Genomic DNA, 63,292 nt, shown 5'->3' with positions numbered 1-63,292 from the left:
GTGGTCACATATTTGACTTCTGATTAAAGTGTCCTTGAGTTTGTGTTTAAAAGTGACCCAGTTTGACTCTCCCTTAAGGTTAGTATCTAAACAATTCCAGACCTTTATGCCTTGTACAGAGAAAACTGATTGTCCAAACAAAGTATTGCGTCTCGGAATCTGACAGTTCCCGTTCAGCGCTCCTCTAGTCCTTGAACCCCCAACCCTGAGAGCAACTATGCAATCACTCAAGACCTGTGGGGCTTGATGATTTAAACATTTATGCATCAGCTTCAACAATGAGAATTTAATAAAATTTGCAAAAGATAAAATATTTAACTTCCTTAGACTAATACAATGATGTGACCTAATTGGTTTCCTATCTAAGATTTTAACAGCTCTGTTATAGATCATTTGAACTGGCTTAAGTGTAGTGACATTAACTTGTGACCATGTACAGATGCAGTAGCTTAAATGTGAGAAGATCATGGCATGCATGAAAGTGTGAGCAGCATGAAACGGTAGGTAGTCCCTGATTAATCTGAATGTAAACAGATTAGCTTTGGCAACTCGACATATTTTTTTAATGTGACTGACAAATGTAAGATGAGAATCAAGTACAAGGCCCAGGTATTTAACCTCCTGTACCTGCTGAATCTTTTGCCCATTTATACACAAATTTAGTTCATCTGGTATGGACTTGAATCTTGAGGCAAAGCAAATAGACATAGTCTTTTTAACATTCACTGTCAGACCTGCCTTTTGCAACCACACCGCCACATTTTGCAGATGTAATGTAAGCTCATTAGAAACTGCCTGCACACTTCTGCCTCGCACATAAACCACTGCATCATCTGCGTACATTTGAAATCCTGCTGTGGGACATGAGTCTGGCAAATCATTAATATACAATGTAAAAAGCAAGGGCCCCAGAATGGAACCTTGCGGTACTCCTGTGTTCATTTTTAAAAATGTGGACCTTTCATTATTAACCACCACACATTGATCTCTCTGTTCCAAATATGATTTGAACCACTGCAAAGTTGACGGCGTAAAATTAAAATTGGACAATTTACGAATCAGAATTTCATGATTTAAGGTGTCAAACGCTTTTTTAAGATCCAAAAAAACGGCACCGACGATTTCACCACTATCTATAGCAGATTTAAGTTGTTCCACAAAAAAGCAGTTGGCCGTTTCGGTGGAGTATCGAGGACGGAAGCCAAATTGGAATGGGTGTAGAATGTTATTTGATTGTATAAAAGCCATAAGTTGCCCATACACAATTTTTTCTAACACCTTTGAAAATATTGGTAAGATGCTTACCGGCCGATAATTGCATACCTGGGCTGGTGTTCCTGACTTAAGTAACGGCAAGACTTTTGCCTGTTTCCAAGTTGTGGGAAATTGTCCGCTCTGAATAGACAAATTAAACAAATGTGCTAGAGGCTTTACAAGACTGTTTTTATTTCGTTTCAAGAAAGCTGTGTCTATATGGAAAAGGTCTTTACTATGGCTATTGTTAACTGAATTTATCGCTTCAAGTACTTTTGCTTCATTCGTCCGCAGAAGGGAAAACAGCGAATATTGGTTTATCGATTGATGGTTATTGAATATTAGTTGTTGTTCTAAATTCACATGTTGCACCAATTCTTCCACAGAGGAAACAAAAAACGTATTAAATTCCAGTGCTATTTGTTGACTATCTCTAATCTGCCTATCTCCATTTCTAAGCTCATGAATAGTCTTTGATTTGCCTGCCGGTTTCACAATATTATTTATTTGCTTCCACAATATGAGAGGACTTCCCTTGGCTTCTATTATTGTTGTAATATAATACTCCGCTTTAGCTTTTCTTATATTTTTAGTAACTTGATTTCTTAAACTTTTAAAAATATTTATATCATTACTTAATTTGGTTTTAACTGATTTTTTCAAAGCCAGGTCTCTTTCTTTCATTAATCGCTTCAACTCCTCATTGAACCAGGGTAATATTCTCTTCTTCAAATGCTTTTGTTTTTTAAGAAATTTAGAAATGACCCCATCAATTGTGTTCATTACCTCTTTACAGCAACCATGCACATCGTTGTTTTCCATGATTGTGCTCCAGTTAAGAGCATTTATTTCATTATCAACAGCAGGATAATCTCTCTTTAAAATGGTCACTATATTTGAACGATTTTTATTTATATGAAGCAGACGTTTTTTTGATAATTTACGAACCAAGGGGATCATGTGAGCCACAGGCGTACCCGGCAGCGAAGCGGAACGCCCGGCCCAGACCCAGGAGGCATGGAAGCGGCCAGGATGGGGGGCGGGGTCGAGTTCCGCGTCCTGCCAGAGGAGACCAGGGGTGGCGGACAGTCCCGCGGGGGTCTCGACTGGGAGGGGGCAGGCGACAGAGAGGACTGAGAGTGGTGAGGCACTGAGGCGGCACACACTGCCAGTCGCGCCCTCTTGGGGCTCGGAGGTGAGTGATTCGGTTCTATCTTTAACCAACAAAAGGGTGCCGCCAGCCCCTTTTTGGGGACCAGCAGCAGGTTGGGTGTTTTTGTGGAAGAAAAGATTCTCCCCCAGCCCTCCTCCTGTCTCAGGACCGCCGCTTAGCCTGACTTTTTGCCGGCTTCGGGGCTGAGACAGGCTGAGCCGCCTTCCTTGCTGTGGCCGAGCGGGAGGGGCGGGTGCCGCAGGAGGGCGGCCTCGGCGGGGAGCAGACTGAGGCACCTGGGCCGGCGGCGGAACGGGCGCAGCAGCCAGGGCAGGATGTGCTTGATCGCCTCAGTCTGTCTCTGAGCAGCCGAGAACTGTTGGGCAAAGTCCTCAACCTCCCCGCCGAATAGCCCAGCCTGGGAGATGGGGGCGTTCAGAAACCGTGTCCTGTCAGCCTCACGCATCTCGGCCAGGTTGAGCCATAGGTGAGCAACACCTGAGCAACAGCCCGAGCGGTCACCTTCGTCGGTGGCCGCTCGCAGCTCCTGCTTAAGTGCAGGCTCAGCACTGCGCTCGTGCATATCTCTGAGCACCTTCGCCTGATGGACTTGAAGGATTGCCATCAAATGCAAAGCGGACGCGGCTTGCCCTGCAGCTCTATAGGCCTTACCCACAAGCGTGGCTGAGAACCTACAGGCTTTGGAGGGGTGCTTTGGTTCGCCACGCCACGCCACGCGGTGGCACTCTGCGGACACAGTTACATTGCAACAGAACGCTCCACGGGGGAACCCCAGTGTACCCTTTAGCCATGCCCCCATCGAGTGCAGTGAAGGCGGAAGCGGCTGCCGAGTGGTCGCGATAAGACAATGGAGCCTTCCACGACTTCGACACCTCTTCATGCACCTCGGGAAAGAAAGGCACTGGAGGCTGGCGGGCGCGCTCGGTGCGGGCCACCCCCAGATACCAATCATCGAGCCTTTAGCGCTGGGGACACGGCGGAGGATTACCATCGAGCCCGATGCTCTCGGCTGCCCGGCTAGCATGGCCGTTAGCTCTGGATCAGACTCGGGCAATGCTGGCACTCCCGAGGGAGGCAACACAGCCGAATCCTCACTTCCAGAGGAATCAAACCTGCCTTGAGATGCAGCGATCGACCACGGGCAGTGTTGCGGAGGGGGGTGCGGCCCGAGGCATGTGCGGTGGGTTGCTCCACACCGTTACCCTCAGATCACCCTGACCACCAGCCAAAGTGCTGCCTCTCGCGGAGACATCAGATTGGGGTGTGGTAGAGGGGGCGCTCCCTCCAGCACGGAGTTCACCGAGTCTCGATCTCAACACTCCGATGGTCATATTCCCGCAGTGGGAACATGACGCATCCATGAACGCCTGCTCAGCATGCACTAAGCCCAAGCAAACCAAGCAGTGCTCATGCCCGTCAAACGGACTAACCAGCCGACCGCACCCAGGAATGGAGCACGGGCGAGACATCTTTAAAAAGACGTGCCACGGGCAGCTCTTTTTGTGAGAAGTTTTTACTCAAGTAGAGTGCTGAGACGCCCAGGGAGAACACACAGACCTGCACAGACCACTGCACAGATCGACAGGACTGCGGAACCAGCTGGAATGCGCCGTCACACCAACACTCTGGGGAGATACTCATCTTGAAGAGAAGATCGGTAAGGTAGGCAAGTTTAAACTCGGCTCCGAAGCAGAAACATAAATGCGTGATTGCTATGCAACGCCGTTTATACCCACGCTGTGGGGCGGGCTTGCATTAGACAAATTCTGCAGACCCATGACATTTCCATGTCATTGGATCGTTTTGATTGAGATTGAAGACAGCTGGCTTTCTAAGCGAAACCCCCATTTCGTCAGTACTGACATAACTCGTAGTGTGCTGACTGAAAGGGAATTGAGTATATACTGATTAAATGTTAAAAATAAAAGTTTAACCGCATGCATGGCTAACGACTTATATGTGTGGTGGTGTGTTGGTAAAAGACTGCATGTTGAGGTGTTAACTTCATTTTTATATGTAATTGTGTTTTTTTTTTACAGATGCCACAACCCAAGAAGAGATCCGCAATAGCTAAGAGGCTATGCACAATGATGTGCCCCTACAGAGGCTGCCCTGCTTACTCTTAAAGCAAGTCAAGCAGAGGTTCTGCCCCATTTTCTTAAAAAATGGCAACTTCAGAGGTTTGGCCAATTCCTCTTAAAACAATGGCAGAGGCTGCACAGTTTCCTCTTAAAACAAATGAATCAAAGGATTCACTGCTCTCTCTTAAAAGACAGATGCAGAACAGAAGCTGAGGTTTTGCTGCTTCCACGTAAAAAAGTGGGCTTGCTAAAGAAGACTTGAGAAAGCTCTGGCAACCAATGATTAATTGCCCAATGAATTACTCAATTAACACCCATGAGCACTCAACAAAACTGCAATTCCTGCACCCGCCTTCTAAGAGGGAGGGCCAGAGGGAGAGACGGGGAAGTCGAGGAAGGCTGTCTGGTTGGTGCTGCGCAGCTCCTTGAAAGCAACCAGGTCAGGGCCACTCTCGTCCATGTCACGGAGGAGTTTGGCCTGCTAAACTTGAAGGACTGCCATCGTGTGAAGGGCAGAGCCAGCCTGGCTGTTCGCGGCATACACTCGGACTGTGAACACAGATGTCGTTTTGCATGGCTTGGATGGGCGGGAGACTTCAGACTTCCAGCCAAGGGTGGGCAGAGGTGCGCAGAGACGACTTCCTCTAGCAAGGAAAGTTTGGTGCATCCTTTTTTCTCCATGCCATCAACTGTGGCTAGTGCCGGTAAAGAGGAATAATGGATGCACTTTGAATAAGGGGGCACACTTTGTTAGTTCTTTGTGGACCTCTGGAAAGAACAGGACTGATTGTTGATAGGGAGCCTGCAGATGAGCCTGACTGAGCTGTCTCTTTAGGCGGTGGGTGGGCGGAGTCATCGCTGGAGTTCGGCCAGTCTTCTGCATCAGATGCCACCAGAGACATCAAATCACTGCATTCCTCTTCAGAGACACCAAATCAAACCATACTGATTTTACCAGAAGAGGGGCAATGGTCATCGCGGGTGTAGATGTGATTTAGCATGCTGTGAGGAGAGTGAGGAATGTGGGCACTGCCCCCCCCCCCTTAACTCTCTGCAGCTCTGTTTCTCCGTGCCGCATACTTCACTGTTTATTCTGTCTCAGCATTAGAAGGGAGGAGAACAGGAGTTTGTGTGAGACAGGATCCGTGAGTGTAGCAGTACGAAACTCATGCTCTCGAGAGCCCTGCATGAGCCATATTGGTGGTGCGACATCTTGTAACAAACATCGCTCAATTTGCTCTTTTAGAATGAGAAAGCCTACAGGCTACAAGCTACAGCCCCTTTGGGGCTTGGGCCCTAATAAAGTAAACTAACAATTACAATAGGGTCTACTGCGAAATCGAAATAAAGTTGTATCATTCTGATCAGAAATATTTATTTGAAATTACCATTAATCGGTTAATAACATTATTGTATCTTTCTGTATTTTAATTTGGCATTCAACCAATAATGAATTCAAATAGTACGGCCTATGCAAATGAGGTGTTGCAAATTAGTGAAATGCCCATACACTAACCTATTATCTCAGGGGTTTTCCGAGGATATGTCACCGTACATTAAAGTATTATTAAAACGAATGGCAGGTGATATCCAGCGGTTAGTGTAGAACTACTATTCAGGAATGTATTTTTTTAAATTAAAAACCATGATGTCACTTAGCACTGTGGCTTTATGTATAGTCATACATTTGCATGTCATTTATATTATTAACATTCTCCCAAAAATGAATGGAGTTACAAATTGTTTTCACCAGCGAATATAAATTTGTTAACAGTCATTAATGGACAGCGACACAATCATGTTTTATCAAATATGATGTGCTATGCACAGGCTGTATTAGCTATAGGACTATATGAATACCAGACTGACACTTCTTGGCTCCTTAAATACATAAAACATTAGACTTTATATAATAAAAACACTGTCCTTATTCAAAGAACCAGTTATTTATGTACCCTTGTACTGCAAACAAGCAGAGATGGTCTTCAAAATGTGTGCAGCACTTCTTTCACGGTTGAGGCGGGTGAAGCCATAGACAAAATACATGGGTGACGGCAGCACCAATGAAGGAGGTTTTTGGATCTGCTGGAGTTACGGGGTTTAGTCACAAGCTCTGGTATAAAGTGTAGAAAAAAAGTAATAATAATAAAAAAATCGTATTGACCTGTATTTGTTCAAATCAAAACAGTTTCGGAACTGTAATGCAATGAAACGTTAAAATGCTGATTCTGTTCATAGTCTGTTTACCACAAAGATAGCAAAACTCAAGAAATAGAAAGCACACAACCAATGAGACAGAGAGACCAACATAGATCAAACCAAAGTCATTACACCGGCATCTAATCAAAACCACATCTCACATCCTGCAGATAATGTCATCAATCTGGCTTTGCATTACCTCCCACAGCACCTGACAATTTTGGCAAAGTAGTTTTAATATTACCAAAAAACCTATAGGCTATGTGCAAAATTTGATATGTTCCCCTTTTTATAAAAGCATGAAACTTGCTATACGTGTACAGTTTGGGGACCTGAACATTTTCAGAAATGGAGCCATCACAAAAACACCTTCTGGTGGCCATGGCAGCCATTTTAATTTCCGCCATTACCAAATTAGCCATTTTATCATGTCTTCTGAATCAAACATAATACAGAAAATCTAATGTATGTTTTGATGGCCAAGGATTACAATGAGACCATATACAACATCATAAACTCTTAAAGTGAATAGTTAATTGTGAATTCAGTGGCGTGAGAAGGAAATCAGAGGCAGAATTGACACAAGTGATCTTCTCGGGTTGCAGAAGAAGCATGACAAAACCACAAAGCAGGCCAAAAAGATGAGGAAAAAAAGAACACATCTCAAAAAGAGACAAGGAAGAAAGTCATCTAGAAAACAAGAGCGATTATGCAACTAATTAGACAAAAAGAAAGATTAAATAAAAGGTTAATAAAAATGGTGAAAGAAGGTTATAATATATGATTCAAGAAGGTTTTGATTGTGAATTGGAAAAACTAGCAGATAAAATTGATTGCCTTTCAACAGAAGAACATCAAAAACTGTAAATAGCTAAAACTAGAGCAGGTGTGCCTCGGGATGGGTATTGTTGAGGTTTTGACGGTACACTTTAAAAAAAAAAACATTTTAAGTTTTACAGATTTAAGATACATTTTTTAGTTTAAAAAAAAAAAATCATTTTTTTTCATTAACTAATTTCATTAACTAAATAATTTTAAATTACCAACCTACAAATACTAAACATGCCATTTGAAATGCAATAAACATTAATTTAACAACGTTAGATGTAGCATAAAACCCAAATGTAGCTTTGTATAATGTGTATATTTTTCAAACTTTCTGCAGAGGATGCAGACTTCCTGTAAAGACCACTTAAATGAACCTTGCTGCGAAAGCAGGAAAATGATATGTTTTTGCACACACAAAAAATTGCAATGTCCAAGTAAGGTATTAGGAAAAAAAAAAATGTAACTCATGCTTGCTATAAATTGTGAAGCGACTGTTCAATGCTGAACATGGTGAAGACTTTTCGCTGTTATATTGATTTTTTTTATTCAGAACTTTGTAAATAAAACAACGTTTTTTTTAGTTAGCAGGTAGCCTGAAAGGATAACATGGGAAATGAGCAGCGGTGTTGGCCGTCTCCTAACTCGGGTATACTGAGTCCTTTGTTCAGGACCACTCCTCAAGCCCCAGTTAGCCTGCTTTGAACCAAACTATTCGGCAGGCCAAACACTCCTGACCATTGACCCTGATCAGGTCTGTGGAAACGTGAAAGGCATGCTTGCTTTTGGCCTGACTGTGGAAACATGGCTATTGTCATCTTCACAGCCTCCTCCACATTGACACAGAGCAGTGCACTTTTTTTTGCATTTAAAATGCCCCCGTACAAAAGCATAACATTGTCTGTGTTTTAGTGCGAGTACAAGAATAAAACAAGAATAAAAAAATAAAAGTTATGTTTGGGGGTGGAAGAATGTGAATGTGCAGGACTGCTTGTCTTTTAGTATCTGCAGATGGAATAAAAAACGTAACATTTCTCTGCCAACTGTCACTGCGCACTCTGCAGGGTCAATACCGTTTGCGTTCCGGGGGGAACGCAGCCAAAATTAAGCAGCCAGAGATTTTCACTGGAAAACTTTGGTAGAAAATGGTTTACCTTTACATCCATCAATAATTTAAACCCACCCTGTTATTCAAATATAGGTGATGCAACTGTCTGGAGACTGTATTAATAATTTAAAAAGTCTAATTAAAATGCTGAAATTCTTGTAATTAAAACTTGTTTTGCACAAACATATTTCTTTAATTCAGGAGAGTTTATTGAAATAAATTGTTCTAGTTAGTTTCTAAATATTTATCTTGTGTCTCTTGTGTTTCCCCCCCTTTTTCATGTTTCTCAAGAATGGGGGATTGTCATAACCTTTCTGTATATGCATCCACCTAATTTGGCTTAAGATCATTTTCACCAAAATACCATAAAAATAGCATTTTTATTAGACACATGACTTAACAACAAAAGGGAAGGGTTTTCTCCTCCCTTTTAAAAGTTGATATGCCTATTTATTTTGCTACCGTAACTAGGGGCAGTTATATAAGGTTAGCTGCAGTTTATTTCCATCTAACATTGTTTTCCCCTACCGTGCAACAATGCATTTGAGAAGCCTGGTAATAAAGCACAATGAGCTCATAAATAAAACCTGCAGCCACACTGTAATTTATTTCACTATAATAGAGTATTCTTAGTATTCACAACTAGTTTTGTATCTTGCAATCCCTTTAAAGAAGTCAAAAACACAATACATGCCATTTCATGTTTCTTAGAAGCGTAAAAGACATTTTTTTTATAAAATAATTTAAGTTATTTTTTTTTTATTCATGTACACACAGCACCGCATATTGACAGAATTGAAAAAAAAAAAAAAACACAGAATTGTTGACATTTTTGCAGATTTATTAAAAAAGAAAAAGTGAAATATCATATGGTTCTAAGTATTCAGACCCTTTGCTCACTATTTAGTAGACGTTTTGATCTTTTGACCTAATACAACCATTAGTCTTTTTTGGGAAAAATGCAACAAGTTTTTCACACCTGGATTTGGGGATTGTCTGCTATTCCTCCTTGCAGATCCTCTCCAGTTCTGTCAGGTTGGATGGTAAACGTTGATGGACAGCCATTTTTAGGTCTCTCCAGAGATGTTCAATTGGGTTTAAGTCAGGGCTCTGGCTGGGTCATTCAAGAACAGTCATGGAGTTCTTGTGAAACCACTCCTTCGTTATTTTAGCTGTACGCTTAGGGTCATTGTCTTGATGAAAGGTGAACCTTCAGCCCAGTCTGAGGTCTTGAGCACTCTGGAGAAGGTTTTCGTCTAGGATATCCCTGTACTTGGCCGCATTCATCTTTCGCTCGATTGCAACTAGTCTTCCTGTCTCTGCAGCTGAAAAACACCCCCACAGCATGATGCTGCCATTACCATGCTGTTGGGACTGTATTAGATAGGCAACATTTTTCTCCACACATACCGCTTAGAAATTAAGGCCAATAAGTTCTATATTGGTCTCATCAGACCAGATAAACTTATTTCTAACCATCTTGGAGTCCTTCAGGTGTTTTTTAGCAAACTTTCATGCATCCTGCACTGAGGAGAGGCTTCCGTCGGGCCACTCTGCCATAAAGCTTCGACTAGTGGAGGGCTGCAGTGGTGGTTGACTTTCTAAAACTTTCTCCCATCTCCCGACTGCATCTCTGTAGCTCAGCCACAGTGATCTTTGGGTTCTTCTTCACCTCTCTCACCAAGGCTCTTCTCCCCCAATAGCTCAGTTTGCCCGGACGGCCAGCTCTAGGAAGGGTTCTGGTCGTCCCAAGCGTATTCCATTTAAGGATTATGGAGGCCACTGTGCTCTTAGGAACCTTAAGGGCAGCAGAAATTTTTTTGTAACCTTGACCAGATCTGTGACTTGCCACAGTTATGTCTCTGAGCTCTTCAAGCAGTTCCTTTGACCTAATGATTCTCATTTGCTCTGACATGCACTTTGAGCTGTAAGGTCTTATATAGACAGGTGTGTGGCTTTCCTGATCAAGTCCAATAGTATCATCTAACACAGCTGTACTCAAATGAAGGTGTAGAACCATCTTAAGGATGATCAGAAGAAATGGACAGCACCTGAGTTAAATATATGAATGTCACAGCACAGGGTTTAAATACTTAGGGCTTTTTAATTTTATTTTCATTTAGCAGATTTATAAAAAAATAAATAAAAAAAAACTCTGAAATACCTCATGGTCATATTTCATTTTTTCTATTTTTAATAAATCTGCAAAAATGTCAACATTAAAACCAATCATTAATCAGTAGAATGGGAATGGGTGTGGGACACTGAGAACCATCTCAGTCAATGAGGTGTCTCAAATTTATTAACGGAGACCATAGCTGTTACAACAGGAGCAACTTCATTTACATTGAGAGTGCTAAACTGTAACACAATAAAAGGTTTAAGTTCTACCAGTAGTAGCCTACTGATTATGGACCTCACCTCACCTCACCCATATTTTTATGCATGTTTAAGTTATGATGGTTGAAAACTGTCGTTAAAGAAAATGATGCCTTTAAAGAGAGAGGACACTGCCCTTATCTATATGTTGGCACACTGTTAACTGTTTTTGACCCCAACTTTATTTACTTAGTAAACGCGTAACGTCTTCCACAAGTCGAGTGTGTCTGTGTATTTGCAAACACTTGAGCTGACTGACCTGTTCAGTATAACTCAACCAACCCGTTGCCAAATTGCACCTGGGTGTTTCTTCAGCTACAGGCACTTTTGGCCTTGTGAACTTGAGGGGAAAAAAAGTGTTCAAATCAAAATCACAATCTAACAGTTAAATATAACAACTCTAGATTAATGATCCATAAGAGAACGCACTTACATTATAAGACAAACTGGGGGTTTTTGACATATTTTCCGATCCACACTGAAAAAATGTAATTTCCATCACATGTAAATATTTGATTATTATTTAAAATTATTATGATATACATAATCTATTAACAGTGTAAGACCACTTTCACAGATAGTTTTATCAATTTATACCTATATTGCAATTACCATAGATTTGTGGATTAAGTAAATTTATTGTCATGAAGTCCAAACATAAAGCTTACACCCACCACAACCTGAAATATAATATTGCATTGGTTAGATACATTTCAGAAAAATAACTACTTGTGTTATTACATTAAGAGTGGAACATTATCCCATAAACTATGCAGAAATGTTTATTGAGTGGTTTCAATTTCATACATATTTTTTATTTTAGAGTTATGAGGTGGTGAAAATGACTGTGTTGTGGAAATGACAATGAATGGACGTCCATGTAGAAAAACAGAAATAATTTATTTGAAACCCAATTAAAAATGCATTGACCACACACACACACATGCACGCACGCACGCACGCACGCACGCACGCACGCACGCACGCACACACACACACACACACACACTTTTCACATTTTCACTTTATATTGCAGCCATTTGCTAAAATCATTTAAGTAATTTTTTTCTCATTAATGTACACACAGCACCCCATATTGACAGAAAAAAACAGAATTGTTGACATTTTTGCAGATTTATTAAAAAAGAAAAACTGAAATATCACATGGTTTTAAGTATTCAGACCCTTTGCTGTGACACTCACATATTTAACTCAGGTGCTGTCCATAAACATTCTGCTGCACTTATGGCGGGCTTACGATTTTTGCGGTTGTACGAACTCGCAGACGTTTTTTTTTCTCGGGAGAAATCTCGTGGACATCGTGGATGCTGGTATGGTCGCGGCTCGCACCGTGTGTGAGGAAATACGAGACGAGTACGTTTTTCAGCTGCAGGGACAGGACGACTGGTTGCAACCGAGGGAAAGATGAATGCGGCCAAGTAGAGGGATATCCTGGACAGAAACCTTCTCCAGAGTGCTCAAGGCTCAAGACCTCAGACTGGGCCGAAGGTTCACCTTCCAACAAGACAATGACCCTATAAGCACACAGCTAAAATAACAAAGGAGTGGCTTCACAACAACTCCGTGGCTGTTCTTGAATGGCCCAGCCAGAGCCCTGACTTAAACCCAATTGAGCATCTCTGGAAATCCCCAAATTCAGGTGTGAAAAACTTGTTGCATCTTTCCCAAAAAGTCTCATGGCTGTATTAGATCAAAAGGGTGCTTCTACTAAATACTGAGCAAAGGGTCTGAATACTTAGGACCATGCGATATTTCATTTTTTCTTTTTTAATAAATCTGCAAAAATGTCAACAATTCTGTGTTTTTCTGTCAATATGGGGTGCTGTGTGTACATTAATGAGAAAAAATGAAACTTGAGAAAATGAACTTAAATGATTTAGCAAATGGCTGCAATATAACAGAGTATATATAGGCAATTCTTAGACTATTGGTTCTCCATTGTCTCCTTCTTTTGCGTTTTTCGCGCTTTGACAAATCTGCAATTGGCTTTACAATCTCTTTTTTTTCTTTTTTTCTCTCTTCAGTCACTCTTCATATTTGACAGGGTTCTCTTTTAGTCTGTCCCTATAGGACTGAGACCTTGCTCCAGTTGATTCCACGGCATCATAAAAATAGATGAAAAGCAAGCATTGCATGCATGAAAAATACATCTATTTGTGTTAAAAAATCAATTTATTTACAAACTCATTTGATGTTACGCCATGTTTTGAAATGACATACAATAAAAGTATTTTCATTTCAAGCAATATTTACCTTAAAGGGTTAGTTCACCCAAAAATGAAATTGATGTCATTAATGACTCACCCTAATGTCGTTCCACACCTGTAAGACCTTCGTTCATCATCGAAACACAGTTTAAGATATTTTATATTTTAGTCCCAGAGCATAATGCAGTCAATGCCCACTTCACTGTCCATGTCCAGAAAGCTAATAATTCATCATCAAAGTAGTCCATATGTGACATCAGTTGGTTGATTGGAGTCTCTTGAAGCATCGAAAATACATTTTGGTCCAAAAATATCAAAAACTACGATTTTATTCAGCATTGTCTTCTCCTCCATGTGCCTCCAAAAAGAATCAAACAGTTAATGAATCAGTGAATCGATCAATGATTCGGGTCGCCAATGTCACGTGATTTCAGCAGTTCTGAAGTGCCAAACGTCATTGGCTCTGGGACTAAAATATAACATTGGCTCTGGGACATTGGCTTTGACTAAAATTTAAAATATCTTAAACTGTGTTCCGATGATGAACGAAGGTCTAATGGGTGTGGAACGACATTAGGGTGAGTCATTAATTTACATTTACATTTATGCATTTAGCAGATGCTTTTATCCAAAGCGACTTACAACTCAGGAGAACAGGAAGCGATCCGTCAAGAAGAGGCAAAGAAACACAAAAAGTGCCCCAAATACCAAGATTTGTATACTGCTCAGAGTAGCAAAAACTAGAAAAGGGAAGAAGAGAGGAGAAATAGAGGAGGAAAGAGGTTTTGTTTTTTGTTTTTTAATGTAAGATTAGGTGCTCATAGAAGAGATGAGTTTTTACCTGTCTTTTGAATGAAGCGAGTGATTCTGTCGTGCGTATGGAGGACGGAAGATCGTTTCACCAACCAGAAACAATGAAAGAAAAAGTTCTAGAGAGGGATTTCATGCCTCTATGTGATGGTACCACAAGCCTTCGCTCATTAGCTGAGTGAAGGCTTCTGGTGGGGGTGTAGACTCGTAGGAGTGAGTGGAAGTATGCGGGTGCTGAGCTTGTGGAAGATCCATAAGCAAGAGTCAGGGTTTGAATTTGATCCGGGCAGCGAGTGGTAGCCAATGCAAAGAGATGAATAGAGGTGTGACATGAGCCATTTTGGGCTCATTGAATACAAGACGTGCCGCAGCATTCTGGATCATTTGCAGTGGTTTGATTGCACAAGATGGAAGTCCAGCCAGAAGCGCATTGCAATAGTCAAGTCTAGAAATTACCAGGACTTGGACAAGAAGCTGTGTTGCATGCTCTGTAAGGAACGGTCTGATTTTCCTTATGTTGTGCAATGCAAACCTGCATGACTGAGCTGTCTTTGAGATGTGGTCTTTGAAAGACAGCTGGTCATCAAAGATTACTCCAAGATTTCTGACCGACCCTGAAGGAGTAATCAAAGATGAACCTAGCTGGATGGTAAAATCGTGTTGTATGGTGGGATTAGCAGGGAAAACAAGCAGCTCAGTCTTTGCTAGATTGAGCTGCAGGTGACGTTTTTTCATCCATGCCGAGATGTCCGCCAGACAGCTTGAGATTCGTGCAGCTACTGTGGGATCATCTGGTTGAAATGAGAGGTATAGCTGTGTGTCATCAGCATAGCAATGATAAGAGAGGCCATGTGCCTGAATGATGGCTTCCAATGATGTGGTGTAAATGGAGAAGAGGAGAGGTCCAAGCACTGAGCCCTGAGGAACCCCCGTGGTCAGTTGATGTGTTTTGGATACCTCTCCTCTCCAGGCAACCTTAAAAGTCCTACCTGTGAGATAGGACTCAAACCAGTGGAGCGGAGTCCCTGTGATGCCCAGCGATAAGAGGGTGGACATAAGAATCTGATGATTCACAGTGTCAAAGGCAGCAGATAGATCAAGGAAGATGAGGACTGATGATTTGGATGCAGCTTTAGCCAGCCGCAGCACTTCAGTAACTGATAATAATGCCGTCTCAGTTGAGTGGCCCTTTTTGAAACCTGACTGGTTTATGTCCAGTTGATTAGAGGAAAGATGAGACCTGGTTGAACACAACTCTTTAGAGTTAGAGGGAGTAGCGCGAGCTGGCCTAGAACAGGGGTTTTCAAACTGGGGTCCGGGGACCCCCAGGGGTCCTCCAGATGGTCCTAAGGGGTCCCCAGAAAATTTCAGAGACTAAAAAGACAGCAAAAATTCATAAATTCTATTCTGTTTCAACTCTAAATATTTCTCTCCTTTCTTGCCATATAGGCTACTTTCATGAATTGCGTATGTTTGCTTTGTATCTTTCTTGTGAGTCCCCTTTATCTTGCTCACTGGGATTGTAAGGCAGTATTCTTAACACAGTATGTAAGCTGCTGTGTTAAGAATTATAATAATTTATTGTGAAAGATGAGAATACAAAAACATTTTTAATTGAAAAAAAAATTCTTAAGCTATTTACAACCAACAATTTATTCATTTTGGAAACAATATTTTGTAGTCATAATGTCACACAATTTATCTAACAGTTTAAATGTTTTTTTCATAGGCCTACATAAAAATAGATGGGTTTTAGGAAGGGGGTCCCTATAAAATATTCATCATATTTGGGGGTCCTTGGCATCATAAAGTTTGAAAACCCCTGGCCTAGAAGACAGAGGGCAGATAGTATCTAGACAAGTGGTTAAAGTGGAACATAAAGTGTCTGTTGCAGTGTTGACATCCATAGAGGAGAATTGTGTGGGTGTCGGAAGAGAGGATGACACAACGGAGGAGAGGTGAGAGGGAGAAATAGAACGCAGGTTTCGTCTGAAACTAACTGGTAGAGGAAGTGGAAGTGTATGAGTAGTAAGATGTAGATTAAATGTGATGAAGTAATGATCAGAGAAGTTTAAGGGTTTGACCAAAGTGTTTTCTGTAGTGCCGTTGCATATGTAGACGAGGTCGAGTTGATTGCCAGATTTGTGTGTGTGTGAGGTAGTAAGGAGCTTGAGATCGAATGAGGATAGAAGGGAGTGAAAATCTGTAGCATACTGTTTGTCCAGGTGGATGTTGAGATCACCAAGGATTACAAGTGGGCTGCCATCCTCAGGGAATAAAAATAGCAGCACATCTAGTTCCTCAACGTAACCGTAACCAACGTAAACGTAAACAATTAATGACATCAATTTCATTTTTGTGTGAACTAACCCTTTAAGTTTTCTCCTCCAAGTTGCTGAAGAAATTTAAAATCTCCTCCATGTCAGACATGTGCTGTGATGTCATTGTTCATCTCCATAGAAACTACCCAAACAATATTTCCAAAAAAACTTTTTAAAGGCATATTACAGCATTGTGGTGGAAATGACGGTAATACTGTGGGACAACTACATTTTGTATATAAAATCACATTAATAGTTGTCTGACCTTAAAAACGTCTCGGTTACATATGGTAACCCTCGTTCCCTGAAGGAGGGAACGGAGACGTACGTCGGACTTAGACCGACAAATGGGGATCACTTCTGGGAGCCCCTATCAGCTTCGAGATTTAGAAAACGGACCAATGAACATTGGCATGCGTGCTTTGCATATCGCACCCCGCTGCGCGGGTATAAAGCGGAAGCGATTACCACGCACCATTGTTTTTCACTGAGGAGCCGAACCAAGGCTCGAACTGCAGTGATGGTACAGCAACTGTGGCGACGGGACGTACGTCTCTGTTCCCTCCTTCAGGGAACGAGGGTTACCATACGTAACCCAGACGTTCCCTTTCAGTCGGTCACGTTGGACATACGTCGGACTTAGACCGACGAATGGGGATCCCTATGGAAAATGCCACAGTTACTACCACTTCCAGCGCCCTGCCGGAGTCCCTCTGACCCCGTCTCAGCAGGCGGGGAATTTCCTGCAGGGAGAGCCCTACTGCTATCCCACAAGACCCAAACAGTTGACTATTGGATAACGCTGGAAAAGCGTGCCCCTGGAGGCCGCTGCGGAAGCCACACTCCCCCAAAGGAGATAACATGTGGAGTTACACGTATGGACTGGCCGTGGGCAGTGCTACATACGGGAGTCCCAGGGGTGGCCCCAGCCCTATGGTCGGGGGACAGTCACCGCACTGAGGAAAAGACACGGGCTTGCCGTAGGGAGCCGTACCGTGGAGAATACACATATGGGACCAACGTGGGGGTCACTACATATGGAACCCAGCCTAACACAAGTTCCACACTGCATACAAGTGTTAGACCTGGCGCATAGACCGTAAAAAAATATGGACGACTCGACATCATCCGTTTCCGCTTGGCAGATTTGAAGCTTTCAGGCGGCCTTGCACGGCGCTGACATCCTGGGACCGAGTCTGCGCAGTAGAGCGCAGGAAGTAGAGCAGGAAGTACAGCCGCGATATCAAAAGCTGCCCACACTCTCGCAGATGCAGAACAATTAATTATGTTGGTGTGAAATAAACAGTTATGGAAATGTAGAAATTAAAGCTAAAGCTCCAATCTGCTCCCAAAAATTTCGAAAAAAGTCTGTTAGTGCCTCAGTGACAACTTCACTCAGAGAAGCCGTCAGTCTCAGCTGTCAATCATGACGTCACACCCCCCGTTATTATAGCATCAAATAACTAACTCAAAGTAAACTTATTTTTAAAACGAACACCTGAAATGAAATCATTGTGATGATAACTGCCTTCAGTGACATAAACTAACTTTGAGGAACATTTTTTGAAGTGTAATTTTATTATTTAGTTTGCCTTGCGTCCATTAGAAAACACAGAGCGGCGGCTATACTGGGACCGGTCACCGGGGGGCGCTCGAGGCGCGAAAGCTTCAGTAAATGAGAGGGAGACTGCAGGCTTGACCTGGCGTCAGATGCTCCGCCACGTCCGACTGCCGCGGGTTGCGGAGGACTCGACATGGTTGACACGTCCATTCCATGAGGAAGGGAGTGGCGCAGCAACCCAAAACTAGAACGGGCACTTCGGTTCTACCGACTCAGGGGAGTGAGTACACGGGAAGATACCGGTTCTACACGTAGGCTATAAAATCTAGCGAACGTGTTGGGTGTCGCCAAGCCCGCAGCTCTAAAAATATCTGTCAGCGAGGCGCCACGAGCCAGTGCCCAGGAAGAGGCTACACCCCTGGTGGAGTGGGCTCTAATCCCGAGCTCAGATACTTCTGACTCCATAACAGGAGGTGGTGGGCGAGTTGTGACATGCGACGGGAGCGTAGACCACCCTGTTTGTTGATGTACGCTACGGCTGCAGTGCTGTCCGTACGGACCAGAATGTGCTTGCCCCGGAGCGGCGCCTTGAAGCGGCTCAGGGCAAGACGAACTGCTAACGACTCCAGGCAGTTGATGTGCCATTGCAGTTGATGCCCTGTCCACAGACCTGAAACTGCAAGCCCGTTGTACGTGGCACCCCAGCCGGTGGATGAGGCATCCGTGGAGACAATCGCATGCCTGGACACCTGTTTTAAGGGCACCCCCGTCCGTAGAAACCCAGGGTCTGACCACGGCTGAAGGTTTGGTGGCATCTCGGTGTAACTAAGACACGGAGGGATCCGCTGTGCCAGGCCCACCTCGGGACTCGTGTAGCCAGTGTTGAAGCGGTCTCATATAGAGCAATCCGAGCGGCGTCACAGCCGTTGCGGATGCCATATGCCCCAGGAGCCTCTGAAACTGTTTTAGTGGGACCGCCGTCCTGCGTGCAGGCAATGCAGGGACCCGACCCGGACGGCAGCCCGTGGTGGGGTCTGCGCGTGTGTCAAGGGCGGCAAGGCATGGAAGCGTTACACACCGCCAAGCGCGCTCTCTTGGCACTCAGAGATATTGGAAACTGCTCTTTATGTGAAGTTTTGGGTTTCACTGGCCGCAAGGCGGGACAGATGTTAAAGTCACAAAGGAACCCCCCGGCCCTCCTCCGGAGGGAGGAAGTGGTGCTGCTGCCACTTCCTGTCGAGCAGGATCCTCCATCTCTGGGTGGCCCATCTCAGGGTCTCTTCCGACGACGCTTGCCACCTGGCTTGGCAGCGGCCTGAGCGGGCTGGACGTCCTTCATGCGGCCGGCTCCACGTCTACGCCCGGGTGGAGGCTGCTGCTGGGCGGCGGAGTGGGCGCGGTGGTGGGCGGACGCCCTCGGCGACGAGCAGGCGGAGGTGCTGCCGCCGCCGACGGGGTGGAGGCAGCAGCGGACCGCCGGGGCAGGATGTGCCGGATGGCCTCTGTCTGCTTCTGGGCGGCTGAGAACTGCTGGGCAAAGCTCTCGACCGCGTCGTTGAACAACCCAGCCAACAAAATAGGGGAGTCCAGGAAACGGGACTTATCGGTCTCCCTCATGTAGGCCAGATTGAGCCAGAGATGCCGCTCCTGGACGGGAGCTTCGGGTCACCGCGCCAGCTGGAGGCGGACGTCGGACACAGTTGCATCGGGACTGCCCGCTCCACCGGCGGAAGTGGAGGGTTCCACTCAAGCCCGACCTTTTCGGCGGCCCGGGAAAGCATAGCCATCAACTCCAGGTCCGACTCGACTGTTGCCACTCTCCCAGAGGGAGGCAGTACAGTCGAATCTTCATCCCCAGAGGACTGAAACTTCCCCTCCGATGCAGCGATCGACATCATTTTGTCCGCGGGTTCCCCAAAAGACACCGTTGGCCACGCATCTGGGGGGCCAACGGGGTCTCCCGGAAGCACCACCAGTTGTGACGCTTGTGAGGGATTAGGGTCCCTAGGAGGCTCACTCGACGGGTTTGTCCTAACCGTGATACTTCATTCATCAAAGTAGGTCTATTCTGCTGGGCAGGAATAGACCTAGATCGAGCTATGGGTAGGGGGACTCCACCTTCCTAGAGGAAGGCGAGTCTCGACCTAAGCGCCGAGATAGTCATGTTCCCGCAGTGAGTACACGAACTATCCACAAACGCTGCCTCAGCGTGCTCAGCGTGTGTGTGTGGTGTATGTGTGTGTGTAAGTGCAATTTGCTCAGTTGGCTGTGAAAACAGCAGCTCTCTCAGCAGCAGTGAGATCGCGGTCGCGCTGTCTTGTGCCGTCTGGCCAACACAAGAGCAATTTCCCCCGGCACACGCTTTCTCACTCTCTCGTTGCTAGATAGCAGGCAGTCAAATGCTTCATCAATGCCATTTGGCTCCGAAGTGAATGACAATGGTGCGTGGTGATCGCTTCCGCTTTATACCTGCGCAGCGGGGCGGGGAGCGATATGCAAAGCACGCACACCAATGTTCATTGGCCCGTTTTCTAAATCTCGAAGCTGATAGGGGCTCCCAGAAGTGATCCCCATTCGTCGGTCTAAGTCCGACGTACGTCGAACGTGACCGACTGAAAGGGAACCTCAATTATGTTTTGATTATTTTACTGATAGTTTATTCAGTCATATTTTAAAAAATAGATAAATCATAATTTTACACTTCTTTTTCATTATTGAAGATCAGAAGTCTGGGTGTGGGACAAGCACAAAACAGCAGTATTTGCATGTATAATGATGTGTGAAGGTGAAAAAATCATTATCATTATAGTACCGGTAAAAAGTTCCTAAAGTACTTTTATTGTACATTCAACTATGAAAGTGTCAATTTTTCAAAATTAAATGTTTTTTTTATAAAATATGATCGAAGGACATGAAAGTGCCCGTAAGTCTAAGAATTGCCCACCTACATAAACCCCGCATTTCTCGTCCCCACAGCCCGCTCAGTTTGCTCTCCTCACAGAGGGTGTGTCCATACGGAAGCTGTAGTAGCCTATGTTAGAGCAGGTTTTTCCGGTTTCTAGTGGTGATTAAAAAGAAGCGCCCGTGGCTCCGTTACTCTAGTCATTCCTCTAGCGGGAGCGCAACGATGGCATCGGCCACCCAGATGTCCAGTCTGCCCAGCGGTCTCCGGATCTGCAGCACCGTACCGGACATCCTCTACCTGCCCGAACTGGTGCGTGAACGGAACATTTAATGCTCAGAAATGTAAAATAGTTTATCATAGTTGTAGGCTAAAATATCAGATTCATATGGGCTATTCTTTTTCTGCACCTTTCCCCCCCATTTTTGGTCGTTTTCATACATTTAGCCTAATTTTATGAGTATGTTTATGTATATTCATGTATTTTTCGCTATATTTAGCCTATTTTAGTTGTGTTATTATTGTTTTAATGGTTAACTAAGGAGTAAACACAGGAATACACTTTTTTCACCTTTAGGTCTTCCACAGCCTGCTATATTGTGGCGAAAATTATGGTGACAAAAAATCAGCTTGTGAAATAAATATTGTTATAGTTACAGGACACATTTGATGGGTGGAGTGGCAGAAGAGTATTTTTAATTTTTTTAAATTATATTTTTAAATTATTAGTTTTAATTGGCCTATTAGAATTGTATTCTAAACTTTTATTTTTTAATTAATATTTTCCAAATTATTGGATGTAGGCTAACGGGTTTCTGGTGACATGAGGTCTCAGCCCAGCACCTTCAAAACAGCAGCATTTGACACTGAGGTTTCTGAGGGACACACAATACAGAACATATACAGCCTACCTGAGTTAACCTGTAACGATGGATCAAAGAGGTGTTTGAGCGAGGGAGTTTGTTTTGTGGTTCTGGTTCTTCTCTGAGCTCAGTAGACGCTTTGAAAGACATGAATGTGAGCTCAGGTCATGTGTACCTATTAGTAGCTCAAATTAAAGGCGAGATGATCTCTGTGTGTGTGTGTGTGTGTGTGTGTGTGTGTGTGTGTGTGTGTGTGTGTGTGTGTGTGTGTGTGTGTGTGTGTGTGTGTGTGTGTGTGTGTTGGAGGATTAGAGGAAGAGAGAGAGATAAACAAAGGCATTTTTATCAACTCTTCTCGCTGTATCTGTTATAAATAGTTAGTATTAATATTAGGGATGCAACAATACAGTTAGTCCACATGTTTTTTTTTTTTTTTTTTTTTTTTTGCTATTCTATTCCTAGACGACAGGAACAGAAAAAGGTTAAGGAGAAAATGTTTTTATTGCAATACTCTTTCTTTATTTTACTTAAAAGACTTGAAACCCCTTACTTAAACTTAAAACTCTACTTAAAAAAAACTTTTTTTATTAAGTAAACAGGTTTCAAACAGATTAAGTGCAAAAGAATGAAGAACAATAGGTAACACTTTACAATAAGGTCTCATTGTTAATACATTAACTAACATTAGCAATTTGCAATAGCTTTATAATTACAGAAGTTATTATTCTTTGTTACCTAATGTTTGTTTAATTAGTCATTGTTAGTTCATGCCAGCTCAGGTATATTAAATAAAGTATTAAGTTGCAACTTTTGATTTTAATAATGTGTTATTAAATGTTGAAATTAACTTTAACTAAAATTAGTAATAAAAGGTTATAAAGTAGGCCTAGGCCTATTGTTGATTGCCAGCTTAACTTGAATTAAATATAATGTTAAGTATTGTAAAATGTTAGCAAAAAAAAAAAAAAAGGATTAATTCAGTCAATATCTAGGGCATGTTGTAGATCAGATTACAATTTTAAAATGTTTAAGTTTAAAAAATAAATAACTAGCCTAAGTCTTTAATGAGGTCTGTTTATTTGATGGTGCGATGAACACCAGAAGAAATACCAAAAACGGAATGTCTGGTTAAAACACACTGTTTAAAATATTGTTCAGAAACAGAAAGCTACTTTGTTTACAGGATTACAGGGTTAATGGTTGCATTTCTGGCTGTTCCATCAGCAGCATCTGCTGTCAGAGAGAAAATGTGGCAAGCCGTTTTAACTTTTATTCATTCACAGGATATGAATTCTTGATATCAACAATTCAGTTTTAAAATGCTATAGCATGATAAACTTTTTTTTTTTTTTTTTTTTTTTACTAGTTAAAAAGGTAATTCTTGATATCAACAATTAAATTTTCACTAGTAAAAATGCTAATTCTTTACATCAACAATAACATTTTCATTAGTTAATATGCTAATTCTTGATATAAACAATTTAATTTCAACTAGTAAAAACTTGAATTCTTGATATCAGTAATTGTATTTTCACTAGTGAAATGTCACCACAGGCTGATACTCAAATTCAACTGTTGATATCAGGAATTCAATTCCTCATGTCTATATAATTACAGCTCTCTAAAATGGGTTTCTTACTAGTAATAATCACATTCATGATATCAGAAATTTATATTGTCACTAGTGACAATTCAGTTGTTGATATCAAAAATATATTTTTTTTTACTAGTAGCAATTCAATTGTAATATCAAGATTTTTTGTTCTTGTCCATGTGCAGGGGTGCATTAAAATAACCAAAATCCCCTTACAGCAAGCATTTTTGCATCTAAAATACGTCTAATAACGTATAAAGTAAAATTTGGGTTGTCAGTGAAAATCTAATAGACATCTAACCATAGCCCAAGAATAGACTAGTCATCAAATAGACAGCCAATGAATGATACTTATAGAAGTCTAATAGACAGTAAAATAATGGACAAGGATTTTTTTCACTCAAATATAGGTTCTCATAAATGACAATCCACAAACAAATGTAATATAATGGTTTTATTTAGAAAAATAACTTTAACAACATAGATAACATAAGACGATACAAAAAGATCTAAAGATCAAAATATGGAATATTCACAACGTAATATAATAAACATATAAAAAATTACAAAATAAGAAGTTAAAAGTTACCTTTAGGTTTCAATAAAAGGTTGACCCTTTTGTTGGTGTATAAAACAATACGGTTAATAGTTGGCTTTATTTCCATTGTTTAAAATGTAAACTCTTTTGCCGCTGGGAAGTTGGTCATCACTAGCCTGACAAGCCAGACCCACATCAACATGTTTGGTCTGGAAACTCACCATTGACAGGGATCAATAAAAAATATACATGCCAAAAATTGCATTTGTTTGCATATTGATTGGGACTGAACAACATGAGGCATTAAATCTTGATTTAACATAAACAGCTACACCACCACCTTTTATTTTGGTTATTTGTTTGGTTGCACTATGCACAAATTACCATATTCTGAATTTGCTTAGTGTGTGTTTATCCTACAGGTGTTTGGGGGGTTAGTATGGATCCTGGTGGCATCCACATATGTGTTTCCCAGCAACCCTCAGGGATGGGTGATGTTTGTTTCAGTCTTCTGCTTTGTGATGACCTTCCTCTGGCTTATCATCTTCGCCTGCGGATGGCACAAAAACAGCAGCGCCTGGGCTACAGCGGTGAGCAGAGTGCAGATTATAGTGTGTGTGTGTCTGTGTGATCATTGAATTCAGGTGTTCCAATCACTTCCATGGCCATGGGACGGTGTATAAAATCAAGCATGCAGACTGCTTCTACAAACATTTGAGAAAGAATCAACCTTGATAGGTTGCCAGCTGTGCAATAAATCCATTCATGAAATTTTCTCACTATTAAACATTCCACAGTCAGCTGTTAGTGGTTTTATAACAAAGTGGAAGCAATTGAGAGCAAAAGCAACTCATGAAGTGGTAGGCCACATTAAATCACAGAGCGGGGTCAGCGCACGCTGAGGCACACATTGCATAGAAGTTGCCAACTTTCTGCAGAGTCAATAGCTACACTGCAAAACGTGCTTTACTTATTTAGTCTTTTTGTCTTGTTTCTAGTCCAAACATCTAAAAATTCTTAAAACAAGAAGTATTTACTAGACAAGCAAAAGTTATTGTCTTGTTTTGGGAAAAAATAACTCAAAATTAAAAGTTTTTGCTTACCCCATTGGGAAATTAGTTTGCTTATTTTAAGAAAAATAAATCATCTTAATTCAAACAGAAAACAAGATAATTTTGCTTACCCCATTGTCATATTATTTTGCTTATTTTAAACAGCACTAGGTAACTTTTCAACCTTCATAATACATTTTTTAAGACTCTTGTGATGATAAATCGACTTACAATAGGTTGAATGACACGTCTGCCATAGCCTGATGGGATCGTTTTTAATCGTACTTTTAAACTTCGGGTTTTGGGTAGTATATATCCCAATATCCCAAAACTTTTGGCAATATAGAGTATGTGCCACATGCTTGTGCGTGTGGGGGCATGATTTTGTGACATATGAGGGCACAAATGTGTATAATGACATGGGTATGATATAGGTATTACAAGGAGAGGGTGAAATATGAGGACATTGGCCATGTCCCCACTTTTCAATATGCTTATAAATCACACAGGATTTTTTTTTTTTTAGAAAGTAAAAATGCAGAATGTTTCCTGTGATGGGTAGGTTTAAGGGTAGGGGCAGTGTAAGGGAATACAAAATACAGTTTGTACAGTATAAAAACCATTACGCCTATGGAATGTCTCCATATGTCAAAAAAACAAACGTGTGTGTGGCAAACTCACCACACGCTTTAGAGCAGGGGTGTCCAATCCCGCTCCTGGAGGGCCACTGTCCAACGAGTTTAGCTCCAAGTCCAACCCCAATGAAACACAGCTGAACCAGCTAATCATGGTCTTTCTAGGTATACTAGAAACTTCCTGCAGGTGTGATGAGGCAAGCTGAAACTAAACTCTACAGGACAGCGGCCCTCCAGGACCGAGTTTGGACACCCTGCTTTAGTTAAAAATCAATGGGTTTAGGAAGGCAAGAGAGACTTTAACATTACTGCTTGTGTCGCTGTTGGTGATTTACTGCTTGTGTCACACAAGCAATTTATTTATACACTTTTTAATGTCACATGCTGTCAAATGTGTGGTTTTATTTTTGGTAATACTGATTACTTTGTCATCTACTTTTTTTTTTGTGGAGCCCCTGTCTCTCCCTTCCACCCGATATATGACTTTGATGTCTTCTTGTGTGCAGGACTTCTTTTATCACCTGATTGCTGCTATGTTCTATCTGAGCGCCTCAGTGATCATGGCCTTTTTGACCATCTCCCTTAATTCAGTGCTAGTATTCAACAAGTACTCTCAAATCAACATTGCAGCTGTGGTAAGCACAAAATACACACACTTTATTAGTATCCGTTGATACTGAAAAGTTTGTTTTTCATGCTCATTTCCCCCATTTTTTGCCATCATCAAACACTACCTTAAAGTTAATCTTTAAAAAGACTAACAATTTCTAAACACATAAGCCATTCTAAATGTGATGCTTGACTGAATTTGCCCTCTCTCTCCCTCAGGTGTTCTCGTATATTGCCACATTGCTTTACTTCATCCACTGCATCCTTTCTGCCATGCGGTGGAAATCCTTCTAATCAAAGAATCAGACAAAAAGGAAATCAAATAAAAAAAAATGTTTAATAAATTGAAAATAAACATTGTAAAACCACTGGGGCTGAGAGATAAAGCTCAGGGGTCAGTCCTGAGCGCCCTCTACTCAAAAACCACACCAATCATAATATAATAATCCCATTTACACATTTTATAGATAATCCAGACCAATTTCTTCTCAAATTATGATGTTTTCTTATACTTGGGAGGTGGGACTTTTTTAATATAAAAATATCTTAAATATATCTGTCCTTGTACTGTTCTATCTCCAGTGAGGATGAGGATCAAGAAACATGTGGGGTTTTGTATACTTGTACCTTTGTAACAGATAAATACAATTTTGTATATTTAGCTACTACACACTATTAAAAACATAATTTTTAATAAAAGAATATGAATTGGACACAATTCCCTGTGTAATTAATTCCTCAGAATGTATGGCCAGTAAATATGATTATATAAATGTATATATACATTTTCATACAGGCAAATATGTCAATAGGTCTCAATATTCACTGATGTCGAATGCTTTTTACAATGTGTAGATTTATGCTGGCTTTTAAATGTTTGTGAGAGACAAGCTTGTAGGGAGGTAAAGTCCCACATACAGCTGGTGTGTGTAGCGGAAGCACACACTTCTCACACACACTTAAACAGTGCAGTTGTCCTCACAAGTTCAAGAAATTTATATTCTGTGAATTAATAAAAATAAAAAAACAAGCCAATTTACTGGATTCCAAAAAAAAAAAAAAGACAAACACACTTGTTTAAAATCCCTAAATATCATTTCTCTTGGTGAAATGAAAGACATGCTCTGAGAATTCATACATCACACAGAAAAAAAGTGGAGTATTTTTACTTTCCAAGTAATTTATTTAATATATTTACAAGTAATATATATTTTTCAAATATATGTACTTTATAGGTGTTCTTCTTTGGAAAACTTTTACTTCACAACATTCTAAAACATAATATTGTAATTTTTACTGCACTGCGTTTCATATTGAATATCATTTAATACTTAATTATATTAAAAATGTAGTGCTGTATACTTTTACTCAAGTAAAAGTAATTACAATTTTACTTAATGTAATTAAGAGTTAAAAGTAAAAAACAAAAACAAAAACAAAACTTTTATTAGTAAAAAAGTATGACATTATATATATTATGCTTTGGAATGCAGTAAAGTATCAATGTTTTTCTTTGGAAAACTTTTAAAGTATATACTTTAAAATCTTTGAAAAAATGTACTTTAGTATAAAGTAAAAATACTCCACTGCTGTCCGCCTCTGGATTTAGTGACCTGCTTAGCAACATCACAAATGAATCTGTATTGGGGAAAGTGGGGTAAAATAAGCCATTTTTTTGTCCCTTAAAGGACAACTCCGGTGAGAAATGAACCTAGGGGTAATTAACAGATGGTTACTGAGTAGATCGTTCTCTGGGATGCGTTTTCTTGAAAATCGAATGTAAAGAGTTTTATCTCTAAAAACAGATTAGCTTATAGCGCTTGTCTGTGGGGCACAGGGTAGACACAGGGTGGTAAAATTAAATTGCTAGCTAAATAGGCTCGAAATAGCCTCACACTAACACGGTAGCATAATGAGGGTCCCTACATGCAAACCGAAGCATTGAGAACTTTGTAAGAGTACAACCAGTTTAATAAGAAGATACTTCATAAACATAGTGCCTTACACGTTCACAGACAGACACCATCTCGAAAAACAGTCTCAATGAATTGATCTACGAGCGCTGTTCTAAGTGAGCTGGTCGATAGGAATTAAGTTTGTGAAATGTAATAACATGGACATTTTTATTTTTATTTTTTTATTTTCTCTGTCGCGTTCAGTGTTTTCTTCCAGAAACAATGAACCATATGAGATTCCAAGTCACAGTTCATCACTTAGAACAGCGCTCGTGGCTCGATGAGTCGAGACTGTTTTCCAAGACAGCGCCTGTCCGTGAACGTGCAAGGCACTATGTTTATAAAGTGTCGTCTTATTAAACTGTTTGTACTCTTACAAAGTTCTCAATGCTTCGGTTTGCATGTTGGGACCCTCATTATGCTACTGTGTTAGTGTGTGGCTATTTTGAGCCTTGTTAGTGGTATTAACTAGCGATTTAATTTCACTACTCTGTGCCCCATAGACTAGTGTTATAAGCTAATCTGTTTTTAAAGATAAAACTCTTTACATTTGAGCTCCATGAAAACGCATCCCAGAGAACGATCTACTCTGTAACCATCTGTTAATTACCCCTAGGTTCATTTCTCACCGGAGTTGTCCTTTAAGATGAGAAAATTAGGTAGAAGTAAAAAAAAATAAAAAATTATAAAGTAATTTCTGGATGTTTTCTATTATTATGAATAAAATATGAAAATATGGCTTCTTATTTTTTAAAAAGTGTTCCTGGGGCTCAATTAACCCCAGGTTAGGGGTAAGTTGATCTGAGTCAGTGGGTAGCTTCTGGGTGTAAACAGACCATCTAAATGAATCTAAATCAAAGTACCCATGTGAGATTGTAAAAATCATTTACCTCTTTTAAAAACACCGTAATCAAATTTCCTTTTACAAAGTCATATTTCTTTTCTTAAAGCTAACTTAAACAACATTACAAAAATGTATTGACATGTATTTAATTGTTTGCATTTCTGAAACAATATGTTAAACACCACAAAGTTGTAATCTTGCCAAAAACAGACTAAACAGTTTGTTGTGGAAAATAAATAAATAAAGTAAAACTGGATTAGAATGAATATTCTATAAATGTAAATAAATATCATTAAAACTAATGAACATTTTAGTCAAAAGGTTCTTGGCATGATAGTTTTTCTGCAGTGTTGAACATGTTAGGCTATTAGGGACTACAGTTGGAAAGATATATATGGTTAAGCATCTTCTGGTTCTGTACTTGTACATTGTTCCTATCAAATAAACGCAAACTATTTTTTAAAGAAAATTCTAAACTAAACCAGTTGTGTAACATTACAATGAAATTATACCAGTTTATACTTCAGAGTATAAACTGAAACTTTAACGAAAGCCCCACAGCATCTGGCTAACTGTGCCCCAGAGCTGCCATAATAGCATTCTAGTTCAGGCTAATATTTAGCTGAAGGATTTGCTACAATTAATACATTGCTAAATCACCAATATGGGTCATAAATATGTCACACCTAGACACATTTGCTTTGATGCAACAGCCATTTGCAAAAATGTTACTTAGACAAGCCGAAAACATTTGTTTTAAAGTAAATGTGTGCCTTCCACTCCTCCCATGTGTTTCTTCTTTCCACAGAAGAAATGATGGGTGGTTCCAAAATATATGGTCACATGACAATAAAAGTCAAGATAAAGGGGGTGGGTCAACTTACCCACTGGCTCATCTCACCCCACTCTCCCCTATTGGTGTTTTGAACTGTTATTCATTCAAATGAACTGAAACAAATGAGCCAACTATCTAAAATACATCAGACCTCTCAACACTTTTGCATTTGATTATTGCGTCAGCTAGCTCAATAATGAAGCTGTGTGTGCAAACTGTACATATAAAACAGTGATGTACAAGGGAGTGATCACAGAGAATGCATTTTGCATTCCATTGTGCTGCTTTTCAATTGTTTTTCTGTATAAAACATATATATTTTTTTGTTTTTCAATAAAATAAAATATGACATTTAATGTAGTTTTATTGTAGATTTATTGGTGCTCTTACAGTTAAAAGGTCATGTGTAGTAAGTGAAAACAAAGTCTACAATCACATCACCACACTCCTCTTTCATGAGTATGCGACACATCAACATTTCTTGTAGAACTCCTGGACTTTTACTGTTTGGTGAAATGGTAGTTGAGCAGCATGGTTCCAATCCAAGCACATGCCTCAACACTCTCCCCAGCTAACTGTTGTCAGTTCTGTACTAGAGAGTCTGAAGTGTGTTTTAGCTGGACAACACCTTTTCAGATCACCAGATGGTCCTTTTAACCCCTGCCCACACTGATCTCTTAACACCCTGTGTGGCCTTTACATCAGCCCAGTGCAGGCGTGTGTTAGGCACATCGTCCTCCACTTCAGGTTCCTTACGGGCGCCGAGCTGAGGTTGTGCCACTACGATGGGCAGAGGGCCCTGTTCGGCCCTGAACTCCACCACATTCAGCTGCTTTTTATCAGCCAGATTCTGATGAGTCTCCTGTAAAAGGACGGGGGAGAGGAAGTCTGTTAGAAGTCTGAAAAAACAGTGACAGACAGTTTAGTGGGTCTTTAGTTTCCTGTGATGATGCATACTTAAGGTCCTAAAGAACAATGGATTAGTCTGTAGTGATCTCTCTCTGCACAATTCACACTTCTTCTGGGAACCAATCAGTAAAGGCTCAGGATTGCAGTGATGACTGGAATTTCATGGATTTATGGGTTTTGTACACTGTGCGATTTTTCAAAATCCTTTGCGAATGTCCCTTGTCAGACCGTACGAACATGATCCCCGATGTAAGCCATGTCACACTGTAAGATCTCAGTTGGCATTAATGTCAGACTGCACGATAGTGAAGGCGCGCTGAAAACGGACATATAAAACACAAGCGCACAAGCATAGCGCACAAGAAAACTCGTCCGGAGTTTTATATGATCAATGAATGACGCGTTCGGTGACAGTGAGCTGCATTACACACGGGACTGAAACGCTGGCTACAAAGAAATCTCTAGCTCTCGTTTTGGTCATAGTTTGTCTTGAAAAACGGAGATATTAGACTGTCGTCGTAGGAGAAGTCACACTGCAGGATTGTGTGCCAAATCTTCTGACACTGCCAGAATTTCGTCTGAGGTAAAATTTGATCGCAGCACTCATTAATCGGCTGCCAGTGAACATGTCATACTAACGACCAAAGACGTCAGATTTTAGCCTAGGATCAGAGGAATCTTTTAGGATTTGCTAAATGTGTCTCAGACGGCCAAATCGTGGCCAAAATCGCACAGTGTGCACCCGGCTTTAGCCAGAGCTCTTTCTGTTTGTTCCTTTATAAAGTTGCTGGTTATCAAACCCAGCGCTAATGCTGTAGATGAACACCATTTAAATTAAACAAACAAAAAAGATCTGGCCCAGTGGAGTGAAAGTGTACTAGGACTTTTTTTTGCTTTGATTGTACTTTTGAGTAGCATTTCAGATTAAATCATTCACCTTCTATTAGTTTATTTTAAAAGAAATTGTGATTCTGGACCACAAAACCAGTCATACCAGTATTTTTTTTAAAAATTGAGATGTATACATCACCTAAAAGCTGAATAAATAAACTTTCCATTTATGAATGGTTTGTTAGGATGGGACAATATTTGGCCGAGACACAACTGGAATCTGAGGGCAAAAAAGTCTAAATATTGAGAAAATCGCCTTTAAAGTTGTCCAAATGAAGTCCTTAGCAATGACTAGCATATTACTACTAATAATAAATGTTTAATACGGTATATTTACTGTAGGAAATTTACAAAATATCTTCATGTAATATGATCTTTACTTAAAGCTGCAGTCCGTAACTTTTTTGGGTTAAAAATTATCCTAAGTAAATTTGAGTAAGTACATAACCAGCCAATGTTTAGAACTATCTGTTTACTTTAGCTCACTTCACAACAGTAAGCTAGTAATAATAATGTTTTTAATTCCAGTGGTACTGGTGGATTTCTGAGACTGGAGAAATCTGAGCATATCTGTGCGTCATTACGTCACATCTCTACCCATAAAGAAGCTGTCCTTGGCTAGTAGGATATATTGCATGTGAGTATGTTGGAGACAGAGATTTATAGCCTTTTCTTACAGCACTTGATATAATTTAACTTATTATTTTGATGGCGGATCCAGATAATCACCAGTGACAACCAGAGTATGTGAGTGGAGTGGGAGTGGAGCGATGTGATGTTGAACGGAGTGAGGAGCGGATTTTTTAAAAGTTGGAGCGTTGTGGTTTTCATGCACTCCGAGAGCACTCCACTACCGTTCCATCACGAGTACAATTCATGCCTACGGCCTATAATAACAATTTTTAGACACAACTCACACATTAAAGACATTTAACTAGCTTGATTCAGATGGATCACTCAAATCGTAAAGAATGTACAGGTTTATGATGACGGCAATGGACATGAGCGGGATATTATAGTTCAAGGAATTTTTTTTGTACCTTCTACATACTGAATATGATTTAAGATTTACCGACCTGCCAATAACCTTACATACACCGAGTCTAATTCCAATGCAATACTATCACATATAAAAAGACATGTTTTACTCACATACTAAGTGTGTTGCACCATTCCTGTCAGATCCAATATAGAAGGAACAGCATTGTGTTTTAATCTCAATTTATCTGCAAATCCAGCTCGACTTGAGACTTGTTTAAAAACGATTCCGCAGTGAGATGAAGTGAACAGATCTACACTGTCTTCCCCAAGTGAGCTGGAACTTCATCAAAAATAAAAAGTTCAACCACGCATTCTTAATATTAGGATCGAAGGAAGCTAATATGCAGTGACTGTGTTCTTCCACAACCAGGAATAGCGCCGCAACATCTTGCTATCTTCTTCAGAATGTTTATTGCTGCTGGCTAGTGCGATCTGAACTGCCCCATGAGTCGGTGGGCGGGGCTACTGAATTACACATGCTTATTATTCTGTAGTGGTGCAACACGATGGCGTAAAGATAAGGCACATTCTGAGATCAATCGCTTGCTAGGCCTGGTGTCTATAAAAGCTTTTCTTTAACTAAAAAGGAAGTTTTCAGCTCTGAAACTTACAGGATATTATTATATTACCATTAACCTTTTATATATCAAAGGCTCAAGAGAAAGATGATTTCTCAATTCATCAACCCTTTAAAAAGACATCATCTTTAAAAAGACAGTATCAAATAGATGACTGGAGCCAACAATTGTTCCTGGTACAACATTCCCATAAACCATCAATCTGATTTTAGTGTGAGAGTAAAGAATGTAGGGGCTTGAACAACATTGTCATTTACCCATAATATATTTTAGACTTTAGAGGTAATTAATGGTTGAGGTTTATTTAAACCAGTTAAATATTAACTTCAAAATTACAACAATGGCAAGTATTTTTCAATAAGTAAACATTGTTATTATTAGGGCTGTGCGATATTGAAGAAAAATGCGATAAGCGATATCTTGTTAAATAATGCGATATTCGATATGCAATACGATATTGCAATTAGTGTATAAAATCTATTTCAATTATATATATAAAAATATTTAAAAACTGAGAATGAAACCAAACCATCTGTGTTTCACATTCTTTCTGGGAAAAGAAAGCATCGCTACAACTTCTGAAAGTGACCAGCAGTGTTTTAGCCAACATTTGTGTCACAAATTATTCACATTCTGGTGCTTGTGTCAAACAGTGCGAGACTGCAAATGATTGTTTTCTGCTAATTATTGCGTTTAATAACTCTTTTTAACGTCAAGCAAGTCACATAAGTAACAGTAATGTGCCCAGTCTATTCTCTGCCCAATGTGTGACCTAAAACGTACACTTTTCACAATGTTAAAGTAGGACTATTAAAATCATTCACATATTGCGAGCCATTGCGATATGCATATTGCGATATGTACATTTGCGATATTTCGATAAATTGCACAGCGCTAGTAGCCTGACAAGCCAGACCCACATCAAGATGTTTGGTCTGGAAACTCACCATTGACAGGGCTCAATCCGAGGGGCGGGATAAACGGTTGTCTTTTAAACTCCCTCTGCACGCGATAGGATAGCGCAACACCAACCAGAGCAAGGTGAAGGTGAAACAGAGCTCGTTGATAGATTAAACATTCGCCGTATCCGGTCGGTAAAACTCAGAACACATCTTCCCTTTTTAAGAACGACTTCAGTGCTGTTCTTTGTCCTTTTCTCAGAAAAACGCTTAACTCCAAGTCTTCCAGAGTCGCGGTCAAAGCTGATTCGAAACACTGCCGTTGGCCAGTTTCTGTGTTTACTAGAAGCACGCAAACGCAACTCGGCCGTCGTCATTATGGCCCCACCCACCGACTCTATACACGATGTGATTGGCCCGGCAAGAGTTAGGGGAATACAGCTCAGAAGGGTATGGACAGTTGCTAGACAACACTTGCGGGCAGATTAAATTTGCTGCCGCTAGGGTGCGTCTAGATTTCTAGGCTATTTGTAGGCGCACTTGGCAAAACCACAGTCACTATATCAAACAAGCCACTGAGACGCATACAAGGACCGATCTGATGGTTATGGTACCGTTGTAATCTCTCACCTGATTGGCCAGGCCATGGAAAAGAGCCCTGGTGATGTTGAGGAGATTGACTGAACCGTCTACTTTTGCGTACATATCCTCTATCCCAATCAGTTTACAGAGCGTGATCACCGCCCGATGACAACGCAGTCCATAACCTGATAGGTAAGAAAACAAAGAGAAAAACTTTTACAAAGTTATTTATCTTTTTACTTTTTGAAAACAAGACATTTAGTCAATACGGTCATATTCATTAAATTCAAGTCACAATTTAATAAATAAAACAAAAACATTTAAATGTAGTCTAAACAAAATTTAATTATTTCATCATTTACTCATTCTCATGTCCCTCTACGACTTTCTTTCTGTTCTGAAGCATAATAGAAAATATTTTGAAGAATGTTGGTTACCAAACAGTTTTGGTTCCCATTGACTTCCACTGTTTTCTTGTCAATACAGTGGAAGTCAACAGGAACCAAAACTGTTTGGTCACCAACATTCTTCGAAATATATTATTTTGTGTTCCAAAGGAAAACAGACAGTCATACAGGTTTGGAACAACATGAGGGCGAGTAAAGGACGGTGTAAATTAACTTTTTGGGGTGTATTATCCCTAACTGATTCTAATGAAAAAATAATTTCCGGTGTTATTTTGTAGAAATCATGGAAACACCAAATATGATTTAATATATTATGTGTTGTTTTATTAGACAGATGAGCAACTTTTTGGATACATTCGTAGACAGAAAACGAATCTTTGTTATATAGCTCAACACAGTCTTATTGTTTGAATTGTTAACCATGCCTAATGTTGATCTAGCTTACTGCAGTGTTTCATAGCAGCCCCCGAGTGAACGCACAGAAAGGCATTATGTCATAACTTTCAATTCACTCTAAGATGATAAAACAACCTTATTTACCCCACATACACATGACTGGAAGAAGCGGAAGTGGTCGCCTGCGGCATAATAAAAGCTCAGCGAAATCCAGGCATCATCAAGTTACGCCTTTGTTTGGAATAAGTGATCTCTAGTGGCGGAAACTTACATATTGTGGCTTTAACACTGGAGTAAAGAAAGTAAAAGAAGAATAGACATCCAGAGTAAGTGTGATCCCACGGCTATGTTCAGGAACAATATTAAACAAGACAAAGTGACAGAGGTGGCAGGTTATGTTCTCTGCGAGTTCCCGGAGCTCCAGGGCTAATCATAACAGCTTCCGGCAGGTTTCATTACTTGGGAGTCAGAGGTGATACCTGGACTTAAGTCACATTAGAGCTGAAATCAGAACTCAATCTCAAATATAATCGTCATAATTTCAGCTCTAATGTCTGAAATGAATTCAATCCATTACGGCTCAGACTAGGCACGAAGGGATTTCTGATACTGTGTGGGTACTGTTCTGGAAGACATTTGCTTGACAGTTTGAATTTACACAAAGTTGTTGTTTTTTTGTTTAATTGCCATTTTCAACATGCAGAACTGACTGGAGTCACAAGTGATGCACACAGTCACAAAAACAAAGATCGTCCCCCTCAAAATCTGATCTAAAGTGGGCACAGAAGATGCATGCTACTAGATCTTTGTACAAGTAAACAGGGTCCCCTGAACAAAATTTTAAACCAAATCTCTTGTATAAAAAAAGAATCATACTGCAAAACATACAAGGTGAGCTCTGTGATATACTGGAACACAGCTCTGTAATTAAGCAAAGCCATTTACCTTTGTTCTGTTTCTTCATTCTAAGCGTGGTCCTTTTAAAGTTAGACTCGATGTCATGATATACTGCACATGAGGATGAAAAGAGAGACATTACCAACATAGAAAGAGAAGGCAAGCAAGCTCAGAGTCATACAACACTTTCTCAAGTATAAAAAGCTCATACGACACTGTTTAAAAGTTGAGTTTTATGCTTTTGAAAAAAAGTTTCTTATGCTCATACAATTTGATACAGTAAAAACAGTAATTTTATGAAATATTATTACAATTAAAAGGAACACTTTTCAATTCCAATACATTTTAAAACACAATGTATTCCTGTGATGACAAAGTTGAATTTTCAGCATCATTTCTCCAGTCTTCAGTGTAAAATGTTCCTTAGAAATCATTCAAATATGCTGATTTGGTGCTCAAGAAACTTTTCTTATTATTAATGCTGAAAACTGTTGTGTTATATTCTTAATATTTTTGTGAAAACCATGATACATTTTTCTGGATTTCAAAAGAACAGCATTTATTTGAAATATAAATCGTTTAGTGCATATAAATGCAATGTAAATTACATAGAAAATAGGACTGAGTAATAAATGTAAGAAATATTTGTAGAAAATAAAGTTGTTTTTTTAACAAGGAAACATCATTTTTACATCATTGTAAATTTGATTAAAATGTTTAAAATAAAATACAGTAAAAGTGAATATTAATATTAATGATGCGATTTTGTCACCAGCAAAATCGATGTGAATGTATACTACGAGCCAGCTTTACTAAAGGTAAATTAGCATCTAAGCGCTGATAGGTGTAAAAGTTTCTGAGTGTGATCTACTGACAACGTGCAAAATTAAAGATCATTTCCATAATGACCAATGCAAAATAATGGCACAAATACCAGTATTTCCATGATTCATTTAAATACTCTCCTCCCATAAATTTTGCATCTAAAAGGGAAACTCCCACATATGCAAGGTCACCTGAAAAAATATCCATCCATGCCTTTTCAGTGCTATTTTTTGCATGTAGTAAAAATTCTGGCAGTACCCAAAAGAGGGTTTGCGATTGTGCGAACTGGTAGTAAATATGGCCCTAAGAATTCGATATACATCACCCACAACCAAAAAAAAGGCTCATACAAGATAGCTCAGCCCAAAATACAAGTATCAAAACTTGGAAACTACATATGTAAATGATTAATGCTGTGACGGTAGAATCCTTACTTGAATCCTCTTAAACCGCACAAGAGCACATATACAGAAGAGATTTACAACGTCTGTTGGTTATATGATAGTCAGTGACGCATGTGTGTAACACATGGAGTAGAGTGTGACTCACTGGTATGGTTGTTGTATCTCTCAATGTAGTAGAGATAATGCATGGCCCGGTTCTTTGCCTGTAAAACAAAGCAGTGTGTTTAATGTCAAGATGATTTCACTGTAACCTAATTTGGTGGCTCTAACACTGAAATGCTGAAGGTTCAAATCTTTTAAGTGTGCCACGGGAACTGAGGAGTCATCGAGCTTACAGCCCTGTTCTGTCATTATTGTGCCCTTGAGCAAGTCATTTAACCTCAGGGTGTTTCAGGAGGGAGTTGTGCCAGCAATGAATGTGTTATGTGACTCTGGGTGAGCATGAATTAATGTATGCATGTGAACGGTGGCTTACTTTTCTAAGTGCTGTGTTCTTGTCAGCTGCTTTCCCCAGTGCAAACCCTGCAGAGAAGCAGAGAACAAAACAGCTCCTTGACACTGATTATGGACATTTTATTTTTCCCAGCCTCATATTAAACTACTGCATTGTACCATATACTTGAGACTTAAGAAGGGCAAAAGTGCATATTTTCAAAATCGGCTAGTCAGTGAGTTGTCTGAACAACTAGTTGTTACAAACTTTTCTTCTATTGTGTATGTGCTTGCTTAATGAATGACTTGCAGAATGTAAATTATCCTTAATAATATTATAACAATATTTTAGATTATTATTAATAATAGTAAAGCACTTTCCCAAGTTCAAGGTTGTCATAGACTAGCAATACAAAAAAGGTTTTAAAAATTATTTGTATATTATTATTAATCATTTTTTGTTCATAAATAAATCATCATCATCATCTTTTTATGATATGGATTGCTGTTTTCATATGAGTGAATTTATTACTAAAAAAGCTGAAAATGACAACAACAAAAAATGCATACAGGACCTGCATCTCGATTAAGGCATTCAGAATCATCATTAAAGGTGTACGGATTTACCTGCGACTCCATTTCCATTGCCTACAGCGACCAGAGCACTGATAGATCTCTTCCTGCTCTCTTTAGCTGTGACGTTAAACACACTCTTGACCTGTCAATCAAATAACAATAACTGAAGGGGATCGATTTATGCATGTGTATTTCCTTAAAACAACCTGCAGGAGGCAGTACAAACCTACTAGAAAAGGCTAATACACTCAAAGGCTAAACACATCTCAAATACTGAAGTCTCTCTCTCTCTCTCTCTCTCTCTCTCTCTCTCTCTCTCTCTCTCTCTCACACACACACAGCTGCAGATGTGTGTGTGTAATTGTATAGTATAAGGTACTTATACAGAATAAAAGCATTCTTGCTCCCGCTTCTTACTGAAATTGGTTATGTAACAGTGGCTGTAGGAGTATTACTGATATGATGAGATCTTTGTGCTGAAAGAAAAAGCCACCCACTGGCAAGAACTAAACATGTTCAAAAGAAGTTGTGAGGTGGATTTCAGACTGTTCAAAGAGCTCAAGCACAAAAGTTATATAGCTGATTATGTCCTAAACTAGCAGTCAGCAACCTTTTGAAGTGCCATATCTTGTTTCACTATTATATTCATGGGTCGAGACATACTTTTTTTTATTCTGAAGAAAGCCTAGCTTTAAAACCATGCTTGCGGTAGCGCCTCCTCTATATCACTCAAAGTACCACTGCACAACCCACTAGACCGTTTACATGGTTTATCCACACTACATGGTTCATTTGGCTTTCATACATTTCATAACTAAATAAAGCATGTTGGGTGAGGATGAGGATAAGGATTACTACAAGAGGTAGTTCTGCATGCAAACACGAGGGAGTTAAACATCTCTAAAGCAGCTAAATTAAATAAAAAACAGTATTAATGTCTCTTGTTCATGTGCCAGTAGTTACCCATTTTCATGCCAGTGCCAGCACACATGCATATGATTGCCAAGGCTGGTCCTAAATCTTCAGTATCAATAATTTCACATCTTCAGCTGTTCAGTATGTTCCCTTTTGGGGTATTTTAACTTCATAAAATTAAACTCTACACTTTAGGATCTCATTACAAGTACATACCTGAAAAATTACAACACTGTTCAAAAGCTTAGGTTCAGTTAGATCATACTGACCAGTGATGCGTGGGTCAATGTTTAAACAATCCGCGATGCAATACAACAATACAATACAATAACAATACGCGGACCGCAAAAAAGAAAATATTGTAATGTTACCCGACCTGCTACCTGACCCTCATTTTTTAAAAGTAGTAAATGCTCCCTGGCCTAGCATAATATCCATTAATCCAGCCTGTGGAGGAGAAATGTTTCAGGCCCTGACGTGCGCTTAGAGGTGCATCATTTTCCATTTCAGCTGTCTAGATGCATATTATTGATGAATGTGATGTTTATGTTTCGACCCTGCTTGGAGAATTCATCAACAGGTCAACTGAGAGAGAGCCCACTTTTGGAAAAGTGTGAAAGCCCTTAGGAGCGTTAAGTCGCAAACTGTTATTTTTCTGAATGCTGTATGATATAGTCTAATGTTATGTAATAAAGGCTTGATTTATTCATTTATTTCATTTAGTTTTCAGTTTAATCGAAGTGTGCGTCTTTCCCCCGATTTTCCCAACAAAAATCCTGCCCTGGAATGTATACGGCAAAATGAGTTTTATGCACGGTTTTTCATGTGCATATGATTACGCACTTTATGGCGTATTATACGCACGAACCACCCACCCCAACACTCCCATCCTGCCCAAGAGCGTGTCATACACGCCATAAAGTGCGCATCATATGCACGCGAAAAACTGCATAGAACATTCCACGAGATTGCAGACTCGTACTATTGATACGCATTACCATGTGATCGTGTTGGACATTACTGAGCTAGGCTATATGCGTTTAAAAAAGGATAGCTTATTAAAATGGTATAATAGCACTGGTCAGTTCAAAGTGTTGGGAAATCCAGCATTTTGTCTTGCATTATCTTTATTTCAAACAACCCGAAAAACTGCAATCCGAATATATATATATATATATATATATATATATTATTATTTTTATTTTTTTTGATGACTCGTTACCGCGGGTGACCGCAGACTGCCCATTTTGGATCAACCCGCGCATTTCTGATACTGACCCAAAGTGATCCATGCACACTGACAAGATTCTAGAATAACTCATTTTACAACTTAGTCAATATTTGAGCTTTAATACAAGCCAGAGGTCTATCGATAAATGGGTTATTTCTAGAATCAGGTATATATAACAAAATCACTCACAATATCATCTGCATCTCTAGTGCTCCCAGGTTAAAAATCCCTGCATATGTGCATCCAAATAAAAACGTGACTATTACACATCATCACACTTACAGAAATCGCTAGAGATTATTATTGGTGACACTTTCTCTATAAGATCCACTCTAGTCATTTGCCCGGTGTCTAGATCAATGAAGTCAATTGCACACCATACTGTTCAAATTGAACCACTAAATGAAAATGATGACAGGGGACAAAAAGAACAATGTTTACTTAAAAAGAATGGAAGAGATGGGGGGGAGACTCCCACCTGCATTTTGTCAGTGTGAGGCTGAAACACATGCCATCTGTTCAGACTGCTTCGACAAACACATGCACACCAACTTCATTGAAAGCAAAACAATTTTTTTTCATCTAAAGGACAACCAAACAAAGAGCTTTAATCAATGACAGAGTTTTGTATAGACACGACTGTACACATCTGCTCATTAGCAGTAGTTAGGTCATGTCATTATACAACCACTACAACCGTTGTCCAAACCCGCAATTATCATTTTAATTAAATGCAACAACGCCACCTTTGAATGCTGCTCAGGGACAAAAATGCATATGAGCATGTTTATCTTTGCTGATCAGCCATTATAAATGACATGTACTGCAGCTTCACAACAAAGATATGTCAGACATATTAGTGATACAAGACTATTAAATCTAGCTCTTCAAATCTCTCTTGCAATTACAGCAATTGTTTCCTATATTGCTGCAAATTTGGCTGTCACAGCGATCATTTCGTATTTTCGTATTTACTTGTTGAAGCGAGCATGACAACAGTGTAAACCACTTTGGTGAGAAATTGTCTGTATGTGTAATAAATGTGTTTGTTTTTTAAACGTATCTTATTTTTTTATGGGGGGGGGGGGTGTATATGCGCTGCATGTATGGGACTGAGCACACAGCGTAAGGTATGTCTAGAAGGTAATATTTATTACTACAGTGTAAAATATGAAGACACAATGTAACCTTAGCTACAGCGTAAAGAAGTGATTCTCAACCAAAAAGTGGGTCATGGAGTATAGTCAAACAAAACAAAACAAAAACAACAAAACTCTATGATTTAACATTTGAAAAAAAAAGAGAAATACATAAATCTTAAAGTTGTATATTTTTACTGTTATAATTTTCTTAAATACCCATTTTACAGTGAGTAATATTTCTTATAGTAATTTTTATTATTTTGTTAGTGTTTAGTTTACTCATGTATAGCTAATTTATAATACTTTATATGTACTTTATATTTACTTTATAATGTATATTATAATGCATTATGTTTTTATAAATAATTGTAATGAAAATTAAAATGCATTACATTATCTGCAGTTTCCTTGTTACATCTAAAATTGGCTATTTGTTAGGTGTTTTAATGAATTAGACTTCCTAAGGCATAACTTAAGCATTATAATGTATTATAACTGAGGTTACAATTATTCATAAGACCCTAGAATGTATTATAAGGTGCATTACAAAGCATTACTAAAACAAAAACACTTTTACGTTGCATTATATAAGGCTAAGTGACACCAATATATATTTTTGTAAACAATTGGTTAAGAAATAAAAAAAAATTATAACATATTAATTAATTAAAGGGGTCATGAACTGAGAAATCACATGTTCCTTGAGTTTAAGACATATAAGAGGTCATCATACTAAAAGAATATCCTGTAAGTTTCAGAACTTAAAATGTCCTTTTTTAGTCCAATAAGAGCTTTTCTTGACACTGGGCCCAGCAAACAACAGGTTTTTCACAGTGGGAATCTATGACGTCAAAGAGAGTCAAGTACCGCCTCTGCAGAAGAATATCAATGCCTACTTCATCACTGCCTGTTTAGCACCGCCCACCCATTCACACATGACATGCTATAGAATAGGTACCCTAAGTAACATAGGCCTTCATGGTGTTTACCCCAGATCAAGCTACCAAGCAATAAGCATGCCGTTGAGGATACTGCCTGGACTTGACAGTAATGTAACATACAAGTACCTGTGTTAATTCTAATGCCTGATCTGAAATGTAATGATTCATGTACAGTCAGACATTCTTTGTCTGTTTGTCAGTAAATCAAACCAGTAACTAAAAGTCAATTTGCGTTGTTTCTCTAAGTAGGAAGAAATAAGCTGTTATTTAACAGTGAATAAATTCTATAAAGAAAGCGATGAAAGAAAGCTCCCTTTGCGATCATTGGAGCAGTGTGTGCTGAAGCGGTCACTCAAACAGCGAGTTTATCAGTGACTCCCATTTTATTCAATGAATCTTTCAACTATATCATGTTTGCACTTTTACTGCTTTCATGCGCTCAACATGTGTCTGTGATCGGCTACAATGCCTCTGCAACCTTTTTATGCCATGATCTTAATATAATGCCATAGATCTAAAAGTAATGCAAACTTTTTTCACGATTAGTTAACCATGAGAGCTGTAATAGTAAAAACACGTTAAAAGAGAGAGTAATACTTGGCTATTTCAAATGTAAAGACGTTAGCCAATCACAGCTGATTGCCAGTGGGCATTTACACTGAACTCTTACAGCAGACACGCCTCTTAAAACAGAATTCAAACCAGAAGGCCAAAATCAGGGTAGGAAATATGCATTTATAAAATATGACAATTTTTGATGTAAAAAGCATTCTTACATTATAAGTGGATCCCAGGAAACGTAGTCAATTTTATGGAGTAAAATGTCTCTAAAGAGTAGTATGAAAATGTCAGCATAAAAAAAACGTGACAATGTATAGTGTGACTATGTAAAATGGTGTGTAAGATGCATTTCAGGGGAATGAGATCATTTAACTATTACAAAACATGATGAACTGCATATGGGAGCCTAAAACAGTAAAAGTCTTCCTTGCTTTAATATAGCTCCATAACCATTCTATCTTTTTATCACTCTCCATTAACTATCAGCCATATCTCTTGCCCTCCTCTGTCTGTCTCGCTCTCTCAGTCTTGCTCATGTATCATCCGCTCTAGAGCACTATGGCTCTCTTCCCTCTCTCTTGGCAGACATTGTGTGTCCTTGGGAGAGGTTCTTGAGTTTACAGGAAATATTTGGCTTAATTAATGTGCCTTTATAAGTACTTGGGCTTTTTTAGACTTTACTTGTGCTTTCTCTAGGACACACGGGAGACTGCGAGATGGAGGAAAGGAAAAGCGAGGCACTTTAAATGCATGTCTGATAATGTCACCAAGCTTTTCAGAACCACTTCAAATTAATCTGCATACACAGAGACGGAGGTCCTGGAGAACTGCACAAACACATCTGAATGCAAGCCCTCTTGTGTGTCTGTACTGGGTTCTCTCATAAGCTCTGGGGGGTAATGTGAGGACAACGTGCCACCATGTGCCCGATCACATGCGATATGCCGTTCTCCAGACTAAGAGCTAATGTGCTGGACACTGCAAAAGACTGAGGGGGTCTGACTCACAGTCGGTGGTGGTTCATTCTAGTCACTTTTGCCAGTGGCCCTAAAACGTCAGTCAAAACGACAGTTTGAGAGAGATGGGAAAAGACAGAGCAACAGAATAGTTCTGTTCCCAACTCCAGCGAGCTGCCTTTGTAGGCAGTATTTTAAGGCATCAAAGCAACATTGCTGGCGTAAATTCGTTAACTTAGTTACGAAGCCTCCGAACACACATGCTTTTGGCAGCATCGCAAGCAACCTTTATAAAGTAAAAAATCCTATAATGCACGGTGATAAGCTCAGTGGATTTTTTTATTTGATTCAATTAGTATGTTTCCACCTTGCATAAAAAAAGTTCAAAAGTTTGGGGTTAGATTTTCATTTTTGAAATTAATACTTTTATTCAGCAAGCGTAAAAGGTATCAAATCAATGATTACAAGTAAAGACACTAGATTTCTATTTTAAATACATGCTGTTCTTTTTAACTTTCAATTCATTACAGAATTCTGGAAAAAATACATCACATTTTCCACAAAAATATAAAGCAGCCCAACTGTTTTCAATGTTGATAAGAAGATATGTTTCTTGAGGACCAAAGCAGCATATTAGAATGATTTCTATTAGAATGAATCCATAAACCCTGCTGCTCGCCATCAATGTGTCGCCACGAGCAACAGGGTTGAATATGGATTGGTATGTCTGTGTGTTTTACTCTTATAGTGACTCTCATAGAAAACACCCCATTGACATGCATAGTACGAACAACGGTTGGAGTTAAAAAAAACTTAATTTGTGTTCTACTGAAGAAACAAACACACTTACATCTTGGATGCCCAGGGGGAAAGCAGATAAACACCAAATTTTCATTTTTGGGTGAACTATCTCTTTAAGTGGAAAACTAGAGTAGATGTGTTATTCCAAAGTGTTCAAAAGGGGCGGGACATCATCCGACTCAAAGCATGTGCTAAAGAAGAGATGACTAGCAGAATATAAATTTGCATAGTAGAGTATACATTTGATTAGGAGACGCCACAACTTAAGTCAAGTGCGTAGGGGAAATCTACCACAGCACCGAGGCAGATCATTACGTTTTGAAACACAGCTAATGAGAGAGAGAGAAAGAGAGAGAATTAAAAAAAGATCACTTCACCTAAATCTTCAGTTTTTATTCCTTGCAGTGTTCAGATAGGGAAGAAAAAGCTTTGGCTGTAAAGCTGCCCACTTCTTTGCCAACAAAGCTTTATGGAAATGAAAGAATCAGAGGACAAAAGAAAGACAACACAGTAGAGTGAAAAGAGAGTAGAGTGAAAGAAAGACGAGGACCCAAGGTGAATTGTTGTACTGATTTCCTCTCGAAACTCAGCAACATTTTTTGCCAAATGAGTCTTGTGGTGCCAGCCAGGGGCTCTATACAGAGATTTGTTTATCAAACGTTCATTGTTGTGTATAATTAGATAATTCTCCAGACACTCTACACTACATGATAATTTTGTGCTGAGCAGATTTTGTGCCCCGATTGCCTCCCATTTAGGAGTTCAAGAGAGTGGTTCAGAAGCTCTGAGATACACAAATGAAAATCCACATACACGAGGGAGATATACACACCAAACAAAAAATACGATTCTCTTGAATTTAAAAATGATGAAATGTTGCAAATATCTCCAAAGAACATCATCACTAACACACTAGCTCTGTTCCAAACCTATTTAGGTACCTACCGAGGGAACATTAAGGCCTTTTTTTCAACATAAAGGCTATTTCCAAATAGTAGGCAAAATGATGCTGACTTCTGAAGAGCCATGGAGAAAATTAATTCTTAAATTAATTTTAAATTGTGATTTATTCCTGTGATGTCAAAGCTGAATTTTCATCAGTCATTACTCCAGTCTTTAGCGTCACATGATCCTTCAGAAAGCATTCTAATATGAGGATTTGGTGTTAATGAAACATCTATTACTGTTATCAATCTTGAAAACATTGTGCTGCTTAATGAAATTCCAAAAATGCTTAATGACTATTCCTTCAGGAGTCTTTGATTAATAGAACGTTTAAAAGAACAGCATTTATTTGACATAAATCTTTTGTAACATTATAAAAGTCTTGACAGTCAATTTAACAAAAAATGTTGTTAAATGAAAGTATTAATTTCTTTAAAAAACATTTTTTAATGTAAATCCACAAATATATACTCCATGTATAATCCACACAGATTAGAAAATTAAATGATTTATTTGAAAACTTTCTGCGAGACAATTTCACAAACAACGTGAGTGAATCTTCTGTCTCTCTCTCCCTCTCACTCACTCAAAATAGCAAGCGTCAAGCAAATATGACATGCCTAATGTCTGTCATTATGAATGAATGAATGAATGAATGGATTAATTAATTAATTAATGAATGAATGAATGAATGAATGAGGCCTTTATATAGCACTTTAATGTGTACTACTGTACTCCCAAAGCGCTTTACACTCATGACAGGGATCTCTCCTCAACCAACACCAGTGTGCAGCATCCATGTGGATGACGTGACAGCAGCCACAGTACAACGACGCCAGTGCGCTCACCACACACCAGCAATAGGTGGAGAGAAGAGAGGGTGATGGAGCCAATTCAGTGGATGGGGGTTACTAGGAGGCCATGATTGGTAAAGGCCAATGGAGGGAATTTGGCCAGGACACCCCTACTCTTTACAAGAAGTGCCATGGGATTTTTAATGACCACAGAAAGTCAAGACCTTAGTTTATCGTCTCATCTGAAGGACGGATTAATGTTGATAAAACAACAAAAGATAGATTTAATTGTAAGGAATCATGTATTTAATTTATACAGGACTAAAAGACTAGCCAGCATTATTTTACATTTAATGACTTTATTCAGTTTCTGTAGTATTTTTGAAAATTAGTGTTAGACCTACCAACAACAAACAAAAAAACATTTATATTTATTTAATTTGTATCTTTATCCTACTGAATTTATTTGTGCTACTTTTTTTCTCAATTTTTCTGAATTAAATAAAAAAACTCTTATAAACTCTTGATCAACAAACTACCCCATTGTAAAATATACCAGAAAGGCCAAACCAGCACAAAAACCCAATAATATAATATAATTAATTAGCCCAAAAATTATAATATTAACTAATTATAACAATTCACAATTCAATAAAATCCTGATGAAGTATGTTCCTGCAGAATATTCCCTGCATTTATTTGACAAACCTTTTGTAACCTTTTAAAAATGTCTTTACAGTCAACTTAAGTTAATCAACTTAACACATTTTTGGTAAATAAGTATTATTTTCCTGCAGAATATTCCCTTTCACTCATAATTGTATTTATTTATGGTTATTTGAATAGGGACAGATACAATATACATAGATAAAACTGAAAGAAGAAAAAACGTGTTTAAAGTACAAGCTAATTTGCTTCATTCATTTGTATGAATTTAAAACAATTTTAAGAAGGGGAAAAACTAAACATGAGTACATTTTAAGGCAGTTTCATGTTTTAAAAAAATGCATGGCTATTTCGTACTCACCTCTATCACGCGCGAGTCAAAATCTTCATACGTTTCTAAAAGAAGAAAAAAAAACAAGCACAGTCACAACTTTTTATAAATGACAATAAACACCAAAAGTCATTAGTACAGGATGAGATTGCTGAAAAGGGCTCACACAGCCTATTTGTTTTTGATCAGGGACAGCAAACGTGTTAAATGAGATTAGGTGAGCATTCTGTTATGACCTCTAACCCCAGGGCTTTGTGGTTGCTACAGTAACTCATTGCAGGTGTTTCATTTTGCCCATGAGAGACAAGCATATTTCCTCGATTTAAAGCAGAGGGTTTGCTGTTGTGACTCAGGGGTGAGAAGTTGTTGGAACAGATCTAGACATGATTTAGACCGCAGGCCTCACCGTCGCTGGGCAATCCATCACCATGACTACTACAGATTGCACCTACATCCCACTGGCCAATCAGACGCCAGGAAATACATTTGCACGGTAAGATGGTGAGCAGCAGAACAGAGATGAACAGCTGTGTAAATTACAAGGAGATTGCACTTTCTGCATCTCGTTTCGCCCTGTCTGAGTGTGAGTGTTAAAGCAATCGAAGCGTGTAGAAGCAGGAGTTGTACCATACATCTTACTATATGGTCAAAGATTGTGTACACATTTTTTAATCAAAGTGTTTGACTATTTCAGATACATTCATTAATCATTATAAATCATGTATACAGCCATACATCTCCTTGACCAAGTATTTTCAGTAGAATGGGACAAATCAGAAATGCTGCACACACCTCCGTTGGGGCCCGGATCCAGCGGGCCAAGGCTGATCCCACCCCAGGAGTAGCCGGTCCAGCCTCTTTCTTTCTTTATCTTGGTTTTTCTGCGTTTTTCCCATTCATCCCTCTGCCGTTGCAGGTTTTCTGCCACCTCCTTCTGCTCTGCCTCTCCCCGTTGAGAGGGTTTCTGGACGGACCCATCCTTGTACACCGGGGTATTCAGACCAGGCCACAGGTAGCCAGCACGACCTGAAGAGAGCACAGGAAACGTGCATGCACTCATTGATACTATAGGTTTCTAACTTATTTCAGGAAAAGCCTCCATAAGAGAGTGAGAGAGGGAAAAAAATAAATCAATAGATTCCCCTGAGGTCTTTTTAAGTGAAAGTAAATAAAGCCACTCAATAACCGTGGCACTCAGTGAGTGTTGTCAGCTTAGAAGAAGGTTAGATTCCAATGGCAGATATAAAACTCTAAACTTGAAGTGGAGCCGTGATTGATATTCATTAACTGGCATAGTGGGTGCAAACACCTCAAGAAATGGACAGCTAATGGTTGCTGCTGTTTATAGCTATTTTAATCTAGTGTTGGCCTTAAATCTGTCCAGAGAAAACCAGATCTTGTGGGTAATAAAAGTGGCTCTTTTTTTAAGGAGTTTATTAAAGAAATAGCTGATTAATCGTTAAAGATCACAATCTTGATTCAAACACCCACAGGCTCTTATTGCTAAATTACATTGATTTGTCTTTTAAACCTTTGACAAGTACGAACACAGCAAACATGCTTTGGAGCTGAGCCAGAGAGAAAAGTTGTCATGTATAGGTATGAAACGTCTTCACAAACACACAGTAAAAAACTGTTAAAAAATGCTTAATCATCCAGCACTGAAAGTCTTTGTGAGCGAATCATTGAATCTCTTATTTAATCGAACTGATTTTTTAATGAATCAAGACTCGAAATTGCAACCATTTTGATCGCATATGCGCCCGTAATTTAATCTGTAGGATCTCCAAAATTATTCGGGAGCATTTGTGCTATTGCAAAAAATTGTTGAGGTGCTTCCTGTTTTCATTTCTCTACAAAACGTTCGCTAGTTAGTACAGCACAGTATGAGCCCACTGTGAGCAGATACAGTGACCGGTCCACCGTTCTATAAATAACAAATAAAACTTCATCTTTACGCTCTAAACTTTAAAGCAGACCTTAGGTTGGTTATTTTAGCAGTCAATCACTCCTTTCACTGTGCTCCATTGTCACGTGACGTGGAGCTAACAATCACGCAACATAAAAAGAGCTGAATAGAGGAGGATTTTTGAAGGGACTAGGGAAAGAGAATTTTACTTGGCCTGCTGGACATGTAGCCTTAAAACATCAATAACAAAAAAATAACTAGGGAATCACCAGACGCGAGAATGATTGTGATTTTTTTTCAGTTAGAGTAAGCAGCGATTGATGGTGGATTATGTTACTGACTGAAACATGGTTGCACTGTTGAGGCTCATGCAACCACTCATGGAGAAATCAAAACAAATCAGCACAGCAGCACACACAAATACTGAAAATGTGACATTGATTTCATACAACAGGTAAAATCAAGTCACTTGCATTTTAGACACAATTTTGGCTGTTTTTTTTCTGTTTAAGCAGTGAAACTACTTCCAAAACAAAGATCACAGCAGAACCACAGTGCATCTCACAGAAACTGTGCTTCATTACTGAATGATTCAGCATTTTTATTGAATTAGTTGAGTCAAAGATTCTGCTTCATACTTGAATGAATCAGCCATTTCAACGAATCGTTCTCAATGACTCACTCATTAAGTCTTTCCCTGACAAACACAGAATTTTCCATTATTTGTAAGAAAACGCTTCCAGGCTCAAAAACAGAATTTTCCGGGTGTCCGTGTTCTCACTGCTCCCACAGTAGATTATGGCCAGGGACAAAACCAGCCCGCGCAGTCGTCTCTTCATAGTGTTATAGTTTGCTGGCTTTTCCTCTTCGGTTCGAATTTTCCACACGTAAATTCTGACTAGGGATGTAACGATTAGCGATTTCACAATAAAATGTCCTGACGGTTAGTAATATCGTTTAAAATTTAATTATCATTAAAACCGTCAGTGATTATCACGATATTGAAAACTCGCGGTAAATCCTGTCCAGTCTGGTGCAGGCGCGCGCAGCACGTGACGCAACGCTGTTTTCTGAATGAGAAGAAATGACAGAAGGCAGTGACAGTACCGGGAGATTTTCCAGCCTTCTAAAAGTAAAAAAATCTGAGGTGTGGCCATATTTTGGCTTTTACAAAAGGGGAAAATTAATCAAAGAGGCTCTGGTCACTCTGTCTGCAGCAGAACATGCCAGCAGAAAGTTGTTGTAATAGGGGAAACACTTCAAATCCGCGAAGATTTGCGAACACAAGGCAAGTGGACTTTGACCTCAATACCAACCTACGTCTGGTTCAGACACGACTAGGGCGACATTTAAGGAATAATAATCAGGGCTTGACATAACACCCGGCGTTTGTGTGGTGTATTTTGGATGTGGCGTGTAACGCAGTCACTCACGTCGCTGCTGCTATAGTCACCTACTTATTATAGGCTTCTCCAAAGCCATCTATTATAATCGCGTTGCGCATTATAACCTATCACACGTGTTTCTATTGAGTTTATGAATGCAATGTCTAATAATCAGATGTGTTCAGATTAGCAGGGTTTTGTTCAGAGCGCGCTCTCACTGAAATCTGCACTCAAAGCAGAGATGAGCGTGCAATGTACGCAGGAGATTCATTCAGCATACGGTTGAATGTTTTTGCTCTATTTCAGCAGCGAAAATAGTTTAAAACAAATACCCCCGAACCATAGCGCATCTGATATGACTGGCATAAAGTTGGCTTGACGTTCAAGATAATTTAGGGACCGTTTCTAAAGTTACATACCGTATTTCCTCAAATGAAAGCCTGTAGTCAATTAAACGCCGGGCCTCTGATAGTGGCCGGGGGCGTGGTCAGCACGAACAAATAAAGGCCGGTCTCAAATAAAGGCCGGGGGAAAATGAATGGATAATCTCCTAAATGCCGTTAATTTAATGCGAAACCATCCTCATGCGAGTCATGCCAGTGAGACACACACTAATCCTGGTCTCTTCTATAGTTAACCTAAAAACTTTACAGGGATTGCTTTGTAAATTAAATTGAGAATATAATGGTGGCATATGCCATTTTAAATAGGCTACTGTAGTCTATGAGAGATGCGACGTCTGTGAAAATGCCGTGTCAGACAGGCTACAAATATCGATCTTCACAATGCGCGCGTCTCAATCTGCTCCTTTAGTAGTCAGAGCACTGATCAGGGAGTCAGCCCATTGACTTACCGTATGTCCTGATCAGTGCCCTGACTACTGAACTAGGGAGCTGATTAAGACGCACCTAATATTAGCCTCTCGTCTCTTTTATGTCTTCTTAAGGGGGTCGCACCCAAGCCTCAAAGCTCAGCTCTGCGCAGTGTCACGTCTCACGCCTTGTTTTTATTTTCGCCTGTCTCCGCTGCGCACGCTCCTCCCCAAACGGACGAGCCATTGTGCTATTCTTTGAAACAACAGAGGGCGATTTGGAGTAATTGTTCTATAAACCAAAGCGTCCAGAAGAAGTGGGCTAACGTGCACAGGTGATGATATTTATTTTAGTAGATTTCACCAAAAACCACACTAGAAAAGAATCGTGTAAATCTCAGTAAACCATGGCTTGATATTATTACTTGTGACATGAGAACAAAATATGCGCTAAATTAACGATCTCTTAAATATTTCCTAATTTCACTAAACTTTAATGTTGTGATTTATTTATTAATTTGCTTAAACCTGGATCTTTATTTAAAATGGCTTATTTCTGCTTTTGTAGGCTCATTCAGTAAATATAAGCACCTCATTTGTATGTGCAAACTGGGGGCCGGTGTGATGAGACGTCACACTCGGCTTTTTTTACGGTCTACGGCTCGGCTAGATTCGCTGAGAACTTGTTCATCTTCGGATGAGGAGCTGTGCGTGGAATTACAAAAAATGCATATTATTTTGTTGTATGGTGATATTTTTGCAAATGTTTCTTAAAAAAAAGCAATGATATTTGTCCACTGGAACGATCACTTTAAATTGAAAACGGTTTACTTAAAGCAGTTATATTTTAAACAGATGGAATTAGAAATACAGGCCTGCCCCTAATAAAAGCCTGCTTCAAATAAAAGCCGGTTCCCATCGGCAGTTCAGGTAAATAAAGGCTCCGGTCTTTATTTGAGGAATTACGGTACATTGGTTATGCGTGTTTGTATAAAACTGACTGTAAAGTGTTCATAGGTGTCGGGTATAATGCATACCTTTTTGATTTTTGATATTTAATAAAATAAACTGTCAAATCATATTAAAATATGGATATGATTTATTTTCCTGGGATACTGTTTGGGCTCAAAATATGCTAGATTTAAATGTGTCATAGCTGATTGGACACTGATGAGAATATTGCTTGAACATATTCATAGAGATAATGTTAGAGATTCTATTTACACCAAATTATTATTTATGCATGTGGTGCTATTGATGACGGCCAATATAAGGAAGGTAATCCCACAGAATACAATGTTGCTTTTAAAAAGTGCATAGAACTGCTTGATTTATTTGTTGTTTGTTGATTTTCAAATATAAAACTTGTTGACATGTTTTCAGTGTGTGCATTGGTTCTTTTTGAAAACACTTTATCGAATTTGAACAACACGACGTGATAATATTGATAACCGTGATAATTTAGGTCACTGTAACCGTGATGTGAAAATTCAATACCGTTACATCCCTAATTCTGACCAATCGAAAAGCAGTTTAAGAAATACAGCATGGCAATGAGTGATGTGGATGTTGTCGCGTTCCTACGTTTTGGTTCGTTTCAACTGGTTCGGACCAAAGCAATCAGTGTGGTGTGAAAAGGAACCAAAAAAGCTGTAAAATGCAACAATGTGTAATTGTTTGCCCTTGGTTCGGAACCAAATGAACCAAACTAGAGATGTTAAAGCCCTTAGTATGTTCTGTAAATGTGGGTAGGATGTACCTTCTCCAAGGTTCTGGCCTCTGTTGAGATCTCTCTTCATTTTACGCTTGGTTCTCTTTCCTCTTCCCTTTCTGGCACCAGCACCAGACTCGGCCAAGACTCCACGCCAAAGCTCATCAGCTGTCACTGAGGGAATAAATTGATGTGAATTAAAAAAATGAATAAATCACAAACACCTACAGAGCCATATCACTAACAGTCAAATAAGGTGAAGAATGAATAATAAACCCTTTGTATTGTTTTAACCTGTTAAAGTGTAAGCGTTGGTTTTACAATGCAAGTATAAAGTTTTATCCATATTATGTGGCCGTGTCTGTGCGTACGTGTGTTTAGAGGGGTTGGGTAATCTGGGACGTTGGGAGTTGTTTGATGTTGTTCTGATTTAATTAGGACTTAATTAGATGAGACCGAGAGGCCTGCCAGGCCTAATGAAGCATTCGATTCCAACAAAAGCAGTCCATGAAATATCATAATTCTATCTGACAACCAAACATCCCCATTACACACCAATGCACATAAAACCAAAGCATTCAAAAACACACTCATGTTGATACACTCAACCACACCATCTGCAAGAGAGATGCTGAAGGCACTTCCCTATGCAGTTCTAAAAGTTTTGGATGCACAGATTTTTCTTTATAACTAATAGTTTTAATGAAAACAGTTCATGTCTCATGGAGAAGATCCTTATGAAAGCAGACAAATAAAAGAGATGCAGGAACAAACCATGTTGCATATATTAGAATAAAAGGGCTGTTAAGCAGGTGTTTTTTTTATTTCCCTCAAATTAAGTCATATTTATATTCAGATTTCATGGCCTAGCAGAAATGGTTTGTAACTTAGCAAATCACTGTCTGTCCATCACTTATAAAATATTCTCAATACTAGCACAAATTCTTGTGGAAGCACACGATGCCCCATGACCTATACCTGTACGTAATTTTGCTTCCATTTTAAAAATAAGTTTAAAATAACATCTAAAAATACACAATGACAATAGATGTCAGTCTAATGCTGGAGTTTTCAAACTTTATGATGCCAAGGACCCCCAGCATGCCAGGGAGCCCCTTCCTAAAATCCATCTATATATTTTTGATGTATGAAAAAAAACATTTTAAATAACCTGGAACGCACTTCACTTCCGGTAAGGTCAATATCCACGCTCTGGCTTGTATATCCCATATCCAAAGCGTGGATACTGACCTTACCGGAAGTGATGCGCGTTCCAGGCTGTTGGATATAGTGTTGTATTTGAGGTAAAAAATGATATAAATACTAGAGCTTTTTTTAATTACGATTAATCGCATGATTGTCATCAGTTAACTCGTGATTAATCGCAATTTAATCGGAGATTTTTATTTGTTGTAAATGTATCTTAAATTAAGTTTGAATTACGTTTTTAATACTCTAATCAACATGGGTATATGGACAAATATGCATGCTTTATGCAAATGCACGTTTATTATTAGTGAAACCATATAATACTTATTAAATAATAATCAATAAAACAGCATGAAGACTAGATATGTATCAAAGGTCATAGATGTTTATCAAAGAAGTTGTTCATATCTCTTAAGCCTAGCTTAAAATTTCAGAATAAGCAGGGATTTCTCTCATTTTAAGAATATAAATAAAGGTAGTATTACTGGCAGTTTAGTTCAGAACAGGGCACAGTTCGTATGAAAAACTGGTAATGTGAAAGCTGTCATGTGGACCTGTGAGCGCACCAGTAACATACCATACCCGGAGGAGGTCCATATTCCATGAGTAGGAATATTGTGTGGCCCCTTTAAGAGAGGCGCGCTCTCTATTGAACTGCCGGCATTTTGCGTGTGCGCGCCGAACTATGCCTCAATTCACGTGAACAGTGTGAAGAACACAGACTCGGAAGCGTTCTTGTTCAGAAGAGTAACCTGTGCATTCGTTTTAGCCGATTGTAATGCATTTAGTTCAATATAACACATGTACTGTGTTATAGTGGTGATGTGTCAATGATTTACCTCAGACATGAGCGAGAGTGAGCTTCAGTGTATTCAAGCATCGCGCTCGGACTGAAGAGAATGTGCTCAATGTAAATGGACTTTTCTTCCAACCGGGTGTCTAATTTGGTTAAACAGAAAATATGGTAGCTTATAGGCAATAACTGCACTTTTAGTTTAGAATAATGATAACCATTTTCTTTCCCTATTAATGTTTGCTGTTGCATCCTTCACGTCTATGGCTTATCCCGATTTCTCCAACGACGGGCTATGGATCAAACAGAAAATGCGCGCTAAGTTAACACGCGTTAATAAATTTAGGGCCGTTACAATGAATTTGCGTTAACGCGTTATTAACGTGTTAACTTTGACAGCCCTAATAAATACGGCTCACACAAACTAAAAAGTTTTGTGTCTTAAGATATCAGTGTGTTGTCATGAGCCACAGAGCTCTTTGTGCATGTTGTCTAAGCATGTTTTTTTTTTCGTTTTTTTGCTCTCATAGAACGTACCCATTCACGTGATTATATGATCTGCACACAGGAAAGGTTGGAGTTAAAAATCTTAATTTGTGTTCTACTGAAGAAATAAAGACGCCTACATGTTGGATGCACTGGGGGTAAGCAGATAAACATCAAAATTTCATTTTTGGATGAACTATCCCTTTAAACTGTTAGATAAATAGCAAGTGTGACATTATAAATACAGCATATTGTTTTCAAACTTCAATTCGTTATACTTAATGTTGGATGTATAAACCTGAAGAAGAACATTTCCAATTAAAAATGTGTATAAGCAACTTTCACAATAAATGTATGTAAGCAGCTTAAAGCTACACTGTGTGATATTTTCCCCCATCTAGCGGTGTAAAGGTATATGTCCATCCAGTGAATATTAGTTTCTGTTCCTCTCAATTCTGATTTCGTTTTAACTCCTACGGTGGCCGATTTAGTCCAAGATTAACATGGCAATCTCCCTCTTCACATTCGACATGGTGCCATCGAGTGTTAAAACGTGAAAGACGAAGCTTGAATTTATGGGTATGACCCTCTTTGGCTAATGTACTTTTAAGATGGAGGGGCAACATGGCGACCAGCATTCGAACCCCTCACCCGTATGTATTTTCAATGGCATATTAAAAACTTACGAGAATACTTTATAACTTGAAAGAAGTAAATATACATTAATGAGCACATATATTTTTGAAAGAACTAAGTGTTTTTAGCTAAGAATAAACTAAAAAAGTTGCACAGAGTAGCTTTAAGTACTGCATTAAGAATACTGCCTTACAACCCCAGTGAGCAAGATAAAGTGGACTATAGTGAAAGAAACTCACTAGAAAGATACAAAGCAAACATATATGTGGTGAGGTTGGGAAGCGAGAGACATGGGAGGAGCAAGCAAGACCAGTGTGTGATTGAGAATGAGCATCACCTGCGAGGCACACCAGTCTCAAGTCCTCTCGTGAGGGATTTTGAACCCCAGTTTGGAAACCCCTGGTTTAATGCATGTGAACATACAAAAATAGTGCAGATGGAATGCAAGAACAGTCTTTAAATGAACTGCTGTGGACTGCAGGTTAGAGGTATTTTCTGTACCTGACGGCATTTATTTTTAAACCCGACTGGACCCGGACGTAAACAGCATTGGCGTGTCCAAAGCCTGCCCCCTGCAGTCAGTCAGGAAAAATTCCAGTGTCCTGCTTACTGATTTGGCCAAAGCTCCATTACTTTATTTATGACTTTATTTATGCATTTCCTTATTTATTATTACTAGGGATGCTCATTTCGGTTAATTTTCAAAAGTTTGCTTTCGTTGCATTTTTTTATTTGTTTAGATTTTTTAGCTCGTTTCATTTGTGAGCAGTAGTATCAGCCTGCCTCAGCTTGTCAAAAATGCCTTTTAACTGTGAAGGTAATATAGTAGGCTAAATTAACTAACATTGTGATGCTGTTATATCTATGGATTTTATTATAGGCAAGACAAGTCAAGAGTTGATTTGAGAGGCTAAATTGATTAAACGTGGTTAACTCACTGTTGGCCACAGGTCGCTTGGCCGTCACTTAAAATAATTAAAACTTTAATTTAACAAACAAAAAAATGCTCTAAACATCTTTCTAAATAAACCTAACAAAGAAATGAAACGAAATATAACTACTTTGACATTAAAAACAAAACTGAACTATTTTAATGGCTGCAACAATGTAAGCCAAATGTAAGCCAAAAAAAAAACACGGGCTCCAGTTGGACTCGGGCCTAGATTTTTGATAAGCAGTCGGACAAAACCACACTAAGAAAAGCATTAAACAAGGCTTCAAATGGCACGGATGCCCGGGAAATACAGAGACGGCTCGCTAGAGCGGCCAGCCTCGGGAACCGACTTTCATTTGCTTTCCTCCACCAGTCCGGAGCTTGTACTAGCCTACTGCTGTATTGTAATAGCCTACCGCGTAGCTTATTTTGCACGTAACTTCGTCACCATTTCTGTCGAAATAGTCCCACACAGTATACTTCTTTCCCATTGCTTAATTTTGCAAAATATGTCTGTGTCGGCACGTGCGGTTCGTTGCATGTGTCGACGCGGCACGTGAGTTATAAAAAAATAAAATTAAAATTAAAAAAACCTTTAAACCGTTTAACTGATAGTGTTAATCAGTCAAAATTCTTAATATCGGTTAACGGTTCAATGGTCAATATGAGCATCCCTAATTATTACCATATTATTGCCTGCACAAAGGATACAAATTATTTCTTAGTTCGGCATTCAATGCTGACCAGCGGATTGGAAAAACAAACGTGATAGCTCAATACAAATTAAATAAGATGACTATTACAGCCTACTAATTTTAATACATAATAATAACATTTGTGAAACTATAAAAACAACAGATCTAAAAAGGTAAAAAAAAAAAAAAAAAAAACTAAACATATAAGAGTATAAACTGTCAGAAACAAAGCTAGCTAGCTTGTTAGCTTGAGAATATTTGCCAGCAAAGTTGTTGCCATAACAAAAGAAAACATCTGATTTAAAGCCCCTCTCCTTCTTTCTAGACGGTGTGAGGAATGACACTTCGACTGACATTGTTCACAGTAATCCATTAAAGATCTTGCAAACAGTGAGTCTAAATCCATGCAGACAGCGCTCGTTGAAATGGAAGGCAAAAGTGAACGAATTGGTTTAAATAATACAATTTTGTTAAAATCCCCGACATATTTTTAAAAAATTCGGATTTAAAAATTCACATTAAATTACCCGAGACCCAAAGCCACTAATACCGAAAGCAACCCGTGTCTGAGGAAAGTTTTGGACCTGAACCCACTCAGGTCTCGGGTCAGACCTCGGGTTTTCAGATCTAAGTGAACCTCTACTGTGAACACCTCTACTACAGGCCAATGATATGCTCCTGTTCAATGACACGGAAATAAATCTATATATATTTTGACTTGTTTTTGCATTGTATAGTCAATGCTTTACTCATCTTACACAATAATGTAACTTCTTATAATTATTTTCATTTAATTTAATAAGCAGCCCTTTATTTCATGTAATTAAACAACATGACATACTTAATTTGATTAAAAATTAATAATTTTGACCATTTCTAAAATATCATGGGGACAATATTTGTAAAGCTGTGCTGAGATGTTTTGCGCTATGAGGATAGCAAGCTTGTCTACTGTCATTCAGCAGATGCTTAAAGCATCTAACTGTACAATACCTGCAGGGATCACCAACAATCCTCTAAACAAAGGATATCATAACATGCTTACATTTGTTGAAGAAGCTTGAATGTCTGTTCTGCTGCAGGGCGGCAGTGACTGGAGCATACTGGGCAGGGGTGGGACTGCGTCTTGCCAAGTGGGAGAAGTGAGCAGCGCCCCCTAGTGCTCTCAGTGCTCCGACACCTTTTGGAAAAGAAAGACAGAGGACAGGACATTTTTTAAAGTCGGAATGAAACAGAGGTTGGTATAGACTTTTCTTCTCTATTGTGATGTATATCAGAGTGAAACTTTAAGCATGTGGCATGTGAATGACAGGTTGCCCCAAAGAGATGTTGCTGCATGAGGGTAGTTATTTTAATTAAAAACAACAGGAGCACATCATTAAAAATAATAATAATGATATGGATGGATGGATGAACCATTATAAAAAATACTGCCATCTTCCATAAAATACAAGAATTGTCAATTCATGGTTGAGTGAAAGCACAGTAAGAGTTCACTATTCCAAACACATAAATTGTTTACAATCAACCGCATCAGATCACCTAAGATACAAAGCAATTCCTGAGTTCCAAAGACAAATAAAAACCAGAGGCCAGAGGTGTAAACTATTGGAGCAAATGTAATAGTAACTGTCCTTGATTATCTTTTTGGCTACTTATCAAAGATGCTAGAAACTACAAGTATATGTACTCTACACTTTACTCTGGTACACATCAATTTGACAATTTTTTTGAATACTAAAAGATTCTTCTGATCCTAGGCTAAAATCTGTAGCGTTTGATTGCTAGTTTGACAAGTTCACCAAAGCAATTCTGGTAGTGTCAGAAGAAGATTTGACGCAGTCCTGCAGTGTGACTTTGACGACAACGTCAAGTCAAAAAACAATAGGCGTACCGAACCTGATGACGCAATTAGTGAGACAACATGGATGCATCCTGACTGATATTAATGACAAGTGAGATACTACTGGTTGACATGTCTCACAGCAGGTTAGAGACTAAATCATTAATTCTGTGTTATGGGGTTATTTGGTGCTGATAGTGTGAGGATGTATATGACGTAATTAGTATGTATTTGAATGAACTTGAATGTACATACATGGCATGAATAAAATATTTACATCACTAGCACATAATTTAATTTTTTTTTAAGTGTGAGACTGTATGCATTTGGTTATATGTACATAGTTTGTTTTCATTATAAACTGATTCACGTAAAAACAACAGCAAAGAAGCATCCCTTGATGTTTATTCATTTTATATAATCCTTCACATGAGTTTTGCAATGTTGAACGAGATCGCCAGAAAAAAAATTGCCTGAAAAAAACTGAGACAAAATCCACAAGAACTGCATAAAATATCTCCAAGATGCTTGAAAAAACCCTCCTGCAAAGTTCCCTGAAAAACTAGGAGCAAGTGTCCCTGGACAAAAGCTGTTTAAAATGCAAAGGGTGGTCACACTAAACACTGATTCAATTTAGTTATTAGGAGTTAATTTATGACTATTCTAGACACAAGTGTCTAGAACTCTTCACAGTACTGTAGCTTTGCAGGAAAGTTTCTTCAAGCATCTTGGAGATGTTGTCGCAGTTCTTGTGGATTGAGGTGTTCCATTTTATTTTGACTTTAGAAAATCTAACATCTGATTGCTCCCCTTACAAATCAACTGATTTTTGTGTTTTTCATTGGCGTGTCTCTCAGGTGTTGAGTAGTGTATCATTGAGACTAAAAGTAAAACCACTTAAGTACCATTAAAATCAGATACGCTAATGTCTGGTTTCACAGAAAGGCAAATTATGCCTTCATTAAATTATGACATTTAAGTAGCTTTTATTCCATGGCTTAAAAAAAGCTAGTATTCATTTTGAAACAGAAAAAGGGCACTGACACATGTTAAGATATGTCAGTGCAGTTAAAAACAGCTTAAGCAAAGCATGTATTTTAGTCTTGGACTAGGCTTAAGCTATTTTTGTGAAACCGGGCATAAGACTTTTACTCAAGTCATATTGGCACCTTGTTACTTGCAATGAGTATTTTTTGCTGTAAGGTATCTATCTGTACTATTAAGTATGGTTTTCAGGTACTCTTTACACTTCTGATAAATAAAATAAAAAACAAAGAAGCCCATAGATAGAAGATCAACGTTTCTGAAACAGCAATATTGAATGCACCAACGTTAGTAATAGTACAATAATAACATGAAAATTTAGCCTACTAAGCAACTGCATGAATGAAGTTGTCCATAATACCATCTGAAAACTCTCATACTCTCATACATAATGCCATATCTCAAATGATATAAACACGACATTGTGTACAAAAGATAACAATTGAACATACAATAAAATAATTTAAATACACGTTTTAATTCAGTATGACAACTAACTGACAGCTCTGGCAGGGATGTCTATGGTTGTATTTAGGGCAAATATTTTGTGTTATCTATATCATGATACGTCATTAGAGTTATGCATTTACTACAACATTCTGACAGGGACCGTTAGCGTGTTCACATTAGTTTTTCTTCAAACTTCTTACAGTCTACACATTCTTTACATAAGCTCTCACCAAACGTGAAGACAACCGCCACTACACTCAACAGAGGTTTAAAAAAAGCTAATTCAACAAGAGTTCTAATCAAAACGCACCTTCAAATGACAACCGGAGGACACAGCACAGCCTTGTGACCGCCGCCATGTTCGGATGCTGAGGGGTCCTTGAGCGTAAGCGTGCTGTTCAAACCTGTGCCTGTCCAGAATTACAGAAGTCTGAGATAAATTGAAAAAGGGATAAATTACGATAAATACAATTATTATTTTTGAATGGCAGTTTCCGTTTTTAAAAAAGTTAGAAATATATTGTATAATTTAAAGAATTATGATAAGTGTACAATCACCTTTATTAAAAGTGAGTGGACTACCACAGTTTAGGAGCTCATACAATAGCATTAATTATTAATATTTTATAGAATAGATAGATAGGCTACTAGCATTGGTTATAGACATAGGCTATCAATAATCAGGAAAGAAAGTCATATGGTTTTGGAACATAAAGTGAGTATTTTTAGGTAGGCTATAGTAATCCTTTTATATTTTATGTATAAGTACTTATTTTGGATGCTAATTTTGAATGTTTAAACTCACGCATGCAATTACCCCATCAAAAGATAAAAACTGAATTTGAATTGAAGAGCTGCAGGGCTATGATCTGGAGCTCTCTCCATGCAGGGCGCACACTGATGTCTGTGCAGTCTTCTGGGACATTACACCCATCTGCGCTCCGCTTGTGATACAGCGTTAGAGTGGAGGATTGACACCTGCATGCTCAGTAGAGCCTAAACTCATATCCTTTAATCAGCAGCTCCATTATCAGCTGTAGTCAAACTGTGTCCTGCTCAGGTTGAGTCTGAATCACAGGGGAACCAGTCAAAGAGAGGTGACTACGATATTTTGCAAAAGTGCCCATAAAGAGGAAAAGAGACGGTGGATATCAAGGGAAAAATGAAAAGGGTAAGAGGCATCACATTTCACTCTTATAATGTAAATCAGTAGGCAATGTAAACAAAAATTTGGGCACTAGCAAGGGCTTCTTTTAAAAAATGGGACAATGGTGACTGTTAACTGTGGCATGATTATGAGGTTGCATATCGCAATAAATTCAGACATTACACAAATACAAATAAAGTGAGTAATAAAACAATATAAATATTACTACAAAATTAATAAATAAATAGAAAAAGCTTAAAACTCTTATAGGGTGTTCCTGGTCTGCAGTGGTATCAAAAGTGTCCAAAGAAAGAACAGTGGTGAACTGTGGTGAACCATGTTGGTCATGGGT

General features: G+C 39.1%; 2 protein-coding genes across 2 annotated transcripts; one reads left to right on the top strand and one right to left on the bottom strand.

Moving 5' to 3' along the window:
* Positions 1-21,038: 21,038 nt before the first annotated feature.
* On the top strand, positions 21,039-27,867 carry malb (mal, T cell differentiation protein b). Its single transcript, XM_067454607.1, has 4 exons — positions 21,039-21,154; positions 24,260-24,427; positions 26,031-26,159; positions 26,353-27,867. Exons 1-4 carry the CDS (start codon positions 21,068-21,070, stop codon positions 26,425-26,427), a joined length of 459 nt encoding a protein of 152 aa, XP_067310708.1. The 5' UTR covers positions 21,039-21,067; the 3' UTR covers positions 26,428-27,867.
* A 2,246-nt stretch (positions 27,868-30,113) lies between these two features.
* Positions 30,114-62,203, bottom strand: mrps5 (mitochondrial ribosomal protein S5). The gene is made up of 11 exons (XM_067455604.1): positions 62,104-62,203; positions 59,502-59,636; positions 53,752-53,877; positions 48,680-48,913; positions 47,918-47,952; positions 38,656-38,746; positions 38,072-38,118; positions 37,742-37,799; positions 36,416-36,478; positions 34,716-34,852; positions 30,114-30,629 (listed from the first exon to the last, which is right to left on the bottom strand). Exons 1-11 carry the CDS (start codon positions 62,150-62,152, stop codon positions 30,405-30,407), a joined length of 1,200 nt encoding a protein of 399 aa, XP_067311705.1. The 5' UTR covers positions 62,153-62,203; the 3' UTR covers positions 30,114-30,404.
* Positions 62,204-63,292: the final 1,089 nt, after the last annotated feature.

Source organism: Pseudorasbora parva, chromosome 10 (genome assembly GCF_024679245.1).
Source record: "Pseudorasbora parva isolate DD20220531a chromosome 10, ASM2467924v1, whole genome shotgun sequence".
NCBI classification, from domain to species: domain Eukaryota; kingdom Metazoa; phylum Chordata; class Actinopteri; order Cypriniformes; family Gobionidae; genus Pseudorasbora; species Pseudorasbora parva.
This window is presented reverse-complemented; position numbering and strand designations above follow the sequence as displayed.

Excerpts from the sequence above, each read along its gene's own strand:
- malb (XM_067454607.1), top strand. The coding sequence starts at position 21,068 with ATGGCATCGGCCACCCAGATGTCCAGTCTGCCCAGCGGTCTCCGGATC. Across the intron at positions 21,155-24,259 it reads TCCTCTACCTGCCCGAACTG|GTGTTTGGGGGGTTAGTATG; the intron begins GTGCGTGAACGG and ends TTTATCCTACAG. Across the intron at positions 24,428-26,030 it reads GCAGCGCCTGGGCTACAGCG|GACTTCTTTTATCACCTGAT; the intron begins GTGAGCAGAGTG and ends TCTTGTGTGCAG.
- mrps5 (XM_067455604.1), bottom strand. The coding sequence starts at position 62,152 with ATGGCGGCGGTCACAAGGCTGTGCTGTGTCCTCCGGTTGTCATTTGAA. Across the intron at positions 38,119-38,655 it reads CAATGGAAATGGAGTCGCAG|GGTTTGCACTGGGGAAAGCA; the intron begins GTAAATCCGTAC and ends GCTTCTCTGCAG. Across the intron at positions 34,853-36,415 it reads AATGAAGAAACAGAACAAAG|GTTATGGACTGCGTTGTCAT; the intron begins GTAAATGGCTTT and ends CTTACCTATCAG.